The sequence below is a fragment of the Oncorhynchus keta genome, chromosome 27, assembly GCF_023373465.1.
Source record: "Oncorhynchus keta strain PuntledgeMale-10-30-2019 chromosome 27, Oket_V2, whole genome shotgun sequence".
Taxonomy (NCBI): Eukaryota; Metazoa; Chordata; class Actinopteri; order Salmoniformes; family Salmonidae; genus Oncorhynchus; species Oncorhynchus keta.
Genome location: NC_068447.1, coordinates 9,797,698 through 9,856,414, shown reverse-complemented (window position 1 = coordinate 9,856,414; position 58,717 = coordinate 9,797,698). Strand labels below are relative to the sequence as shown.

The following is a 58,717-nucleotide window of genomic DNA, read 5'->3' as shown; positions in this document are numbered from 1 at the left end:
AAGGGGAATAAGTCTGCTGCAGCAAATACTTTATTTTCCTCTCTCTCTCTCTCTCTCTCTCTCTCTCTCTCTCTCTCTCTCTCTCTTTCTCTCCCTCTCTCCCTCTCCCTCTCTCTCTCTCCCTCCCTCTCTCTCTCTCTCTCTCTCTCTCTCTCTCTCTCTCTCTCTCTCTCTCTCTCTCTCTCTCTCTCTCTCTCTCTCTCTCTCTCTCTCTCTCTCTCTCTCTCTCTCTCTCTCTCTCTCTCTCTCTCTCTCTTCTCTCTCTCTCTCTCTCTCTCTCCTCTCTCTCTCTCCCTCTCTCTCTCTCCCTCTCTCCATCTCTCTCTCTCTCTCCCCCTCTCTCCCCTCTCTCTCCCCCTCTCTCCCTCTCTCTCTCCCCTCTCTCCCCTCTCTCTCTCTCTCTCTCCATCTCTCTCTCTCTCTCCTCTCTCCCCCTCTCTCTCTCTCTCTCCCTCTCTCCTCTCTCTCTCCATCTCTCTCTCTCTCTCTCTCTCTCTCTCTCTCTCTCTCTCTCTCTCTCTCTCTCTCTCTCTCTCTCTCTCTCTCTCTCTCTCTCTCTCTCTCTCTCTCTCTCTCTCTCTCTCTCTCTCCCTCTCTCTCTCTCTCTCTCTCTCTCTCTCTCTCCTTCTCTCTCCCCCCCATCTATACTTCTCTCACACTATTAATGTGTGTTCATCTAACACCATAAATGTCTCCTCCCTGGCAGAACTGTCTCTTCCGTCTGGCTATTTTTGTTACAACTTCCCCCCCCCCTCACTCACCCAAATGAGCCCAAAAAAAAACAAATATAAAACAAAATCTTCTTCTTCTTCTTTCTGGTTTTCAGAAAAAATATGTTGCAAGTCTTAACTTTCCACTTGCTACAGCTGCTACACACTGTGTGTTAATGTGGTGGTGTAATGTAAGGGGTTAGAGGAGGGGGAGGAGAGGGGGGGGGTATGAAACGGGAACAACACTGATAGCTTCGAGGCCATTATTAACTCTCTCATTGATCTCTGCTGTTTCACTAATGTTATCCAAGTCGATTATATTCATGGTCAGTGGACAACATGTGAATTTAGTGCAGCGGAGTGTTTCAGAGTGCTCTTCTCTACCATGTTTTACTCTGTGTAGAAAGCTGATGTATTCCGTTTGTGACTTGGAAATATTCTATGATTATGCGAAGGTGTGGTTAACTTTTCTTTTTGTAAATGAAGGTTAAGAAACTTCAAGCGTTTAAACAATTGTGTGGCTATATGAAAAAAATATTGAATGTGACATAAAAAATACAAAAATAAAAAGACCATTATTTGTGCGTTGCCAGTTTGTTCTCCTGTAGTTTGTACTGACAGTAAATGTTTGTTCTCCTGTAGTTTGTACTGACAGTAAATGTTTGTTCTCCTGTAGTTTGTACTGACAGTAAATGTTTGTTCTCCTGTAGTTTGTACTGACAGTAAATGTTTGTTCTCCTGTAGTTTGTACTGACAGTAAATGTTTGTTCTCCTGTAGTTTGTACTGACAGTAAATGTTTGTTCTCCTGTAGTTTGTACTGACAGTAAATGTTTGTTCTCCTGTAGTTTGTACTGACAGTAAATGTTTGTTCTCCTGTAGTTTGTACTGACAGTAAATGTTTGTTCTCCTGTAGTTTGTACTGACAGTAAATGCTACCAATGTGATGGTACATAAAGACATTATTATTTTAATGATTAAAAACTGCCTGGAAACTTTTCTTTGGTCTAGGATGATATAAAGCAAGCTGACCATGTTGTCATGGTCCTTCTGTAGCTCAGTTGGTAGAGCATGGCGCTTGTAACGCCAGGGTAGTGGGTTCGATCCCCGGGACCACCCATACGTAGAATGTATGCACACATGACTGTAAGTCGCTTTGGATAAAAGCGTCTGCTAAATGGCATATATTATATTATTATTATATTATCATGTGGAAACACCTCGGATTCTGCTGTGATCACCCCAGCCCAGTCACAGGAAGTCAAAACCACAGTGAACGCACAGATGGAACTCTGTGAGAATTATTACTATTCCATCATCTATCACTGAAGTTCTTTTGAAATCAATACACTGCCTTCGAAAAGTATTCAGACCCCTTGACCTTTTCCACACCTTGGCAGATAGTATTCAGAGCCTCAATACCTTGTTGAAGCACCTTGGCAGATAGTCTTCAGAGCCTCAATACCTTGTTGAAGCACCTTGGCAGATAGTCTTCAGAGCCTCAATACCTTGTTGAAGCACCTTGGCAGCGATTACAGCCTCAATTAATCTTGGGTATGAGGCTACAAGCTTGGCATACCTGTATTTGGGGAGTTTCTCCCATTCCTCTCTACAGACCCTCTCAAGCTCTGTCAGGTTGGATGGGGAGCGTTGCTGCACAGCTATTTTCACGTCTCTCCAGAGATGTTCGATCGGGTTCAAGTCCGGGTTCTGGCTGGACCACTCAAGGACATTCAGAGACTTGTCCCGAAGCCACTCCTGCGTTGTCTTGGCTCTGGGTGGTTGACAACAACCACCCGAGCCACTGCCTGTTCACCCCGCTATCATCCAGAAGGCGAGGTCAGTACAGATGCATCAAAGCTGGGACCGAGAGACTGAAAAACAGCTTCTATCTCAAGGCCATCAGACTGTTAAACAGCGATCACTAACATTGAGTGACTGACTCAAATCTCTAGCCACTTTAATAATTAAAAGTTGAATCTAATAAATGTATCACTCGTCACTTTAAACAATGTCACTTTATATAATGTTTACACACCCTACATTACTCATCTCATATGTATAGACTGTACTCTATACCATATACTGCATCTTGCCTATGACGTTCGGCCATCGCTCATCCATATATTTACATGTACATATTCTTATTCATTCCTTTACACTTGTGTGTATGAGGTAGTTGTTGTGAAATTGTTAGGTTACTTGTTAGATATTACTGCATGGTCGGAACTAGAAGCACAAGCATTTTGCTACACTCACATTAACATCTGCTAACCATGTGTATGGGACCAATATAAATTGATTTGGTTTGATTTGCGTGCTTAGGTTCCTGTTGGAAGGTGAACCTTCGCCCCCGTTGGAGGCCCTGAGTGCTCTGGAGCAGATTTTTGTCAAGGATCTCTCTGTACTTTTGCTCCATTCATCTTTGCCTCGATCCTGACTAGTCTACCAGTCTTCCTGCCAGCTGAACAACATCCCCACAGCATAATGCTGCCACCACCTTACTTCACCGTAGGGGTGGTGCCAGGTTTCCTCTAGATGTGACGCTTGGCATACAGGCCAAATAGTTAAATCTATGTTTCATCAGTCTAGAGAATCTTGTTTTTCGTGGTCTGAGAGTCTTTAGGTGCCTTTTGGCAAACTCCAAGAGGGCTGTCATGTGCCTTTTACTGAGGAGTGGCTTCAGTCTAGTCACTCTACCATAAAGGCCTGATTGGAACGAGTGCTACAGAGATGGTTGTCCTTCTGGAATGTTCTCCCATCTCCACAGAGGAACTCTGGAGTTCTATCAGAGTGACCATCTGGTTCTTGGTCACCTCCCTGACCAAGACCCTTCTCCCCCATTTGCTCAGTTTGGCTGGGCGGCTCTAGAAAGAGTCTTGGTGGTTCCAAACTTCTTACATTTAAGAATGGTGGAGGCCTCTGTGTTCTTGGGGACCTTCAATGCTGCAGACATTCTTTGGTACCCTTCCCCAGATCTGTGCCTCGACACAATCCTGTCTCGGAGCTCTACGGACAATTCCTTCAACCTCATAGCTTGGTTTTTGCTCTGACATCCACTGTTATCTGTGGACCTGCCGGGGCGGCAGGGTAGCCTCGTGGTTAGAGCGTTGGACTAGTAACCGGAACGTTGCAAACCCCTGAGCTGACAAGGTACAAGTGGTTCTGCCCCTGAACAGGCAGAAAACCCACTGTTCCTAGGCCGTCATTGAAAATAAGAATTTGTTCTTAACTGACTTGCCTGGTTAAATAAAGGTAAAAAACCCCATCTCAATTGGGTTGAGGTCAGGTGATTGTGGAGGCCAGGTCATCTGACGCAGCACTCCATCATTCTCCTTCTTGGTCATATAGCCATTACACAGCCTGGAGGTGTGTTGGGTCATTGTCCAGCTGAACAACAATTGATTCTCCCACTAAGCGCAAACCAGATGGGATGGCATATTGCCATGCCTTGAGATCTGAATAAATCACCAACACTGTCACCAGCAAAGCACCATCACACCTCCTCCTCCATGCTTCACGGTAGGAACCACACATGCAGAGATCATCCGTTCACCTACTTTGCGTCTCACATAGACACGGCGGTTAGAACCAAAAATCTAACATTTGGACTCATCTTCTATACACCACCCCTACCTCGTCACAACACAACTGATTGGCTCAAATGCATTAAGAAGGAAAGAAATTCCACAAATTCACTTTTAACAAGACACACCTGTTAATTGTGTCCAAACTTCCAGGTGACTTCCTCATGAAGCTGGTTGAGAGAATGTGTGAAAAACTGTCATCAAGGCTAAGGCTACTTTGAAGAATCCAAAATATAAAATATATTTTGATTTGTTTAACAATTTTTTGGTTACTACATGATTCCATATGTGTTATTTCATAGTTTTGACGTCTTCACTATTATTCTACAATGTAGAAGATAGTAAAAATAAAGAAAAACCCTTTAATGAGTAGGTGTGTCCAAACCTTTGACTGCTACTGTAGAATTATAGATACACAACTGTAGGGCTTTACTATACCCCATAAACAAGGAGATCAGAGATCATAGTCATCCAAGATTACCCCTGGTGTTTCTCAACCAGCCCACGTTCCCTCCTCTGTGATCCCAAAGTTCACCTTTGGCGTTACTTGATTTGTATACAGGCAGCCGCACGCATAATTGCGTGAGTAACTATTAAAGGTATATCTGTATCACACAGGTGAAGTTCCTCGTTCTCCAGTCTGATTTGCATATGGAGGGCCCACGCTGGCTAGCAGCTTCTGTATTGGAAGAAAAGAGTCATTGTGTTACTATCAAGTGGACAGTGCAGAGCCGTTGTCTTACTATCACGTGGACAGTACTGACCCGTTTTAAATCTCTCTGTTACCATCCTCATCCTAGCAGGAATGTCTGTAAGTAGATGTGTTATAGTGAGACTATAAAGAGTCAAGAGGAAGGGGGAGGGAGATGAAGATCAAGAAGAGAAAGCTATAGGAGAGAGAAAGTGTTTTTTCACATTGTTTGTAACTTGTTTTGTACATAATGTTGCTGCTACCATCTCTTATGACTGAAATTAGCTTCTGGACATCAGAACAGCGATTACTCACCTCAAACTGGATGAAGATTTTTCTTTAAGGAGTCTGGCGCGAAGGATATACTGCTTCTCTGAGACCAGGCCCAAATCCCCATCATTCTCTGGGACCAGGCACAAATCCCCATCATTCGCTTGAAGAAAAGACGGAAATACAGGGGGTGGAGATCAGGGTGCCTTGTGAGAATTCGTCGGTGAGTGGGTAACACACCTCTACCATCCGTACTATTGGCCAATGTGCAATCACTGGAGAATAAACTGGATGATCTCCGTCCGAGACTATCCTACCAACTGGAGATTAAGAACTATAATATTTTATGTTTCACCGAGTCGTGGCTGAACGAGATCAGAGACCTGGCAGTGAGCAAGACAAAGGAGCTGATCGTGGACTACAGGAAAAGGAGGGACGAACACACCCACATTCACATAGACAGGGTTGTAGTGGAACGGGTCGAGAGTTTCAAGTTCCTTGGTGTCCACATCACCTACACATATCACACACATCATGGTCCAAACACACCAAGACAGTGTTGACTGTCTTGGCTCTAACATTATTTGGCATGGGTTCCCAGATCCTCAAAAGGTTCTACAGCTGCACCATTGAGAGCATCCTTACCGGCTGCAACTGCTTGGAATCCGACCGCAAGGCACTACAGAGGGTAGTGGGAACGGCAGAGTACATCACAGGGGCCAAGCTTCCTGCCATCCAGGACCTATATACTAGGCGGTGTCAGAGGAAGGCCCAAATTGTCAAAGACTCCACTTACCCAAGTCATAGACTGTTCTCTCTGCTACCGCATGACAAGCGGTACCGGAGCACCAAGTCTGAGTTCAAAGACTCCTCAACAGCTTCTACCCCCAAGCCATAAGACTGCTGAACAATTAATCAAATGGCCACCCGAAAGATTAATCAAATGCCCCCCACCCTCTTGTTTTTACACTGCTGCTACTCGTTGTTATCTATGCATTGTCACTTTATCCCTTCCTATACAGTGCCTTGCAAAAGTATTCGGCCCCCTTGAACTTTGCGACCTTTGCCACATTTAAGGCTTCAAACATAAAGATATAAAACTGTATTTTTTTGTGAAGAATCAACAACAAGTGGGACACAATCATGAAGTGGAACGACATTTATTGGATATTTCAAACTTTTTTAACAAATCAAAAACTGAAAAATTGGGCGTGCACAATTATTCAGCCCCTTTACTTTCAGTGCAGCAAACTCTCTCCAGAAGTTCAGTGAGGATCTCTGAATGATCCAATGATGACCTAAATGACTAATGATGATAAATACAATCCACCTGTGTGTAATCAAGTCTTCATATAAATGCACCTGCACTGTGATAGTCTCAGAGGTCCGTTAAAAGCGCAGAGAGCATCATGAAGAACAAGGAACACACCAGGCAGGTCCGAGATACTGTTGTGAAGAAGTTTAAAGCCGGATTTGGATACAAAAAGATTTCCCAAGATTTAAACATCCCAAGGAGCACTGTGCAAGCGATAATATTGAAATGGAAGGAGTATCAGACCACTGCAAATCTACCAAGACCTGGCCGTCCCTCTAAACTTTCAGCTCATACAAGGAGAAGACTGATCAGAGATGCAGCCAAGAGGCCCATGATCACTCTGGATGAACTGCAGAGATCAACAGCTGAGGTGGGAGACTCTGTCCATAGGACAACAATCAGTCGTATATTGCACAAATCTGGCCTTTATGGAAGAGTGGCAAGAAGAAAGCCATTTCTTAAAGATATTCATAAAAAGTGTTGTTTAAAGTTTGCCACAAGCCACCTGGGAGACACACCAAACATGTGGAAGAAGGTGCTCTGGTCAGATGAAACCAAAATTGAACTTTTTGGCAACAATGCAAAACGTTATGTTTGGCGTAAAAGCAATGCAGCTCATCACCCTGAACACACCATCCCCACTGTCAAACATGGTGGTGTCAGCATCATGGTTTGGGCCTGCTTTTCTTCAGCAGGGACAGGGAAGATGGTTAAAATTGATGGGAAGATGGATGGAGCCAAATACAGGACCATTCTGGAAGAAAACCTGATGGAGTCTGCAAAAGACCTGAGACTGGGACGGAGATTTGTCTTCCAACAAGACAATGATCCAAAACATAAAGCAAAATCTACAATGGAATGGTTCAAAAATTAACATATCCAGGTGTTAGAATGGCCAAGTCAAAGTCCAGACCTGAATCCAATCGAGAATCTGTGGAAAGAACCTGAAAACTGCTGTTCACAAATGCTCTCCATCCAACCTCACTGAGCTCGAGCTGTTTTGCAAGGAGGAATGGGAAAACATTTCAGTCTCTCGATGTGCAAAACTGATAGAGACATACCCCAAGCGACTTACAGCTGTAATCGCAGCAAAAGGTGGTGCTACAAAGTATTAACTTAAGGGGGCTGAATAATTTTGCACGCCCAATTTTTCAGCTTTTGATTTGTTAAAAAAGTTTGAAATATCCAATAAATGTCGTTCCACTTCATGATTGTGTCCCACTTGTTGTTAATTCTTCACAAAAAAATACAGTTTTATATCTTCATGTTTGAAGCCTGAAATGTGGCAAAAGGTCGTAAAGTTCAAGGGGGCCGAATACTTTCGCAAGGCACTGTATGTACAAATGACTGTACCCCCGAACACTGACTGGGGACAAGTACCCCCTGTATATAGCCTTGTTATTTTATTGTTTTTTTCGTTTTTTTTACCTTAGTTTATTTAGTAAATATTTTCTTTAACTCTATTTCTTGAACTACATTGTTGTTTAAGGGCTTGTAAGTAAGCATTTCACGGTAAGGTCTACAACCTGTTGTATTCGGCCGCATGTGACAAATAACATTTGATTTGATGTGAGTGAAAGATAGAAGAGATAAAAGTGAAGTGAGAACAGTCAGTAGTGTAGGTCTTTGAGATAAAAGTGAGGTGAGAACAGTCAGTAGTGTAGATCTTTGAGATAAAAGTGAAGTGAGAACAGTCAGTAGTGTAGGTCTTTGAGATAAAAGTGAAGTGAGAACAGTCAGTAGTGTAGGTCTTTGAGATAAAAGTGAAGTGAGAACAGATAGTAGTGTAGATCTTTGAGATAAAAGTGAAGTGAGAACAGTCAGTAGTGTAGATCTTTGAGATAAAAGTGAAGTGAGAACAGATAGTAGTGTAGATCTTTGAGATAAAAGTGAAGTGAGAACAGATAGTAGTGTAGGTCTTTGAGATAAAAGTGAAGTGAGAACAGTCAGTAGTGTAGGTCTTTGAGATAAAAGTGAAGTGAGAACAGTCAGTAGTGTAGATCTTTGAGATAAAAGTGAAGTGAGAACAGTCAGTAGTGTAGGTCTTTGTCAGGTTAGAAAGGGATATCGTTTAAACAATGACCAGACTTACTCAAGCAGTCCAGGCCCTTCAGCAATCCCAACATTTAGTTAAGGTTAAGTTGTGTTTCGTCAGCTAAAATCTGTATTAAGCTGTTTTATTGTATAAAGTATAAAGAACAACAGATCCGTACATTAAAGGGTAGTGGAAGAGATGGTGTGTGATCAGGGAGTTGAAGCAGATCTGATAGCATTGAGAAAGCAGGAAGTGTTGATGGAGATGATCAGATGAGTATGAGCATTCACTCGTACATTTCTGAGGCCAGAGCCCCATCTAAGACCCTGCTTTTCCCTCTCTTTATCAAGCTGTGGATCAGAGGACATTGGTCTTTAATCCTGACATTTGATTAAGGATTAGTTCAAGAGCCGGAGGATTTTTTTTATTTTTTATATCCTGACCTTGCCGGATGGGCCCCCACCACTCTGCTCCATCCATGCCCTCAATGACTGTGGGATGTTGTCTGTGAGACTACAGTTAAGCATGCTGTTAGGGCTAAAGGCTAATAAAACACTGTCCGCATATAATTCGGGATCTCATTTCAGCATATATAACCCTTTTTTGTTTGTTTACAAAGATTAAGGTTATTGAGAATTGATACAGCAGTTTATGTCCACTTTCTTACAGCGCGTACCAAAACAAGCTGCAGTAATGTATGAGTTACTTTAATAATCAAGACAACTTTTACAATTCAAAGCACATAAATAGTTTCATAGAGGCTACAGTATATTTTAAATTGAATTTATTTTCAAGAAAGATAGCGTGTATTTGTATTTTTAACTGTGCATATTCAGACCATCTCTAGGCTTACTTACTCCGCTACTTACCGGAAGAGTAAAAAAAAAAAAGAAGAAAAAAAACTGCCCTCAAAGATATCCGTGTCTTCATTGATGTGACAGTGCCAGTGCCAAGAGTCAGAGAGGAAGTTCCTCATCTACAGTTAGATGCGAGCCGACGCACTAACTTCCTCGTATACAACTAAAACGGGACTTTCTATCGGAATTGTTATCACGAGTCGGGATGGAGGAGCGGACATAAAATTAAATACAAATAAGTGCTTTCTAAAGAATACAAGTAATTCAAGGTTAGAATACCATTTGGCCATACAGCGGCCAAGGATTATACAGCTGGTTGGAACGAGGTGATTCCATCTCGTGTTTTTTCTTCTAGACCACGAAGGTGAATATGTATAACCTACTCACTGATATTTTCATAGACAATATGCATTTCTTAAATAAGACGACGAACAGATGGATGTTGGATGTTTTCTTAAACGGTTCCCATCTGGGTCATTCAGCGGTATTATGAAAATTGCGCATTAAAGGGATTTATGACCGTGTTATTATGTAGACTATATTACGGTGTTTGCTATTGGTTTATGTATGTAATTCCTACACTGATGATAGTTGAGAAACTACAGAATTATGATGTTCACATAAACGGTGGTAAAGGTGAAATGTATTTTAACTGTTTCTTCATTTTTTTTAAATTAATATATATATATATATTAAGTCTTTACTGTCTGTCCATTTTAGCTCAGAAATGTTGAGACGTAGTTTATTTCTTTTCCATTTTGCTGAGCCCTCTGTCTTTCGCTTCTTTTTGCCTAGGCTAATGTAAAGAGGAACCAAAAGTTATTTCTTATCCTACGGACTCAACACCGAATACGATATTCAAATTGTATATTCACAGATGCAACACCTATCCATGGCTTGTAAATCTATTTATTGAGGGAAAACTCAATCTTAGGAAAAAATGGGTTTGAAAGGGGTTATTCGGCTCTCCCCCATAGGAGAACCCTTTTTGGTTCCAGGTAGAACTCTTTTTGTTTCCATGTAGAACCCTTTGTGTAAAGAGTTCTACATGGAACTCTAAAAAGTTTCTACCTGGAAACAAAACGGTTTTACTTGGAACCAAAAGGGGTTCCTCAAAGGGTTCTCCTATGGGAACAGCGGAAGAACCCCTTTAGGATATTTTATTCTAAGAGTGTAGTAATGGTGCATTTTTTAAAACTAAGTAAACACCATAATAATTGATTAACCTACTATTTTGTATCAATGCTAATCTTGCATGGATATCTGATGAGTCAATCTACTCTATATTTAAGACCCAATTTGCTTTATAGCACATTATGATTGCATCAACTTGTGCTGGAAAGCCTCACATTTCCTCACATTTATGCTGACAATAGTTCCTATAGTTCTATCAGTGTTTCATCAGGTCAAGTGTGTCTCTAGTTTCTACTTCAGGAAACAGGAAGTCAATACTTCATGTTGGAGAAGCCTATCAGAGAACTTCACGCCATACTGCCACTCTCCTAATTGCAGAGACAAATCCTCCCAATGCAAAGCGTCCTGTGTGTATGGTGCTTGGGGACATGGCATTGCAGTGTGTGTGCGTGCGAGGTGAGCAGGGGAGGTTTAGCAGTGCAGTTTTTCCTTTTCACATGGTGTCCAATCCCAGTTTCAAACACCCGCCGCCTGCCCTGCGTCAGATGCCATGATAGCAGTTAGGCCCAGAGGCACACATGATGCAGGGCTTCCACAGCTCACTAGATTTACATCCGTGGGCAATATGGAGTGTTGGAGACAGACAGGCAAACAGACAGACACTCCCAGAGACCTGAGGAGGATGGTTGGAGGTGCTATTAGGGGCTGATTTGTTCAAGAGACTGCCGGAGAGATGGATGGAGAGGATAAGGATAAGCTTGTACGGTCTGGGCTTCACCTCCAGTTAACTTCCTATGTACAGGAAGTGCATGCCATGTATGTCATGGCTTTATTAGATTAATGGAGGACGAATTGATCGATATGAGTTTGAGGAGGTTTGTAAACGGATGAGAAGCCTTGGACTACTGGGCGGGCTGACACTCAAGAAGAAATGTCTTCTCCTGAGATTCAGGGGTGTGGCTTCCTATAGGCTACCTGTAATTTGGCAACATTGGGCGTAAGGATAATCTGAACCTTTTCCATTCACAATAACCATACACATTCTGTGTTTTATTTATTTTATTTTTTTTGTGGTGGTGGTGTTTGAGTGTACTATGTAAGTGAAACATTTTTTGAGAATAGGAAATCAGTTTTCATTTTGTCTCCAGCATCTTCACGAATCAGTTTTTGGGGATTTGCATTATCTGCCTATGAACTGTGGAAATGAAAACTGTGTAAAGCATAAACAGGTTTGCTGGAAGTTAAACTTGAACTTATCCTCCCTGTAAAAGCTAACAGATCAAGCGAAGAGGAACACCATTTAAATGGAAAAGGGAAGTGAATATTTACACCATTATTTTTGATCAAGTGGTTGTATGCCGATAGATACAGCCATGTGTATTTGACCAGTTAAGTTGACGAAGAACACGTGCTCATTTACAGCCAACACCCTGAGGAATAGTTACCAAGGGAGAGGAGAGGCGGATGAATTAGCCAATTGGTAGCTTTGCGTGACTGTTTAAAGAGAAACATTCTCCATGACTATGTCATGAGATATATGGCTGTCATCCAGCAGCAATCCTCCACATCCTAAAAGACTGAGTGCAGTAAAATGTGTTCAGAGCCCATATTCACAAAGTGTCTCAGAGTACTGATCTAGGGTCAGTTTTCCCTTTTAGATCATAATGAATATGATTATATGGACACGGGGAGACATGATCCGAGATCAGCTCTCTACGAGAAAATAACCTCTATGACGACTTCAGTCACATTTTCTTCTGTTAGGTTACAGTAATAGCTCTCAGATGCTTTCTCTCTCTGATAAACATCACTTCCTTCTCTCATCAGTTTTAGAAGTAGAATTTAGAAAGTGTTCTATGAACATTTGTGTTAGTACTTTGCCTTAGTCAGAGTGAAGTAATTCATGCCAGATCTATCCTATAAGGTGTCAACATCATACACTCACTCATCCATGCTAATATCACAGTGTTGTTTCCATCCCTCTCCTTGCCCAAACCTGGGATCGAACCAGCAACCCTCTAAACACATCAATAACTGCCTCCCACTTAGCATCGCTACCTATCGCTCCACGAAAGCCTCAAGCTACTTCAAGGTCTTAGAGTGATTGACATCACGGATTGAAACGCTACTAGCGCCCACCACTAACTATAGTAGCTAGCCTTTTCTCACCGGTTACACTGTGGTGAAGGTCTATTCCCACTGTAACTTAAAGGTCTCTCTAGCTCTCAATCTCTCTGCCTCTCTCTCCTACTCTTACTCTTTGAATACTCCAGTTCCTCTGTTTATGTTAACACAGATGAACCAGAAAATGACAGTCCTGTATCTCTCACACAGACAAAGCTCTGTTCAATCAGAATAATTCCCCCTCTCTCTAATGTCCCTTTTTAAAATATTTTACACAGACCATATTGACTCCACCCACAGACTATATTGACTCCACCCACAGACCATATTGACTCCACCCACAGACCATATTGACTCCCCCTACAATGCTACTAAGTTACTGTTTTATTTGAAAACAAAGAGTTCTTCATGCTACGAGTCGGTAGTCATTTAGTTCCTCTGCTGTCCCAAAGGCGTGGCTGGGTGTTGCTAGTTTGGTGTCGCTCTGGTGATTCGGAAGACTTCTAGAATTGTTTTGTTTCCAAAAAGCTGTGTAGACTTGTGTGGGAAAACAGTTGCTCTTAGGATGTAAACAGTAGCTTACAGTAAATGACATTGTATTCTGACTGATATTTTCTGAAATAACAAATTGTTAGGTTCTTCCACCATGGGCTGCGTGGGGTCCAAGGAGCAGCAGGATCCCAGCAGCAAAGGAGTGAATGATGACACTCTGAGCCGGACTCAGCCAGCCCACTATGTCAAAGACCCCACCACTGGGACCAAGGCTGTGAGTGAAAACCTGGGCATGATGAGGGTGATGATGATGATGGTGGTGATGATGATGATGGTGGTGATGATGATGGTGATGATGGTGATGATGGTGATATGGTGGTGATGGTGGTGATGATGGTGGTGATGATGATGGTGGTGATGGTGACGATGACGATAAGGATGGTGATGAGAAATCGATGAAAGATCAGTAGGGGACATGGTCATTGAAAAGGGAAATTCTAATGAGTTATATTTATCATTGTCACTGAGACAACATAGTGAAAAGTAACGTGTTAGCCTCCCTACAATATGACTATGCACAGAGTATTGATATGTGAGGTGCATTACCCATATAACTCATGTTCTAACTAGTAAGTGACTGATCTGTAAGTCGGTTTCCTTGAGTGTCTAGGGTGGTCAACACTTCCTGTGTGTTTACAGTAAAGCGACTGTAAGCGCTGAAATTCTGAATGAGGAAGGGGAAGTAACATCCAATGAATGCAGAAATTCATTTTGTGATCATTGTTTGAACAAGACCTTGAATTTGCATGTACATTTTAGTCATTTGCAGAGTCCCTCTGATCCAGAGCGACTTACTGGTTAATGCGTCCATAGCTAGGTGAGGACAACCACATATCACAGGTCATTGTAAGGAAATGTTTTCCTCAATAAAGCAACTCAGCAAAGTCAGTGCTCGTGAGAAAAGACAAGTGTGAGCGTTAGTGCAACAAAGGCAAGGATGTTGTTTTAAAATTAAAATATTTTCAGGGGAAGGTGTCTCTCCTCTCTTTCTGTTTTCTGTCCGTTCTATCTCACTTTTACTTCATCTGTCATTTGACCAGTCATTTTCTTCTCCGTTTTGTTCACTTTCTCCCAACTACGTTTCCTATGGTTCTCCTCGACTTCAATCTCTTTCTGTCTTTCACAGAATAGAACCATCTCCACTGGCCCTACAGTCCCCTCTGATGGTGAGTACGACACAGCAACGTTACAGTTGCTCACTTGAATTTGTGATGTAGGAACTATCCCAGTGCTCAGCTTATCACACCGTATGTCCAGCAGTGACACGACATACTGTCAGCGTAAACTGGCAAACTGTTTGTTGTCATGTAGTTCTAGACTTATGGCTGAGGCCACATATGAAAGTGAAAGAGGGGGAGAGCGTGTAGTTTGAGATAGCCCCCACTCAGAGTTTCACCACACGAGACAGCAGATGATCTCTCCACTGCTATACCAGTAAAGCAGCCAGACAGGAAGTGACCTATTGTTGTTTTTAAACCTGTAAGAATTGCACTTGATGGCACCCACAAACACAAAGTCTCTCTTTGTCATATGTGTGCATGCATTTAATTTATTTGTATTTTTATACACACACACACACACACACACACACACACACACACACACACACACACACACACACACACACACACACACACACACACACGCTTACATTCTCTGCCCCTCCCCCTCCAGGTCCTGAGAGCATTGCTATCGCACTGTATGACTATGAGGGTATAAATGATGGAGACCTGGGCTTCAAGAAGGGAGACAAGCTTAAAATCTTACAGGAGTGAGTGTCTCTGACAATTATACATAAACATGAAGCATTCATACCCCATACAGAGCACTGTATACAATACATATAATACATATTCCCCCACCTCTCACTATCTGTCTGTCTGTCTGTCTGTCTGTCTGTCTGTCTGTCTGTCTGTCTGTCTGTCTGTCTGTCTGTCTGTCTGTCTGTCTGTCTGTCTGTCTGTCTGTCTGTCTGTCTGTCTGTCTGTCTGTCTGTCTGTCTGTCTGTCTGTCTGTCTCTCCCTCTATCTCTCTCTCGTCTCTCTCTCTCTTTCTGTAGGTCTGGAGAATGGTGGAGAGCCCAGTCAATCAGCACAGGCCAGGAAGGATTCATCCCCAGTAACTATGTAGCCATAGACAGCCTTGAAACCGAAGAGTAAGTATGTTCAAATCAAGCAAATTAAATCAAACTTCACAATGTGCTGAATACAGCAGGTGTACCTTACAGTGAAATGCTTACTTACGAACAAGCCCTTAACCAACAATGCAGTTTAAAAAAAAAATATGGATGAGAAAAAGATCTAAAAGTAATTAAAGAGCAGCAGTAAAATAACAATAGTGAGACTATTTACAGAGTCAATGTGCAGTGGCACCGGTTAGTTGAGGTGATATGTACATGTAGGTAGAGTTATTAAAGTGACTATGCAGATGATGATAACAGAAGAGAGTAGTAGCGGTGTAAAAGAGGAGTGGGGGGGGGGGGGTCACGCAAATAGTCTGGGTAGCCATTTGACAAGGTGTTCAGGAGTCTTATGGCTTGGGGGTAGAAGCTGTTCAGAAGCCTCTTGGACCTAGACGGCGCTCCCGTACTGCTTGCCGTGCGGTAGCAGAGAGAACAGTCTATTGCTAGGGTGGCTGGAGTCTTTGACAATTTTTAGGGCCTTCCTCTGACACCGCCTGGTATAGAGGTCCTGGAAGGCAGGAAGCTTGGCCCCAGTGATGTACTGGGCCGGTCGCACTACCCTCTGTAGCGCCTTGCGGTCAGAGGCCGAGCAGTTGCCATACCAGGCAGTGATGCAACCAGTCAGGATGCTCTCGATGGTGCAGCTGTAGAACCTTTTGAGGATCTGAGGACCCATGCCAAAACCTATTCTCCTGAGGGGGAATAGGTTTTGTCGTGCCCTCTTCACAACTGTCTTGGTATGCTTGGACCATGTTATTTTGTTGGTGATGTGGACACCAAGGAACTTGAAGCTCTCAACCTGCTACACTGCAGCCCCATCGATGAGAATGGGGACGTGCTTGGTCCTCTTTTTCCTGTAGTCCACAATCATCTCCTTTGTCTTGATCACGTTGAGGGAGAGGTTGTTGTCCTGGCACCAGTTGAGGGAGAGGTTGTTGTCCTAGCACCACACGACCAGGTCTCTGACCTCCTCCTATAGGCTGTCTCATCGTTGTCGGTGATCAGGCCTACCACTGTTGTCTCATCTGCAAACGTAATGATGGTGTTGGAGTAGTGCCTGGCTGTGCAGTCATGAGTGAACAGGGAGTTCAGGGGGGGACTGAGCACACACGGGGCGGCACGTCAGGAAGTCCAGGATCCAGTTGCACAGGGAGGTGTTTAGTCCCAGGGTCCTTAGCTTAGTGATGAGCTTTGAGGGCACTATTGTGTTGAACTCTGAGCTGTAGTCAATGAATAACATTCTCACCTAGGTGTTCCTTTTGTCCAGGTGGGAAAGGGCGTGCAATAGAGTGCAATAGAGATTTCATCATCTGTGGATGTGTTGGGGCGGTTTGTGAGATAATGGTGTTGACGTGAGCCATGACCAGCCTTTCGAAGCATTTCATGGCTGCAGATATGAGTGCTACGGGTCGGTAGTCATTTAGGCACGTTACCTTAGTGTTCTAGAGCACAGGGACTATGGTGGTCTGCTAAAAAAATGTTGGTATTACAGACTCAGACAGGGAGAGGTTGAAAATGTCAGTGAAGACACTTGCCAGTTGGTCAGTGAATGCTCGCAGTACACATCCTGGTTATCCATCTGGCCCTGCGGCCTTGTGAATGTTGACCTGTTTAAAGGTCTTATTCACATCGGCTGCGGATAGCTTGATCATGCAGTCTTCCAGAATAGCTGGTGCTCTCATGCATGTTTCAGTGTTATTTGCCTCGAAGCGAGCATAGAAGTAGTTTAGCTCATCTGGTAGGCTTGTGTCACTGGGCAGCTCTCAGCGGTGCTTCCCTTTGTAGTCTGTAAGGGTTTGCAAGCCCTGCCACATCCAACGAGTGTCAGAGTATTACGATATGATCTTAGTCCTGTATTGACGCTTTGCCTGTTTGATGGTTTGTCCGAGGGCATAGCGGGATTTCTTATAAGCTTCCGGGTTCGAGTGCCGCTCCTTTAGTGTGGATGTTTCCTGTTATCCATGGCTTCTGGTTGGGGTATGTACGTATGGTCACTGTGGAGATGACATCAACAATGCACTTATTGATGAAACCAATGACTGATGTGGTGTACTCCTCAATGCCATCAGAGGAATCCTGGAACATATTCCTGTGCTAGCAAAACAGTCCTGAAGCTTAGCATCTGGTTCATCTGACTACTTTCGTATTGAGCGAGTCACTGGTGCTTCCTGCTTTAATTTTTGCTTGTACGCAGGAATTGGGAGGATAGAATTATGGTCAGATTTGCCAAATGGAGGGCGAGGGAGAGCTTTGTAAGCATCTCTGTGTGAGGAGCAAAGGTGGTCTAGAGTTTTTTCCCTTCTGGTTTCACATTTAACATGCTGATAGAAATTTGGTAAAACAGATTTAAGTTTCCCTGCATTAAAGTCCCTGGCTACTAGGAGCGCCGCCTCTCGGTGAGCGTTTTCTTGTTTGTTTTTGGCAGAATACAGCTCATTCAATGCTGTCTTAGTGCCAGCCTCTGACTGCCACGTAAAAAAGAGCTAAAAATACATATGAAAACTCTCTAGGTAGATGGTGTGGTCTACAGCTTATCATGAGATACTCTACCTCAGGCGAGCAATAGATCGAGACTTCCTTAGATATCATGCACCAGCTGTTATTTACAAAAAGACAGAGTCCGCCGCCCCTTGTCTTTCCAGACGCCGCTGTTCTATCCTGCCGGTATAGCGTGTAATCAGCCAGCTCTATGTTGATAGTGTCGTTGTTCAGCCACGACTCCGCGAAGCATAAGATGTTACAGTTTTTAATGTCCAGATGGTAGTTTAATCATCCGTGTAGGTCATCTATTTTATTCTCCGAAGATTGCACGTTTGCTAGCAGAATGGAAGGAAGTGGGGGTTTATTTGATCGCCTACTAATTCTCAGAAGGCAGCCCACCCTCTGGACCCTTTTTCTCCACCTCCTCTTCACACAAATCACAGGGATCTGGGCCTGTTCCTGAGAAAGCAGTATATCATTCGGGTCTGCCTCGTCAGACTCGTTAAAGGAAAAAATGGGTTCTGGCTAGTCCGTGGAGAGTTATCACGGTCCTGATGTCCAGAAGTTATTTTCAGTCATAAGAGAGTGGCAACATTATGTATAAAATAAGTCGAAAAAAATAAGTTACAAACCACGCAAATAAACAAACAATAAAAACACAATCGGTAGGGGGCACATAAAATGTTCTCCAGTGTACTGTGTGAGTAGTTTGTGAGTAGTGCTGCTCAAAGGAACCAGTCTGATATGACTTTCCCCTCCTTCAGGTGGTTCTTTAAAGGAGTGAGCAGGAAAGATGCAGAGAGGCAGCTTCTGGCATCAGGAAACAAAATGGGATCGTTTATGATCCGTGACAGTGAGACCACCAAGGGTGAGCAAGTTCAAAAGCTCTTATACATGTACATTATACAAGCGCCCTTTTAGACTTTAGCAAGCCGTGTCTCCTTCCTGCTATAGGCAGTTACTCCCTATCTGTGAGGGACAGTGATTCCCAATCAGGAGACACAGTCAAGCATTACAAGATCCGTACGCTGGACAACGGTGGCTTCTACATCTCCCCACGCATCACCTTCACCACTCTGCAGGAACTGGTCAGCCACTATAAAAGTGAGTGTCACGGCCTTCCACAACACACTAGAGAAGGGCTATTTCAATCTTATTAACCTAAGACAGTGTTTCCCAATCCTGGTCCTGGGGACCCCAAGGTGTGCACATTTTAGTTTTTGCCCTCGCACTACACAGCTGATTCAAATAATCAACAAATCATCAAGCTTTGATTATTTGAATCGGGCGTGTAATGCTAGGGAAAACGTCCAAAAGGTTCACCCTTGAGGTCCCCAGGACCCAGATGAATAAACACTGCCCTACGAGGTCCGGAGTACTGCTGGTTTTCTGCTCTACATGAATCATTACTTGCACCTGGTGTCCCAGGTCTAAATCAGTCTCCGATTAGAGGCAGAAGAGTGAAACCTGCTCTGAGGTCCAGACTTGAATTTGAAGGCACTAGTGTCAACTGCTACTAAAGTTGATGTTGGAGATAACAGCCCCCTCTGCTGGCTGCCTGTTCTGAATATGGACACATTGTGTATTTGGCCTCCAGCAGTACTGACTTCCTATGGGTTTATTATTATATTATTATTCATGTGTGTTATGTACAGTTCAATAATACTGAATGTATTTCATGTCCTGTATGATTCAGAGCTTTGTGTGTGGATGTCATACTGGATGTGTTTGTTATTACAACAGAGCTGGGAGATGGTCTGTGCCAGGCCTTGACCAGCCCCTGTCTCAGTCCCAAGCCCCAGAAGCCCTGGGAGAAGGATGCCTGGGAGATTCCTCGGGAGTCCCTCAAACTGGACAGGAGGCTCGGGGCTGGCCAGTTCGGAGAAGTCTGGATGGGTGAGCTCCATGTCATTTAAAGCTTCTATTCTGTCATTCTGAGAAGGTTATGTTTGGACTAATACTGGGAGATCAGTATGACTTTTTATGTTGTTTTTAAAAAACTTTTTTAAACTATGCAATTCAGTTAAGAACAAATTCTTATTTACAATGACGGCCTACCCGGGACAACGCTGGGCCAATTGTGCACCGCCCTTTGGGACTCCCAATCACAGCCAGATGTGATACAGCCTGGATTCAAACCAGGGACTGTAGTGACACCTCTTGCACTGAGATGCAGTGCCCTAGACCACTGTGCCACTCAGGAGTTGTATATGTAGTCTGAAAACATTCTTGCTTTGTGGAGCATTGAACTGAGGTAACATAGGTAATGTGGTTTGTCTTTGTGTCTTTTGCTGTAGCTACATACAACAAGCACACCAAGGTGGCAGTGAAGACTATGAAGCCTGGCACCATGTCGGTGGAGGCTTTCCTGGACGAGGCCAACCTGATGAAGGCCCTGCAGCACGACAAGCTGGTCCGTCTGAATGCTGTGGTTACCAAAGAGGAACCAATCTACATCATCACAGAATACATGGAAAAGGGTGTGTGTACACCACAGTTTGACATTTTGTTTACATTCACATAACCACACGTCAGTGTATTTCTGTCACTGACTGTTTTTTGTGCGTGCATTTCTGTGTTTGTGTGTGTGTGTGTGTGTGTGTGTGTGTGTGTGTGTGTGTGTGTGTGTGTGTGTGTGTGTGTGTGTGTGTGTGTGTGTGTGTGTGTGTGTGTGTGTGTGTGTGTGTGTGTGCGCGTGCGTGCGTGCGTGCGTGCGTGCGTGTGTGTGTGTTTAGGTAGTTTGCTGGACTTCTTGAAGAGTGATGAAGGGAACCGTGTTCAGCTCCCCAAACTCATTGATTTTTCAGCTCAGGTGAGATTCAGTTATGTCAAACTTAAACTATCAGTCTGGATTTTTATCTCTCCGAAATTGTATGGTTTTATATTCTCCCAGTCTTCTACTGTGGTAGAAGGGAAAAGATAACCAAAGAAAAGGGAGGATGCTTTGATCTTGTTATACCCAGTTACTGACAATAACAAGCCACTCATTTGAATACTATTCTGTTTCATGCCTTTGTTCTGGAGTACATGTTTTTCCTATTGTGGGCAGCATTTCAATATTCAAATCCTGTCTTTAGCTTGGCAGAAGAAGGTGTGTGGCAGAATGTGTTTGTAAACCAAATTATTCATGCCAATGTTTGCTGTTCTACAATATTGTGATGTGAAATTATTTAGACAGTATTAAGACGCAACACAATCGAACATTTCAGTTTGAAACCTGATCATACACTATTTCCAGTTGTACACCTGTTGCTACAGATATCGAGAGGCAATGAGGAAGTTATGAACAGAAAAGCAGAACTTGTGAACACATGGGCATGTTTATGCCATCTGCTGTATGTAGTGAGGTGAGGTGAGGTGTGAGAATAACACATGGGCATGTTTATGCCATCTGCTGTATGTAGTGAGGTGAGGTGAGGTGTGAGAATAACACATGGGCATGTTTATGCCATCTGCTGTATGTAGTGAGGTGAGGTGAGGTGTGAGAATAACACATGGGCATGTTTATGCCATCTGCTGTATGTGGTGAGGTGAGGTGAGGTGTGAGAATAACACATGGGCATGTTTATGCCATCTGCTGTATGTAGTGAGGTGAGGTGAGGTGTGAGAATAACACATGGGCATGTTTATGCCATCTGCTGTATGTAGTGAGGTGAGGTGAGGTGTGAGAATAACACATGGGCATGTTTATGCCATCTGCTGTATGGAGTGAGGTGAGGTGAGGTGTGAGAATAACACATGGGCATGTTTATGCCATCTGCTGTATGTAGTGAGGTGAGGTGAGGTGTGAGAATAACACATGGGCATGTTTATGCCATCTGCTGTATGTAGTGAGGTGAGGTGAGGTGAGGTGTGAGAATGAAACACAATGAAAAGGTATTGAAATGGAATATGAGGAGTCGAGTTACAAAAAGAGAGAGAGAGGATCATTAAAAGAGAAGGGAACAGGAAGACAGATTGGTCTGCTCAGATTTAAATCTACTATGAGAGATTTAGTTATGTTCAATTATTCCACTGAGATTGGTACACAGATAAGGCTTATCTAGTTGCGATAGAAATGTAAAGGTCATTTGAGATTGAGCTGACATATATCCAGTGTTTACCGTGAATGCAGTCTCCATGAAGGCCAAAACATTTACATTACATTTACATTTAAGTCATTTAGCAGACGCTCTTATCCAGAGCGACTTACAAATTGGTGCATTCACCTTATGACATCCAGTAGAATAGTCACTTTACAATAGTGCATCTAAATCTTAAAGGGGGGTGAGAAGGATTACTTATCCTATCCTAGGTATTCCTTAAAGAGGTGGGGTTTCAGGTGTCTCCGGAAGGTGGTGATTGACTCCGCTGTCCTGGCGTCGTGAGGGAGTTTGTTCCACCATTGGGGGGCCAGAGCAGCAAACAGTTTTGACTGGGCTGAGCGGGAACTGTACTTCCTCATTGCCTTTAAATTTCAATAGCTTTATAGAGATGAACTTTAGCGATGTGGATTGAATACGTCAGTCAGTTTGAGAGAGGGGGGGAGGGCAAAGAGAGAGAGAGGGGGGGGGGGCAGAGAGACAGAGAGGGGATGAGAGGTGAAAGGTAAAGCCTGATGGTAGTCCCAGTTGAGTTGATATCAGAGTAATCAGTGGTCGTAAATGACACGATTGGCAAATTGAAAGTCCTTTATCTTTATTACTATAGCTATCATTATCATTATTTTAAGTTTTAATGACTGATTATTTTATTGTCCCGTAGCGGAACCTACAGGGAGGCTTTAGAAACTATACTTGAAAACAATAGATATATTTCACAATAAATCATTGAGAGCACTTGGGACATGAATTACTTGAAGCACCCATTCTCCTGCTTCTGCTTTCCTATTGTCTGAGGACATCCAACCATGTCTTTGTCCACAGATTGCAGAAGGTATGGCCTACATTGAGCAGAGGAACTATATTCACCGGGACCTGCGAGCTGCCAACATACTGGTGTCCAAGGCTCTGGTGTGCAAGATCGCTGACTTTGGCCTCGCCCGAATCATTGAGGACAATGAGTACACAGCCAGGGAGGGTAAGATCAGCATCTAGCAGTATCCCCTTGGTGAACAAGTATCTGTGTCACATAAAGGGGGGGTTCAACTAACTGTGACATGACAGCTGAGTTAACCAATAATAGTACGGTAGAGTACAGTGGTTTGGAATTAGAATTAGAGAACAAGGGAAGTCAGAGTTGGAACAAGGAACTGCTGTATCAGAGGGACAGATATCATTGTGTCAGAGGGAAGTGTGAATGAGTGACGTGGTTTGAATAGAAAACACAATGTTGAGACAAGCTGCTGTAATATCTTTTCAGTGACAGCAGGGGGCAGCAGACATACAGTAAGAAAGCACTAATGTTGTTCCCTAACAGGAGCAAAGTTCCCCATCAAGTGGACGGCCCCAGAGGCAATCAACTACGGCTCCTTCACCATCAAATCAGACGTCTGGTCCTTTGGCATCCTACTGACAGAGATCATCAGCTATGGACGCACACCATATCCAGGTCTGAGGACCTGAATGAGAACATGCCCTCTGCTGTACTTGTACTTGTACTGTACTGTATGTTCATTGAATGATGAATGAAATGAATAAAGTGTAAACTTCACAGTCTCGACCCTATAATGTTGTGTGCTTTTGTGCTGGCTCTGTCATCTAGGGATGACGAACCCAGAAGTGATCCGCTCCCTGGAGAGAGGCTACCGAATGCAGCGCACCGACAGCTGTCCCCAGGAGCTCTATGACGTCATGTTGGAGTGCTGGAAGAACAAGCCCGAGGACCGGCCCACCTTTGAGTATCTTCAGAGCGTCCTGGAGGATTTCTACACTGCAACAGAGAGCCAGTACCAGCAACAGCCTTGAGCCAATCAGAAAGATCCAGGCAGATACATAGCATCCTCTCATACTTCCATGTACCTGTATAGAGTAGCCTACAGACTAACCAACAGAGAAAAACATGTTTTTAGATGGTTCCTTATGAAATATGGCATTTTACTGTAGCTTTATGAATGATGACCTAACAAATTAATTACAGTGATTCATGACATGGCTGACTGTGATATGGGTTTCAGAATTTTACTTTATTTAAATATATGAGTGGCCAGAAATAAAAAAAACTAGCCAAAGTTTAGCCTTTTTTATTGTGAATTTCCTATGTCTATGCCCAGTTCATATATTGGAAAAGGCCATTTATATTCTGCCATAGACGATTGAAACTATACTTCACTGAATAAGCACTGGAGTGCAACAGTATAATCTAGAATAATTCACTTATAAAACTATTTTTTGCCTATGTGGTAAGGGTCTTAATTTATTTTATCGGAGACTAGCATACTTGTTTGTCAATCCTCTATACTATATCTATATGTAGGCAACACAAGGGAATAATGTGATGTGATGTGACATTTTTACACAAGTAAAATTAGATGTTGCTTGCATGTTTTTTTTGTGGGGTTATTTCTATGTAGGCCACTGTCATCATTTGTCTAACATGGCTGAATAATTTGTGCACTGAGGTAACAGTTGACTGCACAGACATTGAATGTTGAATACAGGATATGTGTTTTCATATGAATAATGCATTTCTTAACCAAATGCTTTTTTGATATTTTCTTATAAATGCTTGTAAGTGCAATGACTGAAAGGTTGTGTTGAATAAAATGAATGAATAAAATCATATTGTGCTTATCATGTTGTCATTCTAGCCTACATCAAATGTAACATGATGATCTGCAATTTCTTGTAAGAGTAAAGACAAAATATGTCAGATTTTTCAATGTATGAATGACGATATGAAGGAGATTTGATCAGATTTTTCAATGTATGAATGATGATATGAAGGAGATTGTATCTGTTTTTTTAACAACCTGCTTGAAGTCAAACAAGCAATGACTGAAATTATTATTTATTTTTTTACAAAAAAAATCTACATACAAACTCATTTTGAACAGATGTACACTGAACATAAATATAAACACAACATGTAAAGTGTTGGTCCCATGTTTCATGAGCTGAAATAAAAGATCCCAGAAATGTTCCATATGCACAAAAAGTTTACATCCCTGTTAGTGAGCATTTCTCCTTTAACAATATAATGGTATGGGCAGGCATACGCTACAGAAAGCGAACACAATTACATTTTAACAATGGCATTTTGAATGCACAGAGATACTGTGACAAGATCCTGAGGCCCATTGTAGCCGAGTGGTTAGAGGTGGCAGGTAGCCTAATGGTTAGATCATTTGGCCAGTAACCGAAAAGTTTGCTAGATTGAATCCCTGAGCCGACAAGGCAAAAATCTGTCGTTCTGCCCCTGAACAAGGCAGTTAACCCACTGTTCCTAGGCCTTCATTGTAAATAATATTTTTTTTCTTAACTGAATTTTCAAGTTAAATAAATAAAATAAAACTGTCATGCCATTCATCCGCCACCATAACCTCATGTTCCACCATGATAATGCAAGGATCTGTACACATTTCTTGGAAGCTAAAAATGTCCCAGTTCTTCCATGGCCTGCATACTCACCAGACATGTCACCCATTGAGCATGTTTGGAATGCTCTGGATTAACATGTACGACAGTGTGTTCCACTTCCAGCCAATATCCAGCAACTTTTCAGTCATTGAAAAGGAGTGGGACAACATTCCACAGTCTGATCTACTCAATGCGAAGGAGATGTGTCGTGCTGCATGAGGCAAATGGTGGTCACACCAGGTACTGACTGGTTTTCTGATCCACTCCCCTACCTTTTTTTTAAAATAAAGGTATCTGTGACCAACAGATGCATATCTGTATTCCCAGTCATATGTGAAACACATAGATTAGTGCCTAATGAATGTATTTCAATTGACTTATTTCCATATATGAACTGTAACTCAGTAAAATATTTGAAATTGTTGTATGATTTGTTTATATTTTGTTCAGTATAAATTGCTGTCACTAGATGACACTAGCTAACTAGCTAGCACTATCAACACATTTTGCTGCTCATGGGGATCACGTGACGTCACGAATGACACGTGTATTCAAGATGGCGGCCGCGGCGATGGTAAGTGAACAGGAAATATATATATATATATTGTTCTTACACACATCTGTTCCGCTATCTACCTTCAAATAGAAGCATGTGGTTGTGTTAATATGCGACTGTACTTTTTACCACGTGAAATTTAGAGTCATGATTTAACGACATTTCTATGAGCTGTCTTTCTACATTGATTTGTCAACGGTGCAGCAAGCAGGGGATGTTGACGACGCTAGCCAGCCAAGACAAAAAATACAATGTACCTAACTAGCTAGTTACCTAGTTCGTACTTTGTATATGGAACAAACATGACATGTATTTCAATTGCAGTTAGACACAGGTCGTTAATAATCTCGTTGTGACAGCGTTTAGTAGCCCTTTGGCGTAGCTAGGCTAACGTTAGCTGGCTTTGCCAACAACACAACCATCGTTCTCTAACTTGCCTAGCTACGTACACGCTTGCTAAAAGTTGTACTGGAAATGCGAAACATAGGTAGGTTGCTAGTTAGTTTTTATGTGGCAGCTAGTTAGTTCGAGGACCAGAGCCCAGACAAAAGGGGGCAGTTTAACTAGGTAGTGTTAGATGGTTAATGCTAACTAGTATGTGGCTGGCAACTAGTGAGCTATGCATTTCCGGGTTGATTTATGTATTCTATAAGCTTAACCAAAGAGTATGTCCTTTCTTAGAGTAACTATCTAGCTGCTGTTGCTTAGTCGACATGTCTCAACTATATATTTTATATAAATGCTAGCTATTATCAGTGTGGAGATGTTTTCATGCACCCATTCGTAAACGGAGGTATTTTACTCATTATTCATTTGAGACGCGATTGATAAGATGCATTGAGTTTTTAAGTTTGTTTTGTTATTGTTTTCATCATCAACGGACTGCCGAGTGGCGCAGCGGTCTAAGGCGCTGCATATGTGTTAGGCGGCAGGTTTAGGCGGCACTATTGTAAAGTGACTGTTCCACTGGATGTCATAAGGTGAATGCACCAATTTGTAAGTCGCTCTGGATAAGAGCGTCTGCTAAATGACTTAAATGTAAATGTAAGGTAGCCTAGTGGTTAGAGAATTGGACTAGTAACCAAAAGGTTGCCAGATCAAATCCCTGAGCTGACAAGGTAGAAATCTGTCATTCTGCCCCTGAACAAGGCAGTTAACCCACTGTTCCCCGGTAGGCTGTCATTATAAATAAGATGTTGTTCTTACCTGACTTGCCTAGTTAAATAAACAAAAATTAAAAGAGGTGTCACTACAGACACCCTGGTTCGAATCCAGGCTGTATCACAATCGGCTGTGATTGGGAGTCCACAATTGGCCCAGCGTCGTCCCGGTTTGGCCGGTGTAGGCCGTCATTGTAAATAATAATTTGTTCTTAACTGCCTAGTCTAGTTAAATAAAAGTTACATTAAAAAAAATCAACATTTAGCTTTTAACTGTTATTGTTTCCCTGTCTATCACATAAATGCTAATCCTCACCCCTCCCAGACCAGTCCATATGTATGGTTTTGGTCATACATTCATGGCTAGTGGTTGTGTAAACAAGCACTCCACACAGGAAAGGAAAATCAGGCTTGACTGGTGTGATATTAGTTAAGTGAAAGGGTGATATCCATCTCTCACTCTGTACTAATATTTGACATGCGGTTGTGTTACTGTAAGTAAAACCAGAAGATCCTGTTCAAACATTAGGAGTGTTCCTATACAATCATTGGGATGTGTAGACTTAGTCTTATTTGTGACTGGTTAGATGTAGTCCTATGTAAAGTACAGTCTCAAAGTTGTGTCTAAGTCATCAAGCCACCTTGGATTGTACTGTGTGTGTGTGCCCAGAAGGCTAGTCAATTTGGATGCGATTAAGATCACGGCCTCTGTGTGTGTGTGTGTGTGTGTGTGTGAACATTAGTCCCACCTTTACATATCCCAAAGGCATCTCCAGTCCATTGATTTCTTAATGTCTAAAGCAGCTATGTGGCAACATGATTGTTCAATATCAATTCAAATGCGTCAACTCTGAGCAACTCTTATCTACTGAGTGTTTTGGTATTCAGGTCCAAAAAAAGCCACCTTCTGACCTCCTTCTGCCAGGGGCAAACATTTTAGTTCTAATCAAAAGCTTCTTCGTATAGATTGACCAACTAGTCCATTGACTGTTTGTTGTGTTGAAGGAGACGTGGTTGGCCCTGCTGCTGTTGTCCATGTTGCCTGGAGGGGTCCAGCCCTTTTACGTGCCTGGAGTTGCTCCTATGAACTTCCACCAGAACAGTGCTGTAGAGATTAAGGTAAGTTAAACAACCAAACCTTTTTAGCCTAGTTCTAGCCCTCTTATGCTTCATCAGGTATATAGTACTCTATTCTGCCGTGGCTTGTTGTGGTTTCACTAAGTTAGTTAGCATATTTTTGGGGGGTTTTCTAGGTATGCTGAACTGTGTTATTGTCTAAGCTTGATAGATGGCCTAAAGCTTGTTAGCTCCAAGGCAGACTGAGGTGGATACTAGTATTGGTTGTGTAGCCTATTGGCATGTGTTTGGCAGGTCAAGCAGTCAGTCACTCAATTGAATGTGGCCCACTGATTCCCCCCCCCCCCAGGCCGTGAAGCTGACCAGCTCCCGGACTCAGCTTCCATATGAATACTACTCCCTGCCCTTCTGTCAGCCTGATAAAGTGGTCTACAAAGCTGAGAACCTGGGTAAGTAAGCAGCTCTCTCTGTTCTCCTCACATGTAGAAGTGTTGTTCTATGCATAGTGTCATCGTTTGGAATGTTTACTGTGTTGTGTACAGTGTTCTAAAGCATTGATTTCTGTTGTCTATGTATGGGATTCTGTTACGCATAAATACCCACACCATGAGCTCCTGCTAACTGTGTGTTTGTTTGTGTGCGTGCACAGGGGAGGTGTTACGCGGGGATCGTATTGTGAACACCCCCTACTCGGTACTCATGACCCAGGACAGGAAGTGTAAGGTGGTTTGTGCCAAGCTGAAACTCAACGTGCAGCAGAGCAAGCTGGTGGCTGAGCGCATCCAGGAAGAGTACTATGTTCACCTGTGAGTACCCTTCCTTCCTCATTACTCTGTCCAGTAGTCAGGTGACTGTGTAAGTAAGATGCTGCTGTAGGCTCCATGTTAATCCGGTCTATAAACTCAGCATCGCAGACAACCTCCCAGTGGCCACTCGACTGGAGTTCTACCCCAACAAAGAGGCAGAGGAGGAGAAGGACGTGGTGAAGGATGTTCAGTTTGAACACGGCTACAGACTGGGCTTCACTGAGAGCAGCAAGGTACAGAACCTCCTTGCTAGTTAAAGCATGGAGAGAGAGTATGGACACGGAACTCTGAATTTTGCTTGTCTACTACAGAACAGCTCTTGTTGTCCAGTAGTTATCTTTAGTGTATAAACCTTTGCGTTCTGTAGTCTCTCTACTATAGTTCTCCCTACATACAGTTGAAGTCGGAAGATTACATACACTTAGGTCAGAGTCAGTCAATTGTTTTTCAACCACTCCACATATTTCTTGTTAACAAATTATAGTTTTGGCAAGTCGGTTAGGACATTTACTTTGTGCATGACAAGTTATTTTTCCAACAATTGTTTACAGACAGATTATTTCACTTATCATTCACTGTATCACAATTCCAGTGGGTCAGAAGTTTACATACACAAAGTTGACTGTGCCTTTAAACAGCGTGAAGAATTCCAGAAAATGATGTCATGGCTTTAGAAGCTTCTGATAGGCTAATTTACATCATTTGAGTCAATTGGAGGTGTACCTGTGGATGTATTTCAGGGCCTACCTTCAATCTCAGTGCCTCATTTTGACCTCATGGGAAAATCCAAATAAATCAGCCAAGACCTCCACAAAAATTGTAGACCTCCACAAGTCTGGTTCATCCTTGGGAGCAATTTCCAAACGCCTGAAGGTACCACGTTCATCTGTACAAACAATAGTACGCAAGTATAAACACCATGGGATCACAGAGCCGTCATACCGCTCAGGAAGGAGATGCCTTCTGTCTCCTAGAGATGAACGTATTGTGGTGTGAAAAGTGCAAATCAATCCCAGAACAACAGCAAATGACCTTGTGAAGATGCTGGAGGAAACATGTACAAAAGTATCTATATCCACAGTAACACGAGTCCTGTAATGACATAACCTGAAAAGGCCGCTCAGCAAGGAAGAAGCCGCTGCTCCAAAACGGCCATTAAAAAAAGCCAGACTACGATGTGCAACTGCACATGGGGACAAAGATTGTACTTTTTGGAGAAATGTCCTCTGGTCTGATGAAACAAAAATGGAACTGTTTGGCCATAATGACCACCGTTATGTTTGGAGGAAAAAGGGGGAGGCTTGCAAGCCGACGAACACCATCCCAACCGTGAAGCACGGGGGTGGCAGCATCATGTTGTGGGGGTGCTTTGCTGCAGGAGGGACTGGTGCACTTCACAAAATAGATGGCATCATGAGGGAGGAAAATTATGTGGATATATTGAAGCAACATCTATCATATATCAGTCAGGAAGTTAAAGCTTGGTTGCAAATGGGTCTTCCAAATGGACAATGACCCCAAGCATACTTCCAAAGTTGTGGCAAAATGGCTTAAGGACAACAAAGTCAATGTATTGGAGTGGCCATCACAAAGCCCTGACCTCACCTATAGAAAAGTTGTGGGCAGAACTGAAAAGGCGTGTTTGAGCAAGGAGGCCTACACACCTGACTCAGTTAGACCAGCTCTGTCAGGAGAAATGGGCCAAGATTCACCCAACTTATTGTGGGAAGCTTGTGGAAGGCTAGCCAAAGCGTTTGACCCAAGTTAAACAATTTAAAGGCAATGCTACCGAACACTAATTACATACAATTAGTATATGTAAACTTCTGACCCACTGGGAATGTGATGAAAGAAATAAAAGCTGAAATCATTTTCTCTACTATTATTCTGACATTTCACATGCTTAAAATAAACTGGTGATCCTAACTGAACTAAAACAAGGAATTTTTATTAGGATTAAATATCAGGAATTGTGAAACTGAGTTGAAATGTATTTGGCTAAGGTGTATGTAAACTTCCCGACTTCAACTGTAACCACTTGTCCTTCATTCTGTTCTTTCTACTATAGTTCTACCTTCACAACCACCTGTCTTTCATCATCTACTACCACAAGGAGAAGCTGGAGGAGGAGGAAGAGCACAACTACAGAGTTGTACGTTTTGAGGTGGTTCCCCAGAGTGTCAAGGTGGAGGGTAAGTTGAGCTGGTTCTCCCCAGTGTAAAGGTGAAGTTACACAGCAACCCTGTCCTGTCTGAGGTACGAACGGTTTATTCAAGCCCATTAAACACAGTGACAAGCGTTAGATAATAGAGCCTCTGTGTTTCTACCCTTCCCTTCCCATGTGTTAATTGTCTCTGTCTGGATACTTCTGCAGACCTGAAGGCTGATAAGGGGTTGTGTACCCTGCCTGAGGCCACTAACTCAGCTCCTCAGGAGATTGACCCCTCCAAGGAGAATGAGGTTCTCTTCACCTACTCTGTCCGCTGGGAGGTAAGTGGCACGGCCCTTCTCTGTGCGGCCCTTCTCTGTGCGGCCCTTCTCTGTGCGGCCCTTCTCTGTGCGGCCCTTCTCTGCGCGGCCCTTCTCTGCGCGGCCCTTCTTTAGGTCCCAGAGTCTGAGCAACAGTAAAGATTTAGAATTGTTATCTGTAAAGTGTTGAGATGTTGGGATACACTTGAAATAAAATGGGACTTGGCTTGGCTAGCTACATTGTTGGGTCCTCTTCACTGAGGAATGTGCTTATTTATGATGGTTCTTTTGTGTTTTCTAGGCTCCTGCCTTGATTATGTAATTGCTTGCCTTCTAATGGAAGGTTCTCTAGACAAAGATCCCTTGGTCTCGTTGGGACTCTGCCTAAAGAATTATCAATGGCCTGACTTGACCCCCTGTTTGTCTCTCCCTCCTCCCCTGTAGGAGAGCCAGGTGAAGTGGGCATCTCGCTGGGACACCTACCTGACCATGAGCGACGTGCAGATCCACTGGTTCTCCATCGTCAACTCAGTGGTGGTGGTCTTCTTCCTCTCTGGGATCCTCAGTATGATCATCATCAGGACCCTGAGGAAGGACATCGCCAACTACAACAGAGAGGATGACATAGTAAGAGACCCCACTCACTCTGCTAAACATGACATGGCTTTGGCATTTGACAGCACTTTGCGTGTGTGGTTGCAGCTTCAGGGAGAGTCTCAGTTAAATAATTGTGAGACTGAAGAGATTAGGATTTAAAATGTGCCATATGTCCACCCTCTCGAGATGAGTATTTACTTCCTGTTGTGGGTAGTGTGTCTCTAAGATATCTTGACCAATGCCTATCTTCGATAGGAGGACACCATGGAGGAGTCGGGCTGGAAGAATGTCCATGGTGACGTGTTCAGACCTCCACAGTATCCCATGATCCTCAGCTCTCTGCTGGGCTCAGGCATACAGCTCTTCTGCATGATTCTCATCGTCATCTGTGAGTGTGATCTGTAAACAGACTTCTAGAACCTCGTTTCAAAAGCACTCTTATCTACCAACAGCTGTTTTCACCAAGGAATTGTAATCTCTGGATTTGATCCAGCCACTACAGCTGGAGATGAAAGCCTGGTCGCCTGTGTGTCTCTGTGACGTGGAGCTGTTGTGTTTTATCTGTCCTGTAGTCGTGGCCATGTTGGGGATGCTGTCTCCTTCCAGTAGAGGGGCCCTGATGACCACTTCCTGCTTTCTGTTCATGTTCATGGGGTAAGACGAGAGAGTCGCCCTCCTTATGTCTCAGGCCCAATCCCAAAATGGACCCCTATGCACTTGTGGAGATCTGAGAGGAGGTGTTGGGTGTAAGCGATGCGGCATTGTTGAGCGATTTACCGTATAGGCTAGTTGGAAGTTTCACCATATTACTTATACCAATCAAATCTTCACAAGTGAATAGGGGTCCATTTTGGGATTGGGCCTGAGACGTAAGGAGGGTGACTCTCTCTGTTTGGGATTGGGCCTGAGACGTAAGGAGGGTGACTCTCTCTGTTTGGGATTGGGCCTGAGACGTAAGGAGGGTGACTCTCTCTGTTTGGGATTGGGCCTGAGACGTAAGAAGGGTGACTCTCTCTGTTTGGGATTGGGCCTGAGACGTAAGGAGGGTGACTCTCTCTGTTTGGGATTGGGCCTGAGACGTAAGGCGGGTGACTCTCTCTGTTTGGGATTGGGCCTGAGACGTAAAGCGGGTGACTCTCTCTGTTTGGGATTGGGCCTGAGACGTAAGGAGGGTGACTCTCTGTTTGGGATTGGGCCTGAGACGTAAGGAGGGTGACTCTCTGTTTGGGATTGGGCCTGAGACGTAAGGAGGGTGACTCTCTGTTTGGGATTGGGCCTGAGACGTAGGGGAGGGTGACTCTCTCTGTTTGGGGTGACTCTCTGTTTGGGATTGGGCCTGAGACGTAAGGCGGGTGACTCTCTGTTTGGGATTGGGCCTGAGACGTAAGGCGGGTGACTCTCTCTGTTTGGGATTGGGCCTGAGACGTAAGGAGGGTGACTCTCTCTGTTTGGGATTGTGCCTGCGACGTAAGGAGGGTGACTCTCTGTTTGGGATTGGGCCTGAGACGTAAGGAGGGTGACTCTCTGTTTGGGATTGGGCCTGAGACGTAAGGAGGGTGACTCTCTCTGTTTGGGATTGGGCCTGAGACGTAAGGAGGGTGACTCTCTCTGTTTGGGATTGGGCCTCTGGCTTCGCTCTGTCTATACACTGGGAGAGGCATCAATATGACTGTTTTTTCTTCCAGAGTGTTCGGTGGGTACTTCGCTGGCAGACTCTACCGCACGCTGAAAGGTCATCGGTGGAAGAAAGGTGCTTTCTGTGTGAGTATTTCAAACACTATCAATGACTAATGGGCATATTATTTCTAATCAAACTTCGTGTCCGGTTGCCTACTATTCGTGTGTAACTGTGTGTTTCTGCTCTGCCTGCAGACGGCCACTCTGTACCCGGCTGTGGTCTTCTCCATCTGCTTCGTCCTCAACTGTTTCATCTGGGGAGAGCACTCGTCTGGAGCTGTGAGCTAGCTAGTCTCCTACATACAGGCCCACTGTCTATCAACACATTCACTGTCTAGGGGACCACTGTCTAGGGGACCACTGTCTATGGGACCACTGTCTATGGGACCACTGTCTATGGGACCACTGTCTATGGGACCACTGTCTATGGGACCACTGTCTATGGGACCACTGTCTATAGGACCACTGTCTATAGGACCACTGTCTATAGGACCACTGTCTATAGGACCACTGTCTATAGGACCACTGTCTATCTACACATTCACTTTCCATGGGACCACTGTCTATGGGGACCACTGTCTATAGGACCACTGTCTATGGGGACCACTGTCTATGGGGACCACTGTCTATGGGGACCACTGTCTATGGGGACCACTGTCTATGGGGACCACTGTCTATAGGACCACTGTCTATGGGGACCACTGTCTATGGGGACCACTGTCTATGGGACCACTGTCTATGGGGACCACTGTCTATGGGGACCACTGTCTATGGGGACCACTGTCTATGGGGACCACTGTCTATGGGGACCACTGTCTATGGGGACCACTGTCTATGGGACCACTGTCTATGGGGACCACTGTCTATGGGACCACTGTCTATGGGGACCACTGTCTATGGGGACCACTGTCTATGGGGACCACTGTCTATGGGGACCACTGTCTATGGGGACCACTGTCTATGGGGACCACTGTCTATGGGACCACTGTCTTTGACCCAGAGGGCCATTGGTTTTTCACACGAGACATTGATAATATGTCAAATCCACATGCTTTATAATTCTCCACAATGAGCCGGAATACACGTGTTCCCTGAATATCATCAACACATTCAGTCTACCGCCCTCAGAGCAAGGACAGGTGTTGTGGACCATATCAACCTGTGTCGTCTTCCCTCCTCAGGTCCCCTTCACCACCATGCTGGCTCTACTCTGCATGTGGTTCGGTATCTCCATGCCGCTGGTCTACTTGGGCTACTACTTTGGTTTCCGCAAGCAGCCGTACGATAACCCCGTCCGCACCAATCAGATCCCTCGCCAGGTGCCTGAGCAGCGCTGGTACATGAACAAGTTTGTGGGGTGAGTGTCCTTGTCAAGCCTGCCTACTGCTCTGCAGCAATCCGTGTATACTCGTCTTTTCGTGTAGAACGTCCTCTTATATTCAGTCGTAGGAGTTCATTAAACACAGTCGTTTGGATGAACTGTGTTTTGGTTTAACACATTTTCTCTTTTCCCTTCCGGAAGAATTCTGATGGCCGGGATTCTACCGTTTGGTGCCATGTTCATTGAACTCTTCTTCATTTTCAGTGTGAGTAGAAGTCCTCTCCTATTAGCTTGTTGGAAGAGGAATTTCCAGGTGAACAAACAAGAGAGTCAATCAGAAATCATTGCAGTTTATTATATAAAGGCGTCACTGTATGGTGAATGGCTCCGAGCCGTTTTAGCTGTACAAGATGAGATGCATTTTGTTTCTATCGTTTCTTAAGACCGACAATAACTTTTGAACATCACGTCAGCAATTACTAACCTCAATTCCGGCTTCGACTTTGACTCATCTGCCCAGGGTTCTTTGTGTACCGCTGGCCCAAGAGCCACCCAAGAGGAGAAATGGGTGTGGGAAAAGGCAGGAGAGGGGTGTGCTGTTGAGACTTAAGGAGAACGAAAACAGGCCACCGCTGTGTTCAGTCACTTGATAAATAAAACGGATGACTTCCGATCGCGGATTTGTTAAAAGGCCTCTCACAACAGCAATATGTTTTTCTGAAGATAGCCCTGGAGGGGTATCCAAGTCGATGGGTTCTCCATTCACTGAGCAGACAGGCAATTGGATTCCCGAGAACGGGCGATTGGATTCCCGAGAACGGGCGATTGGATTCCCGAGACCGGGCGATTGGATTCCCGAGACCGGGCGATTGGATTCCCGAGACCGGGCGATTGGATTCCCGAGACCGGGCGATTGGATTCCCGAGAACGGGCGATTGGATTCCCGAGAACGGGCGGTTGGATTCCCGAGAACGGGCGGTTGGATTCCCGAGAACGGGCGGTTGGATTCCCGAGAACGGGCGGTTGGATTCAGAGGAATCCAGAGGGGAAGTCTCTTCAACAACAGATGGTGTGTTCTACAGCTGCATCATCGAGAGCATCTTGACTGGATGCATCACCGCTTGGTACGGCAACTGCTTGGCGTAAGTCTGCAAGGCGCTATAGAGGGTAGTGCGTACGGCGCAGTCCATCACTGGGGCTTAACTCCCTGCCATCCAGGAGCTCTGTACCAGGCGGTGTAAGAGGAAGGCCCTAAAAAATGTCAAAGGCTCCAGCCATCCCAAGTTCCAATGGCACGTTGTGTTAGCTAATCCAAGTTTATCATTTCAAAAGGCTAACTGATCATTAGAAAACCCTTTTGCAAGTATGTTAGCAAAGCTGAAAACTGTTGTTCTGATTGAAGAAGCAATAAAACTGGCCTTCTTTTGACTAGTATCTGGAGCATCAGATGCCCTTGAGCAAGGCACTTAACCCTAATTGCTCCTGTAAATCCCTCTGGGTGACATTGTCTGCTAAATTATATATATTTTTTAAATGTATCTGGTCAACACTCAAGACTACGGGACCGGATGGTATTCCAGGGTGCGTTCTCAGAGCATGCTCAGGCCAGCTGGCAGGCATATCTAGTCATTTTCAACCTCTCCTTGTTCCAGTCTGTGATTTCTCCACAAGTTGACCACCATCATTCCTGTCCCCAAGAACTCTTAAGGCTACCTGCCACAATGACTAGCACCCTGTAGCACTCCTCTGTAATCATGAAGTGCTTTAAGAGGTGGGTTATGGCACATCAACTCCAGCCACCCTAGACCCAACCGATGATGCCATCTCAATTGCCATCCACTGCGCTCTACTACCTGGGCAAAAGGAACACCTTTGTGAGAATGGTGTTCATCGACTACAGCTCAGCGTTTAATTAACACCATAATGCCTTCTCAAGTTCATCACTAAGCTCAAGACCCAAGGACTGAGCACCTCCCTCTACAACTGTATCCTGGACTTCGTCATGGGCCCGGTGGTGAAAGTAGGCAATGACACTTCTGCCACACTGACCCTCAACACGTGGGCCCTTCGCGGGGTTTGTGCTTAGCCCCCTCCTCCCTTGGTGGCCAAGCATCACTCCAACTCCCAACTATGCTGACGACACTGCAGTGGTAGGCCTGATCACCAACGGCGATAGGGAAGAGGTTAGAGACTTGGCAGTGTAGTCTCCAACTTCTCCCTTTACCAAGAAAGACCAAGGAGTTGATCATCGTGGACCACAGGAAACGCCTCCATCCACATTGATGGGCCGCAGCAGAAGAGTAACCAATCAAATCAGATCTGTACGTGGCCCTGGTCTAACCCATGTTGTCTCTGCTGTACGTGGCCCTGGTCTAACCCATGTTGTCTCTGCTGTACGTGGCCCTGGTCTAACCCATGTTGTCTCTGCTGTACGTGGCCCTGGTCTAACCCATGTTGTCTCTGCTGTACGTGGCCCTGGTCTAACCCATGTTGTCTCTGCTGTACGTGGCCCTGGTCTAACCCATGTTGTCTCTGCTGTACGTGGCCCTGGTCTAACCCATGTTGTCTCTGCTGTACGTGGCCCTGGTCTAACCCATGTTGTCTCTGCTGTACGTGGCCCTGGTCTAACCCATGTTGTCTCTGCTGTACGTGGCCCTGGTCTAACCCATGTTGTCTCTGCTGTACGTGGCCCTGGTCTAACCCATGTTGTCTCTGCTGTACGTGGCCCTGGTCTACGAGGTGTTTGTCTGACTGTAATCTGTTCTCCCTCTGCAGGCCATCTGGGAGAACCAGTTCTACTACCTGTTTGGTTTCCTCTTCCTGGTGTTCATCATCCTGGTGGTGTCCTGCTCCCAGATTAGTATCGTCATGGTCTACTTCCAGCTCTGTGCGGAGGTGAGACTGGGCCCTGCTGTGTGGGTGTATAGATGGGGCTTTTTCATAGTAAAAGTGTGTGTGTGTGTGTGTGTGAAGAGAAGTTCAGAGACAGTGGAACTGGATAGAGAAGACTGGTGGTATAGTAGTATGATGAGTGGGTCGCTCCACTAGTTGTGACGTCACAGAGTTGCCAACTGCCTTGTCTGTCTCCTGCAGGACTACCGGTGGTGGTGGAGGACCTTCCTGGTATCAGGGGGCTCGGCCTTCTACGTTCTTGTTTACGCCATTTTCTACTTTGTCAACAAGGTAAATGTCAAAGACTTATTGAGATGAGGTTTGAAAACCAAATTTTTTTTTTTTTTTTTTTAAGCATGCTTAGATTGGCTGGTAGCTGTCTAACAACAAGTTGACGTTGTGTTTCTCTTCCAGCTGGACATCGTGGAGTTTATTCCTTCCCTGTTGTACTTTGGCTACACGGCTCTCATGGTCCTGTCCTTCTGGCTCCTTACAGGGACAATCGGCTTTTACGCAGCGTACATGTTCATACGGAAGATCTACGCTGCCGTCAAAATCGACTGAGTTTGTGTTTCTGCTGCTTTTTTTTTTTTGCCACATTTTCTTGTTTGGTTTAAATTTTTTGTTTTCTTCGTGTCCAGCAAACACTGACTTCTGTGTATGGAAGGAAGGAAGGAAGGAAGGAAGCATGAGGTGGGTTTTGTGGAACAGTGCCACCCACAGGCATAGGGAGAGAACAGCAAGAGGACGCTGCCTGCTAGCTCGACGCTCCCCCCTCCGTTATTGGTGTCCACAGAGACAGAGTTCCTCTGGGACAGTCCATGTTTTTCCTGTGGTTCACCTTGGACACAACATGGGCCAAAGCATGTCAATTGAATTGAGTCTCTGTGTGTTTCAGTGTCTGCTTTTTTTGGAAGTTGGACAATCAATGAAGTGCATTGGTTCAGAACTTCACTTTGTTTTAAAATCAGTTCTCTGTAAAGATGTTTTAGTCTGACCTTTGTCTCTGTTTCTTTCTCGCTCTCTCTGTCTTTCGGTCTCTGTCTGTCGGTCTCTTTGTGTGTCTCTCTGTCTGTGTTAGTTTATTTGAGTTTATAATCTTTATTCCAGATGGTTGGGAGGTCACATGGTGGTAATGGCACTAAAAATTATTTTGTTTAGCTTGGAAATGGAAATCTAACATTGGAACAAGAATATTACAATATTCTGTTTTTATTGCGGTTTCCATGTCCTGATGTGACCATTTCAACCACAACTAAAAATCAGTATCTAAATGTTTTTCCTGGAGAGAAAAAAAATCTCTCACATTGAGGTAACCGATTGTGTAAAATGAAATTCTCCTCCGTGATCAATTAATCTGATGTTGCTAGGGAAGTCGAGGCTTAAGGTGGTTGAAATATTAAATGTTATGGAACAAAAAAAGTAAGTGTAGATGGAAAAGTAGCATTTCTCATCTTCAAATCACCTTTTCTAGTTTGAGCTTTAGCCTAGCGGAAAAACGACTAGTTTTAAAATGGTTGGACACTATTACATTACGAGTCGATGTAAACGGCTCCATGGTCTCACTGAACTATGCATTTTTTGGGGGGAGGCGGGGTGAGATTGATCGATCTTTTGTTTTGAACACCTAGTTCAGTGAGACCTGCTATTCTAACTGAAGTTATCGGTGTCTGTTATCCCTGAGCATCAATGTCTCTACTAGGATCGCCTTAGCAACACAGTTCTGTCAATGAGCCTCTACATGGAGCACAGTTGTTTCCCATAAACAACCTCTAAATTTAAGGACTTTTGTGTTTCCCATAAACAACAGGCCCAATCAGTGCTGTACAAGGTTGACAATGTGTTTTAGATTCAGTGGATAGGAATTGAGCTGGTCCTTCACTGGGTTTACTCTATCTGGCTGTCTTTACACAAGTCGCCCACTTCTGATCTTTTCCCCAATTATTGTCAAAAGAGCTGATCTGATTGGTCAAAATACCAATTATTGGCAAAAGAGCTGATCTGATTGGTCAAATTGCCAATTATTGGCAAAAGAGCTGAATTGGCCTGCCTGTGTAAACACCGGCTCTGTTACCCAGAGTTAGAGCTTCCCACTGGGGCTTCACACTGTTTTGTAGCTGTAGTTCCTCTGAAGGTTGAGACCGAAATGCGGAACATTCTGCATGTTGAAACACTGGCCCGACGCAACAGATAGAATGTTCCTTTTGGGGTGTTGGGGACTAAAAACATTAAAGACCTTTCTATCTTGGGTATATTTTACTCTGTCTCTGATTACACCGGCAGCCCAATTCTTTTTTTTTTTAAATCTAAGATAATCTGATTGCTCAAAAGAGAAGAAGAAAAATATATCAGAATTGAGCTTCCTGTGTAAACCAAGGCTATAAAACATTATTCTCAGTGCCAGTTTCCCAGGCCCAGATTAAGCCAAGTCCTGCACCAAAAATGATGATCCATGGACCTTTTTAAGTCCAGGAAAAGGTTTAAATAAAATTGAGAGCTGAGCTTTCAGGAACATAACCTTCAGGTCAACATTACTACCCCACTAGATTCTTCACCTGTTTTTTTGTTGTTGATTAAAGAGCATAGAAACAGTCTGGTAGAGGTGTGATTTTCGCACAGCAGAGGGTGTTGGGATAGAACTGCACTGGAAGAGAAAGGGAGGGAACCGGTGCTGAGAGGGAAAGGGAGGGAACCGGTGCTGAGAGGGAAAGGGAGGGAACCGGTGCTGAGAGAGAAAGGGAGGGAACCGGTGCTGAGAGGGAAAGGGAGGGAACCGGTGCTGAGAGAGAAAGGGAGGGAACCGGTGCTGAGAGAGAAAGGGAGGGAACCGGGGCTGAGAGAGAAGGGAGGGAACCGGGGCTGAGAGAGAAAGGGAGGGAACCGGGGCTGAGAGAGGGAATTAGGGAAAGGGAGGGAACCGGGGCTGAGAGAGAAAGGGAGGGAACCGGGGCTGGGTGAAGGGAACCGGGGCTGATAGAGAAAGGGAGGGAACCGGGGCTGAGAGAGAAGGGAGGGAACCGGTCAGGGAACCGGTGCTGAGAGAGAAAGGGAGGGAACCGGTGCTGAGAGGAAAGGGAGGGAACCGGTGCTGAGGGGAAAGGGAGGGAACCGGTGCTGAGAGGAAAGGGAGGGAACCGGTGCTCGGTGCTGAGAGGGAAAGGGAGGGAATCAGTGCAGGGAACCGGTGCTGAGAGGGAAAGGGAGGGAAAGGGAGGGAACCGGTGCTGAGAGGGAAAGGGAGGGAACCGGTGCTGAGAGGGAAAGGGAGACCGGTGCTGAGAGGGAAAGGGAGGGAACCGGTGCTGAGAGGGAAAGGGAGGGAACCGGTGCTGAGAGAGAAAGGGAGGGAACCGGTGCTGAGAGGGAAAGGGAGGGAACCGGTGCTGAGAGAGAAAGGGAGGGAACCGGTGCTGAGAGGGAATTACTCCATTCTGGGTGAATGATAATACAGTGAACCACTGAATGAATCATACCTCTCTGCCTCCACTCTCCCTTAACAGCTTATCTCTGCATCTCTCTCACATTCACCTCTACATTATCCCATCAGCCATCTCTCTCACATTCACCTCTACATTATCCCATCAGCCATCTCTCTCACATTCACCTCTACATTATCCCATCAGCCATCTCTCTCACATTCACCTCTACATTATCCCATCAGCCATCTCTCTCACATTCACCTCTACATTATCCCATCAGCCATCTCTCACATTCACCACTACATTATCCCATCAGCCATCTCTCTCACATTCACCACTACATTATCCCATCAGCCATATCTCTCACATTCACCTCTACATTATCCCATCAGCCATCTCTCTCACATTCACCGCTACATTATCCCATCAGCCATCTCGCTCACATTCACCGCTACATTATCCCATCAGCCATCGCTCACATTCACCACTACATTATCCCATCAGCCATCTCTCTCACATTCACCTCTACATTATCCCATCAGCCATCTCTCTCACATTCACCTCTACATTATCCCATCAGCCATCTCTCTCACATTCACCTCTACATTATCCCATCAGCCATCTCTCTCACATTCACCTCTACATTATCCCATCGGCCATCTCTCTCACATTCACCACTACATTATCCCATCGGCCATCTCGCTCACATTCACCACTACATTATCCCATCGGCCATCTCTCTCTCACATTCACCACTACATTATCCCATCAGCCATCTATCTCTCACATTCACCTCTACATTATCCCATCAGCCATCTCTCTCACATTCACCTCTACATTATCCCATCGGCCATCTCTCTCACATTCACCTCTACATTATCCCATCGGCCATCGCTCACATTCACCACTACATTATCCCATCAGCCATCTCTCTCACATTCACCTCTACATTATCCCATCAGCCATCTCTCTCACATTCACCTCTACATTATCCCATCAGCCATCTCTCTCACATTCACCTCTACATTATCCCATCGGCCATCTCTCTCTCACATTCACCTCTACATTATCCCATCGGCCATCTCTCTCTCACATTCACCTCTACATTATCCCATCAGCCATCTCTCTCACATTCACCTCTACATTATCCCATCAGCCATCTCTCTCTCACATTCACCTCTACATTATCCCATCGGCCATCTCTCTCACATTCACCTCTACATTATCCCATCGGCCATCTCTCTCACATTCACCTCTACATTATCCCATCAGCCATCTCTCTCACATTCACCTCTACATTATCCCATCAGCCATCTCTCTCACATTCACCTCTACATTATCCCATCAGCCATCTCTCACATTCACCTCTACATTATCCCATCGGCCATCTCTCACATTCACCTCTACATTATCCCATCAGCCATCTCTCTCACATTCACATCTACATTATCCCATCAGCCATCTCTCTCTCACATTCACCTCTACATTATTCCATCAGCCATCTCTCTCACATTCACCTCTACATTATCCCATCGGCCATCTCTCTCTCACATTCACCTCTACATTATCCCATCAGCCATCTCTCTCACATTCACCTCTACATTATCCCATCGGCCATCTCTCTCTCACATTCACCTCTACATTATCCCATCAGCCATATCTCTCACATTCACATCTACATTATCCCATCAGCCATCTCTCTCTCACATTCACCTCTACATTATCCCATCGGCCATCTCTCTCTCACATTCACCTCTACATTATCCCATCGGCCATCTCTCTCTCACATTCACCTCTACATTATCCCATCAGCCTTTTCCTCCCCTCTGCCAGTGTCAGAAAGTGTTCCTGATCCACAGACTGACTTCCTCACCTGGGCCCAACAAACAAAATTTCAGGAGAGAATTTCTACAGATGTTCTTTTGATTGACATGAGCTGTGTATGTGTGTGAATGACAGTCTACTTACTATGTATGTAAATGCAAAGCGTTGTATTGTTTTTTTTTTCTCCTGTTGTGGGGCTCTGACTGTATGTATAAAGATCATGTCATTGTTTAAGCCAAAAGCATGGTTTTTAAGAAACTTTATTTCTTTTTCCCCACGTTTTCTTTACAGAATGTCCAGTTATATAATGTATGAAACAATTAAAGTGCTGATTCGTTGGAATTTGAATAAGTCTCCTTTTATCTATTCATTTATGCCATAAATGGTTGTCTGCTGGGATTTTGTGCGTGTTCATTTTACATTCACTAGATAAAGCCAGAGTAAGTGCCATTGTCGTGTTGTCTCTATGCTGCGTGTCTTGAGGGTTGGTATCAGATTACACATTGTGTATTAAAACCATTTTTGAGTTAAAACTTTTTTTTTTTTTTTTACCTATAGCAGTCTGTATCCTGTAAATGTAAGAGAGAGTGTTCCTATTAGTGTAGGTATACATAAACTCAGCAAAAACAAATGTCATCTAACTGTCAACTGCGTTTTTATTTTCAGCTAACTTAACATGTGTAAATATCTTATGAACATCAGATTCAACAACTGAGACATAAACTGAACAAGTCCCACAGACATGTGACTAACAGAAATGTGTCCCTGAACAAAGAGGTGGTCATAATGAAAAGTAACAGTCAGTATCTGGTGTGGCCACCAGCTGCATTAAGTACTGCAGTGCACCTCCTTATGGACTGCACCAGATTTGCCGGTTCTTGCTGTGAGATGTTACTCCATACTTCCACCAAGGCACCTGCAAGTTTCCGGACATTTCTGGGGGGGAATGGCCCTAGCCCTCACCCTCCAATCCAACAGGTCCCAGGCGTGCTCAATGGGATTGAGATCCAGGGTCTTCGCTGGCCATGGCAGAACAATGACATTCCTGTCTAGCAGGAAATCACACACAGAACGAGCAGTATGACTGGTGGCATTGTCATGCTGGAGGTTCATGTCAGGATGAGCCTGCAGGAAGGGTACCACATGAGGGAGGAGGATGTCTTCCCTGTGACGCACAGCATTGAGATCGCCTGCAATGACAACAAGCTCAGTCCAATAATGCTGTGACACACTGCCCCAGAACATGACGGACCCTCCACCTCCAATTTGATCCTGGAGCTCCATAGTACAGGCCTCGGTGTAACGCTCGTCCCTTCGACAATAAACGTGAATCCGACCATCACCCCAGGTGAGACAAAACCGCAACTCATCAATGAAGAGCACTTTTTGCCAGTCCTGTCTGGTCCAGCGACGGTGGGTTTGTGCCCATAGGCGACGTTGTTGCCGGTGATGTTTGGTGAGGACCTGCCTTACAACAGGCCTACAAGCCCTCAGTCCAGCCTCTCTCAGCCTATTGCGGACAGTCTGAGCACTGATGGAGGGATTGTGCATTCCTGGTGTAACTCAGGCAGTTGTTGTTGCCATCCTGTACCTGTACCTGATGTTCGGATGTACCGATCCTGTGCAGGTGTTGTTAAACGTGGTCTGCCACTGCGAGGACGATCAGCTGTCCGTCCTGCCTCCCTGTAGCGCTGTCCTAGGCGTCTCACAGTATGGGCATTGCCATTTATTGCCCTGACCACATCTGCAGTGCTCATGCCTCCTTGCAGCATGCCTAAGGCATGTTCACACAGATAAGCAGGGACCCAGGGCATCTTTCTTTTGGTGTTTTTCAGAGTCAGTAGAAAGGCCTCTTTAGTGTCCTAAGTTTTCATAACTGTGACCTTAATCGCCTACCGTCTGTAAGCTGTTAGTGTCTTAACGACCGTTCCACAGGTGCATGTTCATTCATTGTTTATGGTTCATTGAACAAGCATGAAAAACAGTGTTTAAACCCTTCACAATGAAGATCTTGTGAAGTTATTTGGATTTTTACAAGACAGTGTCCTGAAAAAAGGTCTGTTTCTTTTTTTGCTGAGTTAACATGTAGGTTAGCTGAACAGGTTTTCCTCTATGATTTTGCCTGTAATTAGGTGTTCAATTTCTTTTAACCAAGTAACAAGACCCTTAGCGGTGTCCAGTCTGATCAAACCATCTTGAAAATATGAAGTGTGGTGTAGTGATGTCTGTGGGATGCCACAAACAGCTTTGTATTCAGAATATTGTTCATTTCTTTTCCACATTTTGCTGTTTTACAGTGAATTGAAAATTGATCAAACAATATTTTTTCAATATACCCCATAATGACAAACTGAAAACATGTCATTTAGGTTGTATTCCTCAGTTTTCTATCACAGCCATTAAACTCTTAACTGTTTTAAAGTCACCATTGGCCTCAATCAATTTGTAAGTTTCCTTCCTTTCCGGACTAAGAAGGACACCTGTATTTTTGCTAAATGACTTAAATGTAAATGTAAATGTAATTAATAACTTCACCATGCTCACAGGGATGTTCAATGTCTGCTTTTTTATTTTTACCCATCTACCAACAGGTGCCCTTCTTTGTGAGGCATTGGAAAACCTCCCTGGCCTTTGTGGTTGAATCTGTGTTTGAAAATCACTGCTGGACTGAAGGACCTTACAGATAAATGTATGTGTGGGGTACAGAGATGAAGGACCTTACAGATAATTGTATGTGTGGGGTACAGAGATGAAGGACCTTACAGATAAATGTATGTGTGGGGTACAGAGATGAAGGACCTTACAGATAAATGTATGTGTGGGGTACAGAGATGAAGGACCTTACAGATAAATGTATGTGTGGGGTACAGAGATGAAGGACCTTACAGATAAATGTATGTGTGGGGTACAGAGATGAAGGACCTTACAGATAAATGTATGTGTTGGGTACAGAGATGAAGGACCTTACAGATAAATGTATGTGTTGGGTACAGAGATGAAGTCATTCAGTTACAGATAAATGTATGTGTGGGGTTTCAGAGATGAAGGACCAAAATATTTCAAAAACAAAAAATGTATTTGGGACAAATCATTCAGAGATGAAACCTCAACTAAAGATAAATAATGTGAAATTGAGCAACAGAGATGAAGGACCTTACAGATAAATGTAAACTGTCATGGTCAACACAGATGATAGGACAGTAGCTAGATAGTCTGTCTATAATGCTGCTCTACCTTCTTAACAGCAAGATGAAGGTCCTACAGATAGTTTTGTCGCATATGGTCAGGTGTCACAAAGAGGGACTTTTTCAATAGGCTCAGAATTGGGCAGCACGGCTGGGGTACAGAGATGAAGGAGCTAGATACAATGTATGTAATAGAGATGAAGGACCTTAAACAGATAAATGTCCCCTGGCAAGTAGAGGAGAAGGACTTTATCACTAGATAAATGTATGTGCTCAGACACCCATGCATACCCCACTAGACATGCCACCAGAGATCGCTACACAGTCCCCAAATCCAGAACAGACTATGGGAGGTGTACAGTACTACATAGTGCCATAACTACATGGAACTCTATTCCACATCAGGTAACTGATACAAGCAGTATAATCAGATTTGCAAAGCAGGTAAAACTACACCTTATACACACACACACACAGATTTTGTGTTGTAGATATGTGATCGTTGAGTAGGGCCCTGAGGGCACACACTTTGTGTTGTGAAATCTGTTATGAATGTATTGTAATGTTTTTAAATTGTATAACTGCCTTAATTTTGCTGGACCCAAGTTGAGGTGACTAGCTGCTTTGACTTGTAAACTGTCATGGTCAACACATAATTGATACAACAGTAGCTAAACCCCAGGAAGAAGTCTGTCCATAATAAACCCGGGAAGAGTAGCGATCCATAATAACAGCCCCAGGAAGGTCCTACAGGCTCTAGTTCCATAATATGGTCAGGTGTCATCCAAATAAACCCCAGGAAGGGACTTTTCCATAATAAACCCCAGGAACAGGGCATCCATAATAAACCCCAGGAACAGAGAGCTGATTATAATAAACCCGGGAAGAGTAGCGATCCATAATAAACCCCAGGTATAGATCCATAATAAACCCCAGGAAGAGTAGTGATCCATAATAAACCCCAGGAAGAGTAGCGATCCATAATAAACCCCAGGAAGAGTACTGTGATAAACCCGGGAAGAGTAGCGATGCATTCTAAACCCCAGGAAGAGTAGCGATCCATAATAAACCCCGGAAGATAGCGATCCATAATAAACCCCAGGAAAGTAGAAGATCCATAATAAACCCCTGGAATCACTACTTCCATTAATAAACCCCAGGAAGAGACACCATAATAAACCCCACTAGACATAATAAACCCCAGGAAGAGTACAGTCCATAATAAACCCCAGGAAGAACAGACTATAAACCCCAGGAAGTGTACATCCATAATAAACCCCATAGTGATCCATAATAAACATGGAACGATCCATAATTCCCAGGAAGGTAATAAACCCCTGATAAACCCCAGGAAATCAGACGATCCAAACCCCAGGAAAGTACATCCATAATAAACCCCACGATCCATAATAAACCACAGATTTTGTGATCCATAATAAACCCCAGGATCGTTGAGTAGGGCATAATAAACCCCTGAGGGCATCCACTTAAACCCCAGGAATAAACCCCAGGAATGTAGTAATGATCCATAATAAACCCCAGGAAAGTAGCGATCCATAAGTAAATTGTATAATCCATAATAAACCCCAGGAAGAGTAGCGATCCATAATAAACCCCAGGAAGACTTGTCCCAGCTAATGGCAATCCATAATAAACCCCAGGAAGAGTAGCGATCCATAATAAACCCCAGGAAGAGTAGCGATCCATAATAAACCCCAGGAAGAGTAGCGATCCATAATAAACCCCAGGAAGAGTAGCGATCCATAATAAACCCCAGGAAGAGTAGCGATCCATAATAAACCCCAGGAAGAGTAGCGATCCATAATAAACCCCAGGAAGAGTAGCGATCCATAATAAACCCCAGGAAGAGTAGCGATCCATAATAAACCCCAGGAAGAGTAGCGATCCATAATAAACCCCAGGAAGAGTAGCGATCCATAATAAACCCCAGGAAGAGTAGCGATCCATAATAAACCCCAGGAAGAGTAGCGATCCATAATAAACCCCGGGAAGAGTAGCGATCCATAATAAACCCCAGGAAGAGTAGCGATCCATAATAAACCCCGGGAAGAGTAGCGATCCATAATAAACCCTGGAAGAGTAGGATCCATAATAAAGAAGAGTAGCGATCCATAAACCCCGGGAAATAAACCCCAGGTAGAGTAGCGATCAATAATAAACCCCAGGAAGAGTAGCGATCCATAATAAACTCCGGGAAGAGTAGCCATCCATAATAAACCCCAGGAAGAGTAGTGATCCATAATAAACCCCAGGAAGAGTAGCGATCCATAATAAACCCCAGGAAGAGTAGCGATCCATAATAAACCCCAGGAAGAGTAGCGATCCATAATAAACCCCAGGAAGAGTAGCGATCCATAATAAACCCCAGGAAGAGTAGCGATCCATAATAAACCCCAGGAAGAGTAGCGATCCATAATAAACCCCAGGAAGAGTAGCGATCCATAATAAACCCCAGGAAGAGTAGCGATCCATAATAAACCCCAGGAAGAGTAGCGATCCATAATAAACCCCAGGAAGAGTAGCGATCCATAATAAACCCCAGGAAGAGTAGCGATCCATAATAAACCCCGGGAAGAGTAGCCATCCATAATAAACCCCAGGAAGAGTAGCGATCCATAATAAACCCCAGGGAAGAGTAGCGATCCATAATAAACCCCAGGAAGAGTAGCGATCCATAATAAACCCCGGGAAGAGTAGCGATCCATAATAAACCCCAGGAAGAGTAGCGATCCATAATAAACCCCGGGAAGAGTAGCGATCCATAATAAACCCCAGGGAAGAGTAGCGATCCATAATAAACCCCAGGAAGAGTAGCGATCCATAATAAACCCCAGGAAGAGTAGCGATCCATAATAAACCCCAGGAAGAGTAGCGATCCATAATAAACCCCGGGAAGAGTAGCCATCCATAATAAACCCCAGGTAGAGTAGCGATCCATAATAAACCCCAGGGAAGAGTAGCGATCCATAATAAACCCCAGGAAGAGTAGCGATCCATAATAAACCCCAGGAAGAGTAGCGATCCATAATAAACCCCAGGGAAGAGTAGCGATCCATAATAAGCCCCAGGAAGAGTAGCGATCCATAATAAACCCCGGGAAGAGTAGCGATCCATAATAAACCCCAGGAAGAGTAATGTAATGACGATCCATAATAAATCAAATTTAAAAAATAATGTTAAATCCTATTATTGCACATATGCATTTTTTTTTTTACAAATTAATTGAATTCTGAAATGTCTTGAGTGCCATAAGTATTCAACCCCTGTGTTATGGCCCTTAATTAGTTCAGGAGTAAAAATGTGCTTTACGAAGTCACATGACTTTCCTTTTTGAATTCATGTGTATAAAAAAAAAACATTCTAAAAGATATAATTCCACTTTGACATTATTGGTATTATGTGTGGTTCCTCGCTCTAGGTTTCTTCCTAGGTTCTGGCCTTTCTAGGGAGTTTTTCCTAGCCACCGTTCTTCTACACCTGCATTGCTTGCTGTTTGGGGTTTTAGGTTGGGTTTCTGTACAGCACTTTGAGATATCAGCTGATGTACGAAGGGCTGTATAAATACATTTGATTTGAATTGTGTAGACACAAAAATCTATTTTAAATTCAGGCTGTAACACAACAAAATGTGTAAAAAAAAAAAAGAAGTCAAGGTGCCGTGTACACTTCCTTTTCCAGTCTGTTTAAGTCCATTTCCTACTTTTCTGTGTTCTAACCTTTCAAAGGGAGTCAAATCAAATCAAAAACGCAGCCAAAGTATGAAACCGTGAATTTGTCTTTTAATAATTTCAACATAACACATGACAAGTCAAAGATACAATGTACTGTACAATAAGTAAAAGAGGTTTGCTGTTTATGTCATCTCTTTGGATCAACCAATATACAAATCTGTCACTTTACATTGCAGCAACTGATCGCATGTGAGATATGTAACAAACAAACAAAAAAAAAAACTATGTTTTTTTTTCTCTGAAGAATATAGTTGAGAAAATGTAAAATAGTGTAAGGATGAAAGTAAATATTCCATTTTTGTTTCGTTCACCTTTTTTTTCCAGAGTTGGCTGTAATAAGCAAGTACTAAAAATAAATGTCTATGTCACTAAACAAGATACACAAAAAGCTTTGAATGCAAGACTTACATTAAGCTAGAAATAGATATAAAACTACATGTGGATTCTGTCTTTTCACCAGACAGTACCCCGTTTCTCACTAGGGGGAAAAAAAAAAGCATTCATGAAATCCAATCGGTTTTCTGACTTAAAATTGATCAAATAATTCCCTTAAATTCTGTGTTGTTCACCTACTAACAGAGGAACGGTGAGGACAAGTGCATCTCTAGTAGGTGCAGGCGAGGTAATGAGCCAACAAGGCATTGTAGCGAAAACATCCGCTCCGCACCCAGTCAGTACTGAAGGCGAGATATTACTTCCACAACCTTTCATTAACAATGCCAAAGACCTATCTGACGCTTTGAATCACAACACCACTGTCAGAGGTAGGCCTTCTCAGGGGTAGAGCAGGGGTATCTCTCCAAAAAACGAGTGGGATGGACTCATGATTAGGTCATCCTGATGATACTGAAGTACTGCTAAAATACTCCTGAAAAGGCCACTTCCCAAGGTTAGCTCTGCAAAACGTAGCATTTAAAGCTGCCTCCAACAAGTACTTTAGTTTTAGTTTTCTTTTGCCAATGAATTATTAGCATTTCTATCACCTCTACTGTAAACGGTTATGTGTGAGGTGAAGTCTACTGTAAACTGTTATGTGTGAGGTGAAGTCTACTGTAAACTGTTATGTGTGGGGTGAAGTGTACTGTAAACTGTTATGTGTGGGGTGAAATCCACTGTAAACTGTTATGTGTGGGGTGAAGTCTACTGTAAACTGTTATGTGTGAGGTGAAGTCTACTGTAAAATGTTATGTGTGGGGTGAAGTCTACTGTAAACTGTTATGTGTGGGGTGAAGTCTACTGTAAACTGTTATGTGTGGGGTGAAGTCTACTGTAAACTGTTATGTGTGGGGTGAAGTCTACTGTAAACTGTTATGTGTGGGGTGAAGTCTACTGTAAACTGTTATGTGTGGGGTGAAGTCTACTGTAAACTGTTATGTGTGGGGTGAAGTCTACTGTAAACTGTTATGTGTGAGGTGAAGTCTACTGTAAACTGTTATGTGTGGGGTGAAGTCTACTGTAAACTGTTATGTGAAGTCTACTGTAAACTGTTATGTGTGAGGTGAAGTCTACTGTAAACTGTTATGTGTGAGGTGAAGTCTACTGTAAACTGTTATGTGTGGGGTGAAGTCTACTGTAAACTGTTATGTGTGGGGTGAAGTGTACTGTAAACTGTTATGTGTGAGGTGAAGTCTACTGTAAACTGTTATGTGTGAGGTGAAGTCTACTGTAAACTGTTATGTGTGAGGTGAAGTCTACTGTAAACTGTTATGTGTGGGGTGAAGTCTACTGTAAACTGTTATGTGTGAGGTGAAGTCTACTGTAAACTGTTATGTGTGAGGTGAAGTCTACTGTAAACTGTTATGTGTGGGGTGAAGTCTACTGTAAACTGTTATGTGTGAGGTGAAGTCTACTGTAAACTGTTATGTGTGGGGTGAAGTCTACTGTAAACTGTTATGTGTGAGGTGAAGTCTACTGTAAACTGTTATGTGTAGTCTACTGTAAACTGTTATGTGTGAGGTGAAGTCTACTGTAAACTGTTATGTGTGGGGTGAAGTCTACTGTAAACTGTTGTGTGAGGTGAAGTCTACTGTAAACTGTTATGTGTGAGGTGAAGTCTACTGTAAACTGTTATGTGTGAGGTGAAGTCTACTGTAAACTGTTATGTGTGAGGTGAAGTCTACTGTAAACTGTTATGTGTGAGGTGAAGTCTACTGTAAACTGTTATGTGTGAGGTAAAGTCTACTGTAAACTGTTATGTGTGGGGTGAAGTCTACTGTAAACTGTTATGTGTGGGGTGAAGTCTACTGTAAACTGTTATGTGTGAGGTGAAGTCTACTGTAAACTGTTATGTGTGAGGTGAAGTCTACTGTAAACTGTTATGTGTGGGGTGAAGTCTACTGTAAACTGTTATGTGTGAGGTGAAGTCTACTGTAAACTGTTATGTGTGGGGTGAAGTCTACTGTAAACTGTTATGTGTGGGGTGAAGTCTACTGTAAACTGTTATGTGTGAGGTGAAGTCTACTGTAAACTGTTATGTGTGAGGTGAAGTCTACTGTAAACTGTTATGTGTGAGGTGAAGTCTACTGTAAACTGTTATGTGTGGGGTGAAGTCTACTGTAAACTGTTATGTGTGGGGTGAAGTCTACTGTAAACTGTTATGTGTGGGGTGAAGTCTACTGTAAACTGTTATGTGTGGGTGAAGTCTACTGTAAACTGTTATGTGTGAGGTGAAGTCTACTGTAAACTGTTATGTGTGAGGTGAAGTCTACTGTAAACTGTTATGTGTGGGGTGAAGTCTACTGTAAACTGTTATGTGTGGGGTGAAGTCTACTGTAAACTGTTATGTGTGGGGTGAAGTCTACTGTAAATGTTATGTGTGGGGTGAAGTCTACTGTAAACTGTTATGTGTGGTATAGGGTGTAGTCTACTGTAAACTGTTATGTGTGGGTGAAGTCTACTGTAAACTGTTATGTGTGGGGTGAAGTCTACTGTAAACTGTTATGTGTGGGGTGAAGTCTACTGTAAACTGTTATGTGTGAGGTGAAGTCTACTGTAAACTGTTATGTGTGGGGTGAAGTCTACTGTAAACTGTTATGTGTGGGGTGAAGTCTACTGTTATGTGTGAGGTGAAGTCTACTGTAAACTGTTATGTGTGAGGTGAAGTCTACTGTAAACTGTTATGTGTGAGGTGAAGTCTACTGTAAACTGTTATGTGTGGGGTGAAATCCACTGTAAACTGTTATGTGTGGGGTGAAATCCACTGTAAACTGTTATGTGTGGGGTGAAGTCTACTGTAAACTGTTGTGTGAGGTGAAGTCTACTGTAAACTGTTATGTGTGGGGTGAAGTCTACTGTAAACTGTTATGTGTGGGGTGAAGTGTACTGTAAACTGTTAGGTGTGAGGTGAAGTCTACTGTAAACTGTTATGTGTGAGGTGAAGTCTACTGTAAACTGTTATGTGTGAGGTGAAGTCTACTGTAAACTGTTAGGTGTGGGGTGAAGTCTACTGTAAACTGGGGCAGATGGAGACGTACTTACCTTCTCTATTACAAGCCCTGTCTTGGCACATCATGTTAATATAGAGTGTTGTACAATATTCATTTCAAGACTGCCTGAATCTGTCTAGAAGCAACATGTGTTTTCTAGCTACTAGGCAGTAGTACAACCCTTTACAGTCATGCATCAGTCAGTTGTTATGAACATGGGGGCTGAATAAAAGTGCTTTAGAACTGGGTTCCCCAGATAATGTGCTGTTGGATGGAACTGTGTCACATCTGTCGGAGAACAGGACCTGCTCTTTTCTTTCTTTTTTTTACCTTGAAGAAGAGGTCGATCTGGTAGTCCTTCTATTCCAGATTGTGAATGTCCTAGGGACGACGACATATAATGTTCACCATGCTCTCTGTTACAGATACTTGGTTGTAGAATATATTTGTTGTTGGGTTAGATACAATTTCAATAGAGAAGGCAACGCTGGTTACCCAACGGGCTGAGAGGGGGTTGGGGGCATATGAACGCTGGTTACCCAACGGGCTGAGAGGGGAGTGGGGGCATATGAGCGCTGGTTACCCAACGGGCTGAGAGGGGAGTGGGGGCATATGAACGCTGGTTACCCAACGGGCTGAGAGGGGGTGGTGGGCATATGAACGCTGGTTACCCAACGGGCTGAGAGGGGAGTGGGGGCATATGAACGCTGGTTACCCAACGGGCTGAGAGGGGAGTGGGGGCATATGAATGCTGGTTACCCAACGGGCTGAGAGGGGAGTGGGGGCATATGAACGCTGGTTACCCAACGGGCTGAGAGGGGAGTGGGGGCATATGACAGCTGGTTACACAACGGGCTGCGAGGGGAGTGGGGGCATATGAATGCTGGTTACCCAACGGGCTGAGAGGGGAGTGGGGGCATATGAACGCTGGTTACCCAACGGGCTGAGAGGGGAGTGGGGGCATATGAGCGCTGGTTACCCAACGGGCTGAGAGGGGAGTGGGGGCATATGAACGCTGGTTACCCAACGGGCTGAGAGGGGAGTGGGGGCATATGAGCGCTGGTTACCCAACGGGCTGAGAGGGGAGTGGGGGCATATGAACGCTGGTTACCCAACGGGCTGAGAGGGGAGTGGGGGCATATGAGCGCTGGTTACCCAACGGGCTGAGAGGGGAGTGGGGGCATATGAACGCTGGTTACCCAACGGGCTGAGAGGGGAGTGGGGGCATATGAACGCTGGTTACCCAACGGGCTGAGAGGGGAGTGGGGGCATATGAACGCTGGTTACCCAACGGGCTGAGAGGGGAGTGGGGGCATATGACGCTGGTTACCCAACGGGCTGAGAGGGGAGTGGGGGCATATGAACGCTGGTTACCCAACGGGCTGAGAGGGGAGTGGGGGCATATGAACGCTGGTTACCCAACGGGCTGAGAGGGGAGTGGGGGCATATGAACGCTGGTTACCCAACGGGCTGAGAGGAGTGGGGGCATATGAACGCTGGTTACCCAACGGGCTGAGAGGGGAGTGGGGGCATATGAACGCTGGTTACCCAACGGGCTGAGAGGGGAGTGGGGGCATATGAACGCTGGTTACCCAACGGGCTGAGAGGGGAGTGGGGGCATATGAACGCTGGTTACCCAACGGGCTGAGAGGGGAGTGGGGGCATATGAACGCTGGTTACCCAACGGGCTGAGAGGGGAGTGGGGGCATATGAACGCTGGTTACCCAACGGGCTGAGAGGGGAGTGGGGGCATATGAGCGCTGGTTACCCAACGGGCTGAGAGGGGAGTGGGGGCATATGAGCGCTGGTTACCCAACGGGCTGAGAGGGGAGTGGGGGCATATGAGCGCTGGTTACCCAACGGGCTGAGAGGGGAGTGGGGGCATATGAACGCTGGTTACCCAACGGGCTGAGAGGGGAGTGGGGGCATATGAACGCTGGTTACCCAACGGGCTGAGAGGGGAGTGGGGGCATATGAACGCTGGTTACCCAACGGGCTGAGAGGAGTGGGGGCATATGAACGCTGGTTACCCAACGGGCTGAGAGGGGAGTGGGGGCATATGAACGCTGGTTACCCAACGGGCTGAGAGGGGAGTGGGGGCATATGAGCGCTGGTTACCCAACGGGCTGAGAGGGGAGTGGGGGCACATGAAAGAAGATATTAGTGAAAAGTCTTAGCAAAAATACTGTTATTCTTTTGGAGAAAAATACACAAAGGTTGATCAAATCTACACATCAAACTAATGGCACATACATATACAGGATCAAATACAAATGAAAAAAAACATATCAACATATAAGCTGAAATGTTAAAAGAAAAAAATAACTTTTTTTAAAAGGTTGAAAGTGCTAGAATTCAGATTAGCTCACAGAAACCCAGAGAGGACAAAACTCAATACTAATAACTTTTCATTTGTTTTATCAATAAATGAATAAAAAGATAAATGCTACATTTGAATCCTACAATTGTGTCTGGAATTGAACATAGCCAGTCTTTTAAAATGTATACTTGATTATAAAAAGGCTATTGTTTAAGACATAACCTTATTTTTGTTACTTTTTTACATTTATACCAATATTTATATCCAACTTCCTCTGTAAGAAACAGTCAAACTCTTTCAAATGTAAGAATCGCTTGTATCAAGATCAATCAGTACATGTTCATAGTTTAGACAATGTATCAGCCTAGAGGATGATTTTCCAGGAATAGACTGGTTAGTGTCAACTTGAACACACCTGCACTTATTACCTCACAAGCATTGGTTGGCAGTGGCACTATTTGTAACAACCAAACAAACATTAACTTAAATCCAAATGATACAACATGGATTTTAATGAACAATTGTGCAAGATTTAGTTTCCTCTCTCTGGGTTTTGGTAAGAAAAATTGAAATAATAAAAAATAAAATGAGGTGATGTGTTGTGTTGTTTCGAGGTCCTGTTTTTAACAAACAGAAAAAAATATAGCATATGACAACAACAAAATAAACGACTAAGAAATATCCCAGTCAGGCGTCCCATGCTTTGAATGTCAAAGAGCAGGCTGGTGACTTGTCTGTTCTGGATATTGTCCTTTTTAGATAGACCCTTTTGTCTTGAATCTAGGAAGCAGCTGAGTGAGGAGGAGTACAGGAGAGGAAAGGAAACACTTCAAATCGCTACTACTAAAATGTTCTAGTGCTCTACAGTTGCTGGGCAACCGTAGCTAAAAGCAGCCATATGTTTTATTTATTTATTTTTACATTTCTACTTGACTTATACTTGAAACTACGTATTCACTAATAGATGCCTGTGGACTAGGCTCAGTACTCAAACAGACAAAAGTCAAGGGGTTTTGAGACAAGTTGCAAACTAAGAGGATGATATTCATACCGTAAAGTTTAGTCCTTGTACTCTCCAGGCAGAATCTATCTTTTAACGTTGTCCATCCTACAAACATAACTCATGGGACACAAATAAGAGCACCTGTTATAGTTTTATAACTTTGGGCTTAAGTTTTCAAAAGGCTAGTGAATATGAAGGAGAAAAAAAAGCATCTAAAATCAGATTGCTTCGTTTACTTAGGGTCAGGTTGGGTTTCATACAGAGAAAGTAGAGAATGAATTGAAACTGGAGAGTCTATCAATGTTATCTATGTTGACTGCTATTTCATTATTATTCCACTAACAGCCTACTAAAACATTTGTCAAAATCCACAATCCAAGTTTCTGCTACTAACTCAAGTAGGTAAAGGTAAAGTTCAAGATCAAGGTAAAGTTCAAGAACAAGGCAAATATCAAGATCAATAATGAATACAGAGGAGAAAAGCTAAAGGGCAAAGCTAATAATTCATCCTTTTTTGAGCAATAAAATGTAAACCTGCCAGACATTAAACATCATCACTTTGTACACCTTACTGAGATAAAAGCAATAATAATATTCATTTTTGATGAGATATTTTGTACACTGCAATAACATTCTCTTACACGTTTTCCTCAATGTCGTCGTTGTCATTTTTGTTTGCTATTCACATATGTCAGGGTGGTTATTACCATGCATCTCTAACAGAGAGAAAATATATTTGTTTTCTTCAACAACAAAAAAAATACATATCAGTAAGGTGTGGCATATTGTTACCATGGAGACTTCTTAAAACAAATACTGGAAGGAAGACAGTTGAAGGAAGGAAAATCATCATGAGTCAAATACTGGTAATGACCTGTTTTCAAGAGCAGCTTTTAAAGTTGGGTTTTTCCCCCATATAAGGTCATCATCACTGAGGGCTAGCCAAAGGGATTCTTAAAGGGGAAGAGCCTTCCCCATATAGGGTCATCATCACTGAGGGCTAGCCAAAGGGATTCTTAAAGGGGAAGAGCCTTCCCCATATAGGGTCATCATCACTGAGGGCTAGCCAAAGGGATTCTTAAAGGGGAAGAGCCTTCTGCCCCCCAAAAATAAAATAAATGCTTCTCTAGAAAAACAAGATAAAACCGGCATGACTTGGCATGTTTTCTACCGACTCAAGATGTTTTCACATATCTTTGTCATTAAATATGTGGGCGCCACTGGTTGCTGTGTTTGGCAGCGTTGGTTATCATACTTTCTGGACAAATGATCTGCCTCTATGAGTCATAACATTAATCAGTTGTTCGAGTCTTTCTCTGAGGTATATCTTTAGTGTGGTTGTAGCCTATTGGATGAGGGCAATGTTGGCCTATTGGAGGAGGGCAATGTTGGCCTATTGGAGGAGGGCAATGTTGGCCTATTGGATGAGGGCAATGTTGGCCTATTGGAGGAGGGCAATGTTGGCCTATTGAATGAGGGCAATGTTGGCCTATTGGATGAGGGCAATGTTGGCCTATTGGAGGAGGGCAATGTTGGCCTATTGGAGGAGGGCAATGTTGGCCTATTGGAGGAGGGCAATGTTGGCCTATTGGAGGAGGGCAATGTTGGCCTATTGGAGGAGGGCAATGTTGGCCTATTGGAGGAGGGCAATGTTGGCCTATTGGATGAGGGAAATGTTGGCCTATTGGAGGAGGGCAATGTTGGCCTATTGGATGAGGGCAATGTTTGCCTATTGGAGGAGGGCAATGTTGGCCTATTGGATGAGGGCAATGTTTGCCTATTGGAGGAGGGCAATGTTGGCC

The 58,717-nt window shown here is 43.9% G+C and overlaps 4 protein-coding genes and 2 long non-coding RNA genes across 55 annotated transcripts in view; all 6 read left to right on the top strand.

The window, feature by feature from the left end:
• LOC118376472 (uncharacterized) overlaps positions 1 to 123 on the top strand; it is a 36,621-nt gene extending 36,498 nt beyond the window's left edge. The window contains exon 14 of the mRNA XM_052481605.1: positions 1 to 123. This exon is cut by the window's left edge and continues 303 nt beyond it. The gene's annotated coding sequence lies outside the window, so the exon portion shown is untranslated.
• A 9,411-nt stretch (positions 124 to 9,534) lies between these two features.
• LOC118376471 (tyrosine-protein kinase HCK) lies at positions 9,535 to 24,635 on the top strand. The gene is made up of 13 exons (XM_035763186.2): positions 9,535 to 9,827; positions 13,357 to 13,487; positions 14,400 to 14,439; positions 14,948 to 15,044; positions 15,333 to 15,428; positions 18,701 to 18,804; positions 18,891 to 19,040; positions 19,680 to 19,832; positions 20,234 to 20,416; positions 20,672 to 20,748; positions 22,841 to 22,994; positions 23,334 to 23,465; positions 23,619 to 24,635. The coding sequence occupies exons 2-13, from the start codon at positions 13,368 to 13,370 to the stop codon at positions 23,819 to 23,821; spliced, it is 1,509 nt and encodes a 502-aa protein (XP_035619079.1). The 5' UTR covers positions 9,535 to 9,827; positions 13,357 to 13,367; the 3' UTR covers positions 23,822 to 24,635.
• On the top strand, positions 20,755 to 22,197 carry LOC127912427 (uncharacterized). The gene is made up of 3 exons (XR_008082546.1): positions 20,755 to 21,415; positions 21,477 to 21,598; positions 21,660 to 22,197. It is a non-coding gene; the product is annotated as an uncharacterized LOC127912427 (long non-coding RNA).
• A 1,272-nt stretch (positions 24,636 to 25,907) lies between the features above and the next one.
• LOC118376467 (transmembrane 9 superfamily member 4) lies at positions 25,908 to 40,579 on the top strand. Its single transcript, XM_052481604.1, has 17 exons — positions 25,908 to 26,006; positions 28,154 to 28,267; positions 28,575 to 28,674; positions 28,875 to 29,031; positions 29,132 to 29,264; positions 31,100 to 31,223; positions 31,406 to 31,521; positions 31,945 to 32,127; positions 32,353 to 32,485; positions 32,670 to 32,751; positions 33,783 to 33,858; positions 33,970 to 34,053; positions 34,956 to 35,131; positions 35,297 to 35,360; positions 37,871 to 37,990; positions 38,189 to 38,278; positions 38,402 to 40,579. The coding sequence occupies exons 1-17, from the start codon at positions 25,971 to 25,973 to the stop codon at positions 38,549 to 38,551; spliced, it is 1,938 nt and encodes a 645-aa protein (XP_052337564.1). The 5' UTR covers positions 25,908 to 25,970; the 3' UTR covers positions 38,552 to 40,579.
• Positions 40,134 to 43,572, top strand: LOC127912611 (uncharacterized). Its single transcript, XM_052482631.1, has 3 exons — positions 40,134 to 40,151; positions 41,649 to 42,043; positions 42,660 to 43,572. The coding sequence occupies exons 1-3, from the start codon at positions 40,134 to 40,136 to the stop codon at positions 43,330 to 43,332; spliced, it is 1,086 nt and encodes a 361-aa protein (XP_052338591.1). The 3' UTR covers positions 43,333 to 43,572.
• A 7,470-nt stretch (positions 43,573 to 51,042) lies between these two features.
• LOC127912425 (uncharacterized) lies at positions 51,043 to 53,690 on the top strand. Of its 50 annotated transcripts, none has more exons than XR_008082535.1 (9): positions 51,151 to 51,238; positions 51,332 to 51,393; positions 51,666 to 51,758; positions 51,821 to 52,068; positions 52,184 to 52,338; positions 52,432 to 52,772; positions 52,834 to 52,957; positions 53,147 to 53,387; positions 53,541 to 53,680. It is a non-coding gene; the product is annotated as an uncharacterized LOC127912425 (long non-coding RNA). The 50 variants fall into 50 exon arrangements; XR_008082533.1 differs by having other exon boundaries at positions 51,332 to 51,548; positions 51,697 to 51,758; XR_008082524.1 differs by having other exon boundaries at positions 51,151 to 51,300; positions 51,332 to 51,579; positions 51,666 to 51,727; positions 51,790 to 52,068.
• The last annotated feature ends 5,027 nt before the right edge of the window (positions 53,691 to 58,717 follow it).

Excerpts from the sequence above, each read along its gene's own strand:
- LOC127912611 (XM_052482631.1), top strand. Across the intron at positions 42,044-42,659 it reads GCCATCTCTCTCACATTCAC|CTCTACATTATCCCATCAGC; the intron begins CTCTACATTATC and ends TCTCACATTCAC.
- LOC118376467 (XM_052481604.1), top strand. The coding sequence starts at position 25,971 with ATGACACGTGTATTCAAGATGGCGGCCGCGGCGATG. Across the intron at positions 28,268-28,574 it reads ACAGTGCTGTAGAGATTAAG|GCCGTGAAGCTGACCAGCTC; the intron begins GTAAGTTAAACA and ends CCCCCCCCCCAG. Across the intron at positions 31,224-31,405 it reads CCAGAGTGTCAAGGTGGAGG|ACCTGAAGGCTGATAAGGGG; the intron begins GTAAGTTGAGCT and ends ATACTTCTGCAG.
- LOC118376471 (XM_035763186.2), top strand. The coding sequence starts at position 13,368 with ATGGGCTGCGTGGGGTCCAAGGAGCAGCAGGATCCCAGCAGCAAAGGA. Across the intron at positions 19,041-19,679 it reads ACTGGTCAGCCACTATAAAA|AGCTGGGAGATGGTCTGTGC; the intron begins GTGAGTGTCACG and ends TTATTACAACAG. Across the intron at positions 22,995-23,333 it reads TGAGTACACAGCCAGGGAGG|GAGCAAAGTTCCCCATCAAG; the intron begins GTAAGATCAGCA and ends GTTCCCTAACAG.